General features: G+C 41.2%; 8 protein-coding genes across 18 annotated transcripts in view; 2 read left to right on the forward strand and 6 right to left on the reverse strand.

Annotated features, from left to right (window-relative positions):
• The first annotated feature begins 1046 nt into the window (after positions 1–1046).
• Positions 1047–16606, forward strand: LOC121854187 (rhodanese domain-containing protein CG4456-like). Its single transcript, XM_042348673.1, has 4 exons — positions 1047–1153; positions 13111–13224; positions 14367–14532; positions 15213–16606. The coding sequence occupies exons 1-4, from the start codon at positions 1135–1137 to the stop codon at positions 15373–15375; spliced, it is 462 nt and encodes a 153-aa protein (XP_042204607.1). The 5' UTR covers positions 1047–1134; the 3' UTR covers positions 15376–16606.
• A 10800-nt stretch (positions 16607–27406) lies between these two features.
• LOC121854179 (lisH domain-containing protein C1711.05-like) lies at positions 27407–28852 on the forward strand. Its single transcript, XM_042348645.1, has 3 exons — positions 27407–27449; positions 27817–28190; positions 28846–28852. Exons 2-3 carry the CDS (start codon positions 27856–27858, stop codon positions 28850–28852), a joined length of 342 nt encoding a protein of 113 aa, XP_042204579.1. The 5' UTR covers positions 27407–27449; positions 27817–27855.
• A 3655-nt stretch (positions 28853–32507) lies between these two features.
• LOC121854186 (nuclear factor of activated T-cells 5-like) lies at positions 32508–35704 on the reverse strand. 6 transcript variants are annotated; one of them, XM_042348671.1, is made up of 4 exons: positions 35609–35704; positions 34065–34949; positions 33834–33998; positions 32508–33778 (listed from the first exon to the last, which is right to left on the reverse strand). In XM_042348671.1, exons 2-4 carry the CDS (start codon positions 34916–34918, stop codon positions 33013–33015), a joined length of 1785 nt encoding a protein of 594 aa, XP_042204605.1. In that variant the 5' UTR covers positions 34919–34949; positions 35609–35704; the 3' UTR covers positions 32508–33012. The 6 variants fall into 6 exon arrangements, with proteins under 6 accessions (XP_042204605.1, XP_042204603.1, XP_042204606.1 ...); XM_042348669.1 differs by having other exon boundaries at positions 32508–33635; positions 33669–33778; positions 33834–34949; XM_042348672.1 differs by having other exon boundaries at positions 33933–34949.
• Positions 35705–40788: 5084 nt separating this feature from the next.
• On the reverse strand, positions 40789–42999 carry LOC121854190 (pro-resilin-like). The gene is made up of 3 exons (XM_042348677.1): positions 42962–42999; positions 42330–42547; positions 40789–41369 (listed from the first exon to the last, which is right to left on the reverse strand). Exons 1-3 carry the CDS (start codon positions 42965–42967, stop codon positions 41186–41188), a joined length of 408 nt encoding a protein of 135 aa, XP_042204611.1. The 5' UTR covers positions 42968–42999; the 3' UTR covers positions 40789–41185.
• A 4744-nt stretch (positions 43000–47743) lies between these two features.
• Positions 47744–52896, reverse strand: LOC121854185 (pro-resilin-like). Of its 2 annotated transcripts, none has more exons than XM_042348665.1 (3): positions 52889–52896; positions 48388–48584; positions 47744–48208 (listed from the first exon to the last, which is right to left on the reverse strand). In XM_042348665.1, exons 1-3 carry the CDS (start codon positions 52892–52894, stop codon positions 48055–48057), a joined length of 357 nt encoding a protein of 118 aa, XP_042204599.1. In that variant the 5' UTR covers positions 52895–52896; the 3' UTR covers positions 47744–48054. The 2 variants fall into 2 exon arrangements, with proteins under 2 accessions (XP_042204599.1, XP_042204598.1); XM_042348664.1 differs by lacking the exon at positions 52889–52896 and adding an exon at positions 48884–48991.
• Positions 52897–57401: 4505 nt separating this feature from the next.
• Positions 57402–58784, reverse strand: LOC121854195 (pro-resilin-like). The gene is made up of 3 exons (XM_042348686.1): positions 58722–58784; positions 58191–58396; positions 57402–57851 (listed from the first exon to the last, which is right to left on the reverse strand). Exons 1-3 carry the CDS (start codon positions 58725–58727, stop codon positions 57713–57715), a joined length of 351 nt encoding a protein of 116 aa, XP_042204620.1. The 5' UTR covers positions 58728–58784; the 3' UTR covers positions 57402–57712.
• Positions 58785–60960: 2176 nt separating this feature from the next.
• LOC121854188 (pro-resilin-like) lies at positions 60961–62343 on the reverse strand. Its single transcript, XM_042348675.1, has 3 exons — positions 62281–62343; positions 61750–61955; positions 60961–61410 (listed from the first exon to the last, which is right to left on the reverse strand). The coding sequence occupies exons 1-3, from the start codon at positions 62284–62286 to the stop codon at positions 61272–61274; spliced, it is 351 nt and encodes a 116-aa protein (XP_042204609.1). The 5' UTR covers positions 62287–62343; the 3' UTR covers positions 60961–61271.
• Positions 62344–64504: 2161 nt separating this feature from the next.
• Positions 64505–70838, reverse strand: part of LOC121854193 (pro-resilin-like) — an 8113-nt gene continuing 1779 nt past the window's right edge. Inside the window, exons 1-4 of one of the 5 annotated variants that reach the window (XM_042348683.1) lie at positions 69027–69135; positions 68531–68727; positions 68263–68351; positions 64505–64865 (exon numbers count right to left, since the gene is read on the reverse strand). In XM_042348683.1, coding sequence (XP_042204617.1) covers positions 64816–64865; positions 68263–68351; positions 68531–68727; positions 69027–69032 — 342 coding nt within the window. In that variant the 5' untranslated portion in view covers positions 69033–69135 and the 3' untranslated portion in view covers positions 64505–64815. Of the gene's footprint in view, positions 64955–65293; positions 65500–67886; positions 68352–68530; positions 68728–69026; positions 69136–70838 lie in introns of those variants that run through there. The other 4 variants (XM_042348680.1, XM_042348681.1, XM_042348679.1 and 1 more) reach the window with 4 other exon arrangements.

The following is a 70838-nucleotide window of genomic DNA, read 5'->3' on the forward strand; positions in this document are numbered from 1 at the left end:
GAATAATTTGTAACCTGCAATTTGGTATTCGACCGGTAACTCACGTGAGTCTAGGTTGATCCAGGTTTCGGTGAATGCTAGTGTATCTATTTTTTCGGTACATACCAAGGCCCTAATTTAGTCCGTTTTGTTTGCGTAGTAGACATTAAAGTTGTCGTGTTCCGAGTCCTATCTTTGTCGCGTTTAGGTTTTAACTCCGTCTAATTTAGTTTCGTCATCATTCCTAACACTATTTCCCTGTAACCTGTCACTTTGTTTACCCGCTCCCACTGCAGTCTCCTCCAACCCCGTGCTCACATGTTCCCCTAGCAGTTTAAAGTGAGTTCTTCCGCTGTGGGTACATTGTGCTAGGTCACCTCACGTGAGGTCATGTTTTACGTTATGACGTTGATATAACTAAGTAAGTTTCAGTAACGAACGTTAAAAAAATTTAGCAAAAAAATAAAAATAAAAATTAATGTGCAATTTTTTCCTAGTCTGATGATTATGCCATTTTTCCTGTGCCTTATTTTCCTCTTGCCATTTTTCCGTGCCCTTTCTTCCTGTGCCAATTTTTCCTACATTCCGCAGAGAGCTTAAGTTCTATGGAACAGACTATCAGCTCAAGCAGTAGAGTCGAGAACAGTTCAGTACTGGGCTTCAACAGGGACCTTACATATTAGGTCAGGTCAAAACCATGGGATACACAAATCCATCCACCACCCCCACCACAAACGAAAGAAGAGCTTATGAAAAATGGGCGACGTAACAATAGCTTAGGTAAAGTCAGGTCAAAAACACGAGACCCACTAATCATCTATCTTCCTTGGGCCACTGGCAAATAAATTTATGTAACATCAGTTTTATACTGACCATCACTAAGGTTTATAGAATTCATTTCCCTAATTAGACTTGCTTCAACCAAAAGTCTTTGTAACTAAAAAGAACGAAAGTAAACAATCAGGCAAATATGTTAAAGTCGCCTTAAACAAGTGAACAGCGGCGTGTGAGGTGGAGGCTCAGGGCTGTTCAGGATAACGGGGTAACGGAGTCAACTCACAGTCAGGTGGTGGCAGTGGTCGGCGGAGGTTGGTGGTGAATGCGTCGCTGGCTCGTGGCGGTGTACAGTAGACCCACGCAATAGCAGCAGCCGTCATGGAGTGTCCTCATAAAGGTAGGATGATCTCAAACAGTCTCTTATAATAATGATGACTTTTTTAACCTTAGAAAAAACAAGTTACGTCCTCGTTTTATTTTTGATCAGTTTAATACACCGGTAGGGTAGTTCTTGTGGTACCCGCTGTGGTAACCCGTGCCTCCAAACGGCAGCGTCGCAGTATTATTATTACTATTTATGAATGAATGGGTATTGGTAGTGTAACGACGGACTTGATTGATGGCCGTTTGGAGACACGAGTTACGACTTATCTCGACTGAACTGAGCCTTCGATCATTTCACTAGTGTGGATCATTTGTGCCAGAGGTATTTTTTAGCATCTTAATTTGCACTCCCTCGAGAGACGTAGAGCGAGGGGCGACCTGATAGAGGTGTATAAGTGGAAGGCAGGGCTAAACAAAGGGGACATTACAAAGGTACTCAAACTATCCAACCAGGAGCGAACTCGTAACAATGGTTTTAAATTAGACAAATTTAGATTTGGGCGTGAAGTAGGTAAACACTGGTTTGGAAACAGTAGTGGATGAGTGGAACAAGTTACCAAATATCATCATTAACTCGAATACGCTGAATAGCTTCAAACACAGGTTGGGTGTAAACGGGACTGCCCAGTATGGGCCAATAGGCCCGCTGCAGTTTCCTCCATTCGTATGTTCTTATGACTGTGTGAATGACTGATCAGCAAGAACAGGGTCTGGAGTATCAAATCACAATACATTCTCAATCTCCACTATACAACGGGATGAGAGAACACGTCTGGTCTGACCACTTCTGAAGCCCATTTCTGTTGCAACTTTGAGGCAATTAAATACAATCATCATCAGTTAAGGGAAAAGTAAAGCGAGAGTAATTGAGCCAAGGAACCAGATTCAGGTAGCTCCCTGCCCCTATAAAATCATAATGTTTAGTCAGTGTAGAATTATCGTATAATGAGAAGGCCATTTTGGATGTCTCTTTATGCTACAGTTTGAGCTAATTAATTATGTGCGGTCTTAGATCCGCACTTGCAAGAAAACTTCATCACACCAACCATTGAGAACTCTGGCCCAGTGACGCTGCAGGTGCTGTCACTTTCGTTTTTACGTCACAGCCTCGTGGTGGCCCCGTCTACCTCTGGCACTACAGTAATGTAAACACCTGTCAGGAAACAAACAAACCCGTTTGCCTTTGTAAACAGAAATCTTGATAGTATTCATTATGCGAGAACTCGTGGTGGACAACTCTGAACATAACCTTGGTAAACATGACTCACAATAAATAAACTTATTGGTAAACACAACCCAGGTTAAACAGTTACCTGGCGAGTAACAAATTATGGCAGCGTGAAAATTATCATATCGTTTATTAATAAGAACACTCCTGGGACATGTAATGTATTTGGGAATTATCTGATTCTGAAATTGAATACCAAGTTCAGAGTGAAAACGATTCTTAAAAATCATTAATACCAGTAAAGATTTCAGTACTTGTCATACAGGTGACCTTCTTACCCAAGGTGTGATAAGATTACTTAATGGAATTGTATTTTTGTAACCAAACCTTGGGACAAACTGCCACTTTTGTTACTGCAATAATGAGCACATAAGAGGCTACCATATTTAGACTATGTCAATGTCCTGAATTCGGGAAAGCATTTGTTCTGCGGATCTGTGTCCTGGAAATGCCTCGCGGGCACAAGTTTTGACAGTGATGTGAGGGAAGGGAGAGAGAACAGTGGTAAGTGTGTGCGCGTGACAATGGTCCTGTCAGCTACTGTACACCTGTTGAGATAAACCCCTGCTATCTCTTGGCTGTATGTGTATTATTGGGGAGGTGTTTGTATGAATTTTAGACACTCAAAGAGAATGTTCTATGTAAATAAGTTTGTTTATTGTATGGAGTCAAAAAGTTATGTCCTAGAATATAAAGTTTTCTATAAACGCCCGAGGAAACATTAAGTGAGGAGACTCGTACAATACTGTTTCCGGGAGCTCCAAGTTGACTTGACTAGTAGTGTGTGAACAAATACTTCTGGTTAGGTCCAGTTCGGCTCGGCTCAGCTCTGTCTTCCGTGTACTAGATATACTGCATACTGTCGGAGATAAACATTGGGGAGGGGGGGTATAGTGGTGATAAAGGAGGGAGGGTATAGTGGTGGTAAGGGAGGGAGGGTACAGTGGTGGTAAGGGAGGGAGGGTATAGTGGTGGTAAGGGAGGGAGGGTATAGTGGTGGTAAGGGAGGGAGGGTATAGTGGTGGTAAGGGAGGAGGGTACAGTGGTGATAAAGGAGGAGGGTATAGTGGTGGTAAGGAGGGAGGGTACAGTGGTGATAAAGGAGGAGGGTATAGTGGTGGAGGGAGGGAGGGCATAGTGGTGGTAAGGAGGGTGGGTATAGTGGTGGTAAGGGAGGGAGGAGGGTAGTGGTGGTAAGGAGGGAAGGAGGGAGGGTATAGTGCTGGTAAGGGAGGGAGGGTATAGTGGTCGAGGGAGGGTATAGTGCTGGTAAGGAGGGGTATAGTGCTGGTAAGGAGGGAGGGTATAGTGGTGGTGAGGGGAGGTATAGTGGTGGAGGAGGAGGTATAGTGGTGGTGGTGGTGGGAGGGAGGGTATAGTGGTGGTAAGGAGGGGGGTATAGGTGGTAAGGGGGGAGGGTATAGTGGTAGGGAGGGTAGGAGGAGGGGAGGGTATAGTGGTGGTAAGGAGGGAGGGTATAGTGGTGGTAAGGGGAGGGTATAGTGGTGGTAAGGGAGGGAGGGTATAGTGGTGGTAAGGGAGGGAGGGAGGGTATAGTGCTGGTAAGGGAGGAGGGTATAGTGGTGGAGGGAGGGGAGGATAGTGGTGGAGGAGGGAGGGTATAGTGGTGGAGGGAGGGAGGGTATAGTGGTGGTGGAGGAGGAGGGAGGGTATAGTGGTTGTAAGGGAGGGTGGGTATAGTGGTGGAGGGAGGGTATAGTGGTTGTAAGGAAGGGTGGGTATAGTGCTGGAGGAGGGGAGGGTAAGGGGAGGGAGGGTATAGTGGTGGAGGGGAGGAGGGAGGGTATAGTGGTGGAGGAGGGAGGGAGGGAGTATAGTGGTGGGGAGGGAGGAGGAGGGTATAGTGGTGGAGGAGGGAGGGTATAGTGGGTAAGGAGGGAGGAGGGTAGTGCTGGTAAGTGAGGGAGGGTATAGTGGTGAGGAGGGAGGGAGGGTATAGTGGTTGTAAGGGAGGGAGTGAGGGTAGTGCTGGTAAGTGAGGGAGGGTATAGTGGTGAAGGGAGGGAGGGAGGGTATAGTGGTGAAGGGAGGGATCGGCCATTATCTAGTACTACTGGTGAGAGACGTCTGTACCAATTATCTATATATTATTAGAAAAACATCCGGCATTGATTTAAATATAACATCACCTAAATTACGAAGGACATTCATACTTCAGTGCGATAACACACGACTTGCCACCTTCTGTTTACTCGGGACTGAAGAACAGGTCGAGGCGAGTGTGACTTGTAACCTTCTTCCCGTGCGCTCTATAACCTGATTTGTGTGCCATTGTACACGTACACACACACACACATACTGTACATACATACACACACACACACAGATGCGTACGTTTATGCTTCTCATAGGCATAAGCTCACGCATAAAAACACAACATAAGAATGAAGGAAACTACACTGGGTCTATTAGCTCACACTAGGCAGCCCTGTTTACGGCCAAGGTTTATTACTCGTATATCCATCTAACCAATATTTGAAACATCCCAATGAGTTCGAAATAATGGATTGGTTTTTTATTTTGCCCCCTTACAGCGGCCACTTTATTGTGCACCCCACACTCATCCTGTGAGCGGTAGCGCAAAAGGATTACAGAGTAGAGTTTACAACGCGTCATAAGAATTAACCCCCGTTGTCAGGATATTATGGCATTGAATGTTACACAGTATTTCAATTACATTATTTGTTTAGTTCTATATATAAAGGGTAACTTATTCACAACTGCGTGAGTACAGGCGTGTGAGGCAGTATGTCTGGCCGCACACTTTGTTATTCACATTTGCGTGAGAAGTATTCAAGCACATTGTGTATTTGGTTCTATACATGAGAACTGATATAGATAATAAGTGTAAAAAGTGGAAACAATCTTAAGATGTCAGCTATCTTGCCATTAAAGTTTAAGTGTTGTGCCATTTCACACACAGTGTGCTTGGACCTGTCCCTAAAAGGTTCTATCTTCACACAGTCGAGGACGTAGTGTTCAAGTGTGTGGCTATATGTCCGGCCACACACTTTATATTTAGCCTTGTTTACATCTGCTTGAGGAACATACTGCTAGAGGTACTTGTATCCTAACCTTAATCTAGCGGTTACAACATCTTGTAATCTAGTGATCTTGTTACTTGCTCCATATACACGTTTCATTTGATACACTTATCATGGTAAACTATGGAGCGACTAGTGCCTGTCTGCACTTGTCTACTTGCGTCAAATTCATCAATAGGTTCTTCTCTAATTACAATTTTAAGGGTTCTTTTTGACAGACCCAAATTGTATTCAACGGTGTCTGTTAGACGCGAGTTTGGCGAGGGCATCAACTCTGTCATGTTTTATGAGGCCTATGTGAGAGGGGATCCACAACAGTTTGACCTTGACACCCCGGTCAACAAGGCACGCATATTTGTGTCTGGCTTTAGAGACAAGTGCGTGACAACTTGAGTTGAGGGTACCAAGGGTAAGTAGTGAGGATAGTCAGTGATGATGAGACTGTCAGTAACAGTGGTTTCAATGAATTTAATAGTTGAGTATGGCAACTAATTCAGTTTGTAGAGTGGATGCCCGGTTGTTAATTCTAACTCCTTTCTCAATTATATTACCGTCAGGTTGAGTCACAACAATAGCACTTCCACCCCTCCCACAGGCGGTGTTAAGAGATCCATCAGTGTAAATGGTCTGTGTGATATTATCATCAGTCTGTAGAGTGTGTATGTGTTCAAGAGCTCTCACTTTGGCAGTGTGTTCGAGATAAATACTTTGTATAATTAATTTTTTAGGCGGCTATGTCAGTATTGTGATATCGAAGGGAACTGTCCGCCAGGGTGGCAGGAAGCGCTGTTGTGTCAACTTTGTACAGATGGTCTAGACTTTAGTCCAAACATCTTCATATGTGTAGCTGTAGTCTAGAAAGATATTTTAGTTTTGTTTGTTTATTCAGATACAGGACAACCTTAAAAGGCTCTTTGGAGAACTTAGCCCAAACGATTGTACGGATAATATAATAGATTACGAATTAATGAAAACAGAGCCTATCACAGGGACCTGGACATGGGATTGGCTGAGGTGACCAAAGGAGCGGGGATTATAAACAATTAATATAGTGCCAATACAACGCGACACAGAGCTTGATTAGTTTAACAACTTATTGGCAAGAATGAAATACCTTGTGGGTGGAGATGGTGGTTGTAAGAGTGCCGACCGACACAAACTTGAATTGTCTAAGAAATATTTCGGAACTGTTTTCAAAATGCCCTGACGTCATTGCCATTTTCCTTGGATTTTCACCAATTTTAATTTTCCCACTTTTCCCTTTAAGGTTGACCGCCCCCCCCCCCACCCACACACACAAAAGGAAATTCCCCTGTACCTGGCAACACAATTTATAAGTTACAATTTGCCGGAGCTAGTTTATTGGACATCCTGTGCAAGGCGATGCGCTGAAGTGTTTATAGCGCCCGGCCAACTGCGCACAACATGTAATCTTTGCGATAAATTCAGAGGTCTGTGATATTGCCTAATCAAAATTGCCAGATTTAGCGCAGTTTCCTCTACCGATACTGTAAAGTCCCGACGTTTGTGAAGCATTTATCGAGAATTATAACTTACTGTGATGGTTTATGTGCACTTAAGCCATCACAGTACAGGGTTATAATTCTCGATAAAGTCCTCACAAATATCAGAAGTTTACAGTATCGACCGCGACAAAATGCTAAATTTGGCACAATGGCTGCACTTGTCACTCGTTCAACTCAAGTCAAAATATTCTTCCTCAACTTGTCTGTTTCCCCGATTTTAAAAGATTGTATTCAACCTTAGTTGTCGTGGGTTAAGTTAGCCATGGCTCTTCTACACCTTAACCTCCTCAATAAGAACAGAAGAATGGAGGAAACTGCAACGGGCCGTTTGACCAAATACTGGGCAGTCCCATTTACACCCAACCCCTATTGCTCATATATCCTTCCAACCTATGTTTGAAACTATTCAGCGTATTCGAGTTAATGATGATGTTTGGTAACTTGTTCCACTCGTCCACTACTCTTTTTTCCAAACCAATGTTTACCTATTTCGCGCCTAAATCTAAATTTGTCCAATTTAAAACCATTGTTACGAGTTCGCTCCTGGTTGGACAGTTTGAGTTCCTTTGTTATACCACCTTTGTATAGCCCTGACTTCCATTTATACACCTCTATCATATCGCCCCTCACTACGTCTCTCGAGGGAGTGCAAATTAAGATGCTTTAACCTGTCTGTCTTCTAGTTAATTTTATATAGTTCTCTTCAATTAATTAAATAATCTGAGGGTAATTTCCTGCTCAGCCTCTGCTTCAAAGATTAACCGCAGACTTAAGTTGAAAATGCTGCGACTATAAAAATTTCTGCGCCATTTGTTAGTGTTTCCTGATAAAACTATATTTCGTGTACATTATTTTGACACGAGTTTTCAACGAAGCACCAGTTTATATCCTCCATCTGATGTTCATGCACCTGACCTCTCAAGATCCTCTGTACGAAACTTTGGAAAGCTTGTGCCTTGTGATCACCAGCAAGGTCACCGGGCTGGCAAACTCGGCTGACGTAGCACTGAGTGGTGGGGAAACATTAATTCATAGCATTATGGCTGATGTTGACAACGGTACAATCTGAGTTATTATCGACTTTACTTGAATTATTATACTGTATATATCGACCCGTGGCTCATTGCCAAAACTTGCCCCTTATTTCAGATTCCACCTAAACATCCTTTAATCATCAGGTGGAATAAAAATGCCATAATGAAATTGCCTTATTCACGTTTAGTAGTTAACTCCTTCACTAAGGGACGCTACAAGGGGTTAAAAATCCGCCGCAACATAAGTGGGCGCCACCAGTCTGCTGCGGATAATAAACAAACCTGACAGCTGATGAGCGCTGCCCTCAATACACTCCACCACGCGTCTATTTTATTGACATTCCCTACATAACCCACTGATCAAACCGTCAACGTCCTTATTAATGATAAACACATTGGGGGATGCCTGGTATAACGTCAACTACTGTATCTTTGTTAAAGAGAAACCCTGAAATACTGTCAACCTTAAACACTGGGCACGGTGTGGGTAATGTTGTGGTGTAACGTAACCTGGAGAGTGAGTGTTACAGCTCCCCGACCTTCTGTGTCACTGCAGTCACTAGAAGGGGTTGTATGAAGCAGCCACTTACAGTGTTACCACCACCACCTGGCCCCCTGACTCTCAGTGTTACCACCCTAACTGTTGGTGATACATCGGTAACGCGCGTAACTCGCCAATATATCAAGGGTTCGAGCCTCGGCCCGGACACACGTGTGAGGGGTGTTATCCAGTGTGACCCTCACTACCAAACATCCTGTACGGGATAGACCAGCCGCCCGAACGACTAGCAAGCTGATAAGTGACGAAAATTATAAAAAAGTGCAATGACCTCGATGTTAGGTGAAGCATCTCCACTCTGTCGTTTTCAGCTTCAGAAATTTGTTACATTCCTCCCGCTGGTGTACTGGGCGGTGACAAAGAGGAGACGCCTGCCAACCTACGTCCCGAGGCCGTTTAGCACACGTGAGATACTGTTACTTTGTTCTCGTCGCTGCTCACTGCTTCGTATATTGTAAAGAGCCGTGACAACAGCCTTAAGGTGCGTATAGCATATGTTGTTTATATTATTCTTTGTAATTTTGTAAAGTGTTTGGTTAGGTTAGGTGGCAAGACTCAGGTTTACCTCAGGATACCGCTGTTGAGATGGCCTCTTGCCAGGCGCGGTGCTCCACATACCCGAGTGTGGTGCCAATCCTTACATCTCCCCCCCCCCCCTCACCCACATACATAAAACAAACGAATACACGCGCACCTACTGTCATTCAACACACACACACACACAGTGGGAGAATGTGAAGATAACTTGTTGACCAAGAGAGGCGAAGACTGGTTTGTTGTTGTGATGGAGGTGTTACTCTACTCTAATTGGATTCAGCCGCAGTAAAGTGTAGCGTACAGATTTTCATCACTGGCATGAAGTCCAGCTTTGTCCAGCCCTGGCCAGGTGAGATGGCCTGGTGACTAACTACAGTTGAGACTTGTGGACTCGTACAAATTTCTAAGTGGATTGACCAAGGAGGTAAGCCTAAGTGTATTTAATTGTGAAACCTTTTACAATAACTTGCCATCTCCTTTGATATAAATGTAATTTATTTTGTAAATAAATGTAAATAGTGTAATTTGACATTTACATATTCCCGTGATAACTTTACACCACTTGAGAACATGTTACCAATTGACTTTATACGCAGTGAATATAATAACTAATTATTCCCCCCAGACTCACTAACGGTTAGGGGCGGTGGCAGCATATGACTGATGATTAAGACGATATAACCTCTCGAGTGGGTTAAGGGAGATGAGCTTAAGATAAACAAATTATACCCCCGCCCCCCCCACACACATCTTGCCTCCACCTGTCACAATGTTCCTGTATTCTCAACAATTATACTTGGGGGGCCTCTGCGATACACGGACAAAATATCACCAGATGAAAATAATAACTGATAAAACTTGTCACTGGAGATGGTTGATGGCTCTTCTACTTATAACAATAAATAGCCCTCCCGCTCATACCAATGGGGTTAGGTTAGGTTAAATGGGGTTCTGTCCGTTGTTGTCTTTTTTGTATGCTGGCCGCTAACCTTGAGCAATGTTTTGGTTCATCTGCCCGGGGAGGTGGGACGAGGAGGAGGGGGGGGGTGGGGTGTCCTAACAGCTGGGTGATGTGTGGTACCTCCAGGCAGGGAAATGACGCACACTGACCCTATAACAGGAAACATGAGAAGGTAGACAGTGTCTACTATCCAAACTTTCTTATCAATGGTTGACTTAAACTTGTTAAAGATTAAACCCCACGAACTGGATTAATGGTAACACCCCAATGACGTTTTATTTGCATGTTCCTAATGGTCTATATTAGATTATATTCAACAAACTAAAATATTAATGTTAGTCGAGATGGCAACACCCCCTTGTTTTTTGCTGTATATTGTTAGGACCTGACAGGCGCGTATTAACATTGGTAATTTATTTCACCCACACCTGGAGGTTATCAATGTCTGTCAAAAGTCTGAAGCATCACGCCAGCACATGCATGAGCTGGTGAGGATGATATTACCAGCGGTGTATATCTTTACTCTAAACATACTCACTGGGTCACTTGACTTCCTGGTGTCGTCTGTATTGTGGGCGAGGTGGGCGTTGTTTACATGTAGCTGACGACACCATCACCCGCCCACACTCCGGCATACTAAGCGTGTCCTTGGCAGGGTGCCGGTAGGACACGTGAGATAATGATGTGTAGCTATAAATTTCCTAACTATGTCCAGCATAGTGGTTGGGTATGTTGAAGGCTGGTCACTCGTCCCTGTCGGTATGTTCCGTGGGGGTCACGCGTCCTCATCCTCCCCCTAAACATGTGCCGTCGCCTCCCCAGATAAGCCTCACATACCGTGTTGTTCTCGTCACATTCACTCCTCTTATCGCCTGATTACCTCAACAGTGGACATGATAAAATGGAGCTGTATTGGCTACCTCTCCTCACACACCCGTCTCTCTCCTTCTACTCTATGTTCAAAATTAGGTCTAATTTTATGGAAAACTAATATTAGAATACCTCGTCTACCGTATGTATGTGTTTGTCTTCTATAAGTGGTTGTTAATTCAGGTTTGTATTTTCAGATTTTTAAAGTTAGATATTATGGTCTAGATTTATTTTTTCACATTTGTTTTTATTTATTTTTAATGTTGATTCAAAAGACCATTGACGAAAGGTTTGGAGATCACGATTTAATTAATCATTCCTAACGAGTAAACCAATTAATCGGTGTCACCTTACATAATTAATACTATCCAACATTACAAGTGGTCACCTGCACACACTAACATGTGTTTCAGCGTTAAGAGGGCGACTCCGATAAGGTTAGATCTCATCGATAAGGTCCAATTAACTAATGCAGTGACATTTTAGGGGGTGTAAACCAGTTAGCGTGATAGTGTTTGTGAAACCTGCAACCCTGAGGCTATATTGAACTCCCATACTCTTTAATATTAGGTGTGTTGGCGGCAATCACCTGTACAAAGTTGAGGTTTGTTTACATCCGCTGGAGAGAGGGGCAAATGCGGCGATAAAGCTTCGTAAATTTTCACGCTCTTTTATTTCTCTAAAAAATATTTCCTCTTTTTATTCCCTCTTGTTTCTTCCGTTTACTCCACCTTGTTTCTTATTCCCAATCTTCCACTATATTATCTCCCTACCATCTATTCTCCACCTCAAAAGGTAAAGAATCTAATAAAATACACCAATTAATCCCTCCCCCTAACTCGGTATGTACCAAGTTGCAGAAGGGGCAGATCTTACCAAGGTGTACTAAGTGTTTTTCATAACTACGTACTGTATCGTTACACTTTATTATCCCCGACTTGTTTTTGTAGAACTGTTGTGAAAATATCTCTTGAAATGTATTTATTATTGTTATTTATTATCATTGTTAATATTATTATTATTATTATTAATATTATTATTATTGTGATGATGGATGCCGCGACACAAAAAATATACCCCAAAATCAGGTGATGTGGCGGGGGTGATGGTGACAATGGTAGTGATGGTGACGATGGTGGTGATGACAGTGATGATGGAAATGTTGGTGGATGTGTTGGTTGTGGGGTTGATATGGTTGTGGTGATACTGGCAACGGTGGTGGTGGTGACAGTGATAACCTTGAGTGTGTGGAAGGTGCGCCTCAGGTGTTGCACAATCCCTGCAGACGCCTCATGATATTCACTAACTCCCTCCCAAACCATTAATGTTACACCGCCTCCCTCAAGTACCAACACTCACCTACGGCTTCTGGTCTCCTTAGTCTCATTCTCTAAAGTTTACATCATTTAATTATCACTATCTCGTACGTGATGACGAAGCTTTGAAGATAATGATAATATGTTCACCACTAATCAATAACACGTTACTATAACACGAGAGCTGGTACTGTGTTGCTCCGTGTGATATAATTGTTAGTATTTCATTTACAGTTTTTACGGAGTGAGAAAACCGGGAGATTGTTTATTTTTTTTAGTTCGCTATTATTTCTCATGCATTAGTCCTTCTTTGTCCAGTTTTAGTACAGGAGGAAACCCGATTGTACCCAGAGAAAACCTGTCATGCTTGGTTGGGTCACACTAGATGACACTTTTCACATCTGTCTCGTGCTGGGAATCGAACCCAAGACCAGTGAGAGATAAACACTTCACCACTGTTACGCCACCATCCTCCTATTTTCACCAGACTTACGGGATAAAGTCTATCATAACAGGACATGTTTTCCTCCCCAGTCGATAAATTTCTCAATTATAATGGAACTAAAAGGGTCTAAGATGCAGTTGTTCGTATTGATCTTTTATACGCATTTATGGACAGCCACATGGAACCTAGTGACCTCTGATATAAAATAAGTTTAATAAGTTTAAAAATCAAAATAAATTAAACGAATACTTTAAAAATTTATTGAGATTAAGTACCCATAATGCAGTTCAAATTATTCCTCATTGCCCTCGACTTCGTACATACTTTATCGATTTCTTCATAATACATTTTGTTATTCATTCAGTTTTGGTGTGGTTTCATTATTCTTTACGTAATTTTGTGTAACTGAGTATCTTGTTTATCCGACAGAGATCACGTACGATGAGCTGTCCTCGCATCTCGATGATGTAACGGTCATCGACGTCCGGAATCGCAACGAGTTACAGGCTGATGGTCAGATCCCAGGATCCCACTGTATCCCAGGTACTGTTTGAGGATCCTACTGTATCCCAGGTACTGTTTGAGGATCCTACTGTATCCCAGGTACTGTTTGAGGATCCCACTGTATCCCAGGTACTGTTTGAGGATCCTACTGTATTCCAGGTACTGTTTGAGGATCCCACTGTATCCCAGGTACTGTTTGAGGATCCTACTGTATCCCAGGTACTGTTTGAGGATCCTACTGTATCCCAGGTACAGGGTATCCCTGTTTGAGGATCCTCTGCAGGTACTGTTTGAGGATGACTGTATAACGGGTATCTGTTTGAGGGTATTACATACTGTATCCCAGGTACTGTTTGAGGACTGTATCCCAGGTACTGTTTGAGGGTATCCCAGGTACTGTTTGAGGATCCCCAGGTACTGTTTGAGGATCCCACTGTATCCCAGGTACTGTTTGAGGATCCTACTGTATCCCAGGTACTGTTTGAGGGTATCCCAGGTACTGTTTGAGGATCCCACTGTATCCCAGGTACTGTTTGAGGTATCCCAGGTACTGTTTGAGGATCCTACTGTATCCCAGGTACTGTTTGAGGATCCTACTGTATCCCAGGTACTGTTTGAGGATCCTACTGTATCCCAGGTACTGTTTGAGGATCCCACTGTATCCCAGGTACTGTTTGAGGATCCTACTGTATCCCAGGTACTGTTTGAGGATCCTACTGTATCCCAGGTACTGTTTGAGGATCCCACTGTATCCCAGGTACTGTTTGAGGATCCTACTGTATCCCAGGTACTGTTTGAGGATCCCACTGTATCCCAGGTACTGTTTGAGGATCCTACTGTATCCCAGGTACTGTTTGAGGATCCTACTGTATCCCAGGTACTGTTTGAGGATCCTATTGCATCCCAGGTACTAGTCGAGCCTCCCATTGTATCCTAAGCAACTCGATCCACTAGATAAATGTTCATCTTCATCAAACCTCTTAAGAAACTTTTAGATCAAAATAAAAGAAGAATGATAATGTACACAGACACATCTTCGGTGTATCAATGTAAATTCTATACAATAAATCATTTCTTAAAAGAGTTTATATACCAGTAGAGTACCTTATAGAGTTGTTAGAGAGTATCAATTATGAACATCAGTTAAGGTAATATGAGTAAGATGGATTTTCCCATTACAGTGACGGAAATCAAATATGCGTGTGGGCTGGATGAGACGACCTTCAAGGCGAGGTATGGTTTCGACAAGCCTGGACCGGACGAGTCGCTTGTGGTGTGCTGCAAGACGGGTGTCCGCTCCAAGACGGCCTGTGACCTACTCCAGGCCAAGGGGTTCAAGCGGCACAGGTAAACAGCTACATCAACTAATACAAAACTTCTCTGAGCAAGATATGGTTATTGTGGTGAGAGACGTTGATTGTGTGATGTAGATGATAACTGAAGAGTAGAGTCGATAAAAGAATCTTTTTATGTAATGGTTAGTTACTGGAGACACGTCTATGGATTATATAGTGTTAGTGTTAGTGTGAGTGTGTGTGTGTGTGTGTGTGTGTGTGTGTGTGTGTGTGTGTGTGTGTGCGTGCGTGCGTGCGTGCGTGCGTGCGTGCATGCATCTGTGTGTGTGTCTGCATGTGTGTGTGTGACTGCAGTGTGTGAATATGTGTGTTTGACTACTTGTGCCTGTTCATGACTGCTCGTGTGTGCGCGACTGCGTGTGTGTTAATATGCATGGTCATTCCTTGGTAGTCGAGGCTGATTTTTAGTCAAGTTTTGAAAACTGTACAAAAATATATTTTTTGTTGGTCAAATATGGTAAGTCATGGATAGGAAAATTTTCTCGTGATAAACAAAGGCTTTTAATTATAGTGTTATATACAAATAATAATGGTGTGCAGCGAAGCTTCTTACTAGTAGATGAGGTAAATTTCTTTATCACGATATACAAATATTTCTCAGAAAACAGTACCAAACGTCCTTCTTTTAATTTGACCTTAGGATATCAAGCATAACTTTACCATCTCCTGCAGGATCTACCGTGGCTCCTTCAGCGAGTGGGAGGAGAAGGGAGGTGACACGGTCAAGCCAGGACAGCCCCATGAGATAGAGTTCTCGGACAGTGAAGAGGAGGAACAACAGTCGTGTCGCGTCGGCTCGTCCTGCACTCGTAATGGCTCTTCAAAGAGGTCGTGATAAATTTCCCCAAGTGTTGGAGTGACTCATCGTCCCATAGAGGATATTTCAAACACCCGTAAGACTTGTGACAGCTTACTTCAGAATTCATGAGGGTTTATCCTAAAACATGTGAAGACTCGTCCCAAAGTTCATAAAGGTTTATGTTATAACTTCCTAATAACTTGTGCCAGAATTTGTGAGGGTTTATCTGTAAGTTTCATTATAACGTGTGGAGACTTCTAGGTATTTTTTTCCCTTTGCCATTTTTAAAGTTAATGTGACACATCATTTTAAGGATGTCGGGGAACCTGAATTCAATTGCTTCTAAATGTTTGTTTCCATTTATGAGGAATTTGATCAACACAGTACCAATGGCAATATACACAACCAATGTCACTGTGTCGGGTTGTAAGGGAACCCCTGGCTTCATTTACTATGGATGTTTCAAGGGCAGGGAATTACTGTACTATACTAATGGATGTTGTGAAAAGGCAAGAGCTGTATCTCAACAAATGTAGAGACTATCACTACTGTGGTGTATGACATTAATACAGATATTGAATATAAATTGAACCTATTATGTAAGGAGTATGCATATGTGCGAGAGTATGAATACCTGTATAAAGACAGATTCGTCTCTTATCGACTACATAAACGGTCACAAAAACAGAGCGAACGTACACATGGTCATAAAAGTATCTGCACACATTTTGCATGAAGCAATCGATACAACATTGCAAAATGTTATATCATTTGCCAAGAACATTTCCTGTTTTATCCATAGTATTATTATAGTCACACCAGAATAAAAGAGATTAATCTTGTGAACAATGTGTAGTGTGGATCATGGTGGTGGTAATGTTGTGACACGGGTGTAGTGATCATTTAAGAAATCATCGTACCCAATGTGCACAGATACTTTTTTGGTCGTGTGTACAGATCATGTTGCAAAAGTGGACTCCTACAAGTGTACTTAGACTAATGAATTATTATATTGTACTGTATCACGAATACGAAGATTTTGCAACTACAGTACTGCATACAAACTTATGAGAAAATCAGAATACAAGACTGTAATGCTAATGTTTGTGATTGAATGTTCTCAGGTATATTTTTGTAGATATTATATTGTGGTTTCCAGATGAAATTCATTTATTCCAATATACAATTGGACAAATAAAGACGAAACTGTGTGTGCTTAATCCCATATTGGGAGAGTCACGATGAACATACAATTTCAAACATTTTATTTTAGTTTTTCAATTAATCATTCCTGAAGAAGCGCTTGTCGATTTGGAGGTGTTATCAAAGACAGAAATTCTAGGTTCTTCCCCAGTTACAACTCTAAACAAGTTTCCAGCTTCCCTAACACTCCACACCAACATGAGTGACTACACATTGCATTAACAACAAACTGGTGACTGTAACAAGACAACTGATGTCTCAACAAAATGCATTCCACTCGGTGTTATTTTTACTTATGGCAAGAAGACCATTAAAATCAATGGCTAGAAAATAGTGAACTTTAAAAAGAATTAAAACTCGAAGCAAGAGAGAAGTTCTGGTCACTTGTTGATACTGCAAGACCAGCAAGTGAAAGTTAGTTAGCCTAGACATGGAGGAAATAATCACACTTAAGTGAGGAGAATGTGACCCGGTAACAAAGTGGTTTCTTTACATGTTTGGCTCTCTGTTCCTGCCACCAGCTCAGAGGGTGATTTCCTATCAACCTATGAGAACCTAGACAACAGTGGTGCTAAGAGTGGCGTCAATATGTTAGATGAAAGATGCCAACAGTGTTAGAAAGAAAGGTGAAATAACTACACACCAGTCAGTTTACATATCTGTTGGCGACAATGTTCCCAACACTGATGTTACAAACATTCTCGTGTGTTTTTCACAGTATGGTTTACAGCACTGTTGCCAACACAATACCGGTGTGTACTGTATGTGTTTAATGATTGAAACGGCCCTGAATATTCACATTCCGCATACCCTGCAGGCAGTTAATTAGTAGCGATTTACAGATTGCCCACGAGGGGGCTAGTTTATTGGGCACCCCCTTACATACTGTGCAAGGTGAAGCGTTTACAGTGCCCATCTGGAAAGCATGCGGAGTTCATGCTTGCCTTTATGACTCATGCATTAAGGGCGTAAAGGCCTGAAGGGTCATGGGTTTGGTCAGCAAGTTACATGAAGTGACAGAATGATGAGTGTATGGGCAAGCTCAGGGTTGCCAATGTACTAGGCGTGGCGAAGTACAGTGGGGGTGGTGGAGGTGGTGATATGGTGTGGTGGGACAGGTACAGTTGGGGTGGATGGAGACACGTAGGCATTGACAACATTGAGGGACACACCTTTTAGTGTGATGGAGTGTGCGTCGACATGTCGGTGAGGTACAGGTAGCCGGGGGTGATGTCCTCAGATATTGCAGGTCAATATCAGTCCCATTCATTGACAACTGGGACAACTTCTACGGCAGAAGGGACCTTTATGCTAGGGATGGGGTGCACATGTCTAGGGATGGAGTAGCAACCCTGGCTGGGGCTCTAGAGGGGGCAGTTCAAAAGATATCGAAGTCTTTAAACTGCTAGGAGAACATATGAGCACGGGGGTGGAGGAGACTGCTGTGGGAGCGGGTAAACAAAGTGAAAGATTACAGGGAAATAGTGTTAGGAATGATGACAAAACTAAATTAGACGGAATTTAAAACTAAACGCGAACAGTAGAAGTATGAGAAACAAAATGGATGATATTAGGGCCTTGGTATGTACCGAAAAAATCGATATAATAGCATTCACTGAAACATGGATCAACCTAGACACACCTGAGTTACCGGTCGAATACCAAATTGCGGGTTACAAACTGTTCCATACCGATAGGCAGACCAGGAAAGGAGGCGGAGTAGCAATCTATGTTAGGGATAATCTGAAGTGGGAAATAAAAACAGGAATACAGAAACAATTTGGATAGAATTAAACGACGGTAGGGAAAAATTAATCACAGGAATAATATATAGACCTCCCAATCTCGATTGAGTCAATGAGCGACTTATCTGGGATGAAATGTGCAGGGCTTCCATACACAACAAAGTCTGTATAGTAGGCGACTTTAACCTTGGCCAAATAGATTGGACTGACCTTACAGGTAACTCAGAATCAGAGGATTTTCTCGAGACAATCCAGGACTGTTTCCTAAGTCAACATATAACCGAACCCACCCGGGGTAATAATATACTCGATTTAGTTCTGTCAAACAGAGAAAACCTCATTAGCAATGTCGAGGTAGGGAACGAACTTGCAAACAACGATCACATAGAAATTAGATTCCAGTTAGATTTTCAGGGCAGACGTAAGGAAAATTCCACTAAAGTACCAGACTTCAGAAGGGCAAACTTTGACAGTTTAAAGAGGCAGCCGAGAGAGGTGGTGTCGCGCTTGGCTGTGAACCTGACAGATGACACCGACCTGATAACGAGATCTGAGATTGCCGAGTTCCACGACAATTTAAATAGTGAGTTAATTAATGCACAAAGGCAGAACATACCATACAAAAAACTCGGATCAGACAACAATGACCCTAAATGGATAAATAATTATTTAAAGAACATCATTGGCCAAAGGAAGGCTATAGGTAGAAGGATAAATCGTGGCGAAATTCACCTCCGGGATTATTATAGGGTATTGGCGAGTAGAGTTAAAACCGAGATAAGAAAAGTCAAGAGGAATAATGAGGTAAGGATAGCAAGGGAGGCGAAAACTAACCCCCAAAGGATTCTACCAAATGTATCAAACTAAAACACGAGAAAAGATTGGACCAATACGGTCAGACACAGGCGAGCTAATTGATAATGACGGAGAAATGAACAATAATTTGAATAATTATTTTTCGACAGTTTTCACCACCGAAAATTTAAACATGATACCCGGGGCACCGACTCTATTCAGAGATAGTGAAGAAAACAAATTTAGCGAGATAGTAGTGACTAGTAACTATGTTAATAAGCAAATAGACAAACTGAAGCCTGATAAGTCACCTGGTCCCGAAGAGATATTTGCCAGAGTATTAAAGGAATGTAAGGAAGAGCTTCGTATGCCCTTAGCAAAGTTGTTTAACATGTCCTTAAAAAACAGGTGTAGTACCAGAATCCTGGAGGATAGCGAATGTAATACCGATTTTCAAGAAGGGGGATAGATCACTATCCTCTAACTACCGCCCAATCAGTCTAACATCAATAGTAGGCAAATTACTGGAAGCAATCATTTCAAACTATTCGAAATCACCTGGAGAAGCACCGATTGATCAATGATTCCCAGCATGGCTTCACAAGTTGACGTTCATGTCTAACTAATCTATTAACATTCTTTTCATCAGTTTTCGAATCGGTGTACGAGGGGCACAAATATGATGTGGTATATCTCGACTTTAGCAAAGCCTTCGACAGAGTCCCCCACGAAAGACTAATTAGAAAGGTAGAAGCACATGGCATCAAAGGTAATATCCTTAAATGGATTAGGGCGTTGTTACAAGACAGGAAACAGCGAGTGAGCATTAATGGCACTACGTCCCATTGGAGCAACGTCACAAGTGGAGTTCCCCAAGGCTCAGTACTTGGACGATTATTATTTATTATATACATAAACGACATAGATATCGGCATAGACAGCAACATAAGCAAATTTGACACTAAAATAGGACGTGTTATTAAATCTGAAAAGGACTCCACAAAACTACAGGAAGAAGGACTCCACAAAACTACAGGAAGATCTAAACAAATTTTTCGAATGGTCTGAAAAATGGCAGATGAAATTCAACGTGGACAAATGCAAAGTACTCAGTATAGATGTAAACAGGGAAACCAGATACCAGATGAACAACGATGCCATAGAGAAATCCGACTGTGAGAGAGATTTAGGAGTAATGATAAGTAGGAACCTTAAGCCAAGTAAACAATGTATTTTTGCTCGTAACAAGGCTAATAAAGTACTTGGGTTCATACAAAGGAGTGTTAGTTACAAGACTAGCGAGGTCATCCTAAAACTGTATCTTGCTCTTGTGAGACCACACCTGCATTAAGCAGTTCAGTTCTGGTCACCGTATTACAGAATGGATATAGAATCCTTGGAAAGAATTCAGAGGAGAATGACAAGACCTTGATTATAGAGACAGGTTAAAGCATCTTAATTTGCACTCCCTCGAGAGACGTAGAGCGAGGAGCGACCTGATAGAGGTGTATAAGTGGAAGGCAGAGCTAAATAAAGGGGACATTACAAAGGTACTCAAACTATCCAACCAGGAGTGAACTCGTAACAATGGTTTTAAATTAGACAAATTTAGATTTAGGCGTGAAATAGGTAAACACTGGTTTGGAAACAGTAGTGGATGAATGGAACGAGTTACCAAATATCATCATTAACTCGAATACGCTGAATAGCTTCAAACATAGGTTGGATGCTTATATGAGCAATAGGGGTTGGGTGTAAACGGGACTGCCCAGTATGGGCCAATAGGCCCGCTGCAGTTTCCTCCATTCTTATGTAGCCCTGGTAGAGACAACTCAGACACAGGAGTGGGCGCGGCTTGCGGTGGGTGGAGGACAGGTTGAGGCACCACGTGTCGTGAAGATGAGGCAGGACTTCGCTCGGGGGCAGCAGGACACACCAGGGCAGGCACTACACTAGTAGTGAAGGCCGCAGGCGGTGGAGTAGGCTTCAAAACACACTCAAGGGTCTAGTGACCTATCTAAGATAATATTCAGTGATCTTAAAAACAAGATCAATGTTCAGCTTCACGGTCAACATTATGTCTGGCTGTATTAATAAGACCCACCATGTACAGTGTCAAGTTGTAATAAGAACATAAGGAGTCTGCAATAGGCCGGTTGGCCTATGCATGGCAGCTCCTGTCGAGAGTTACTACCACACTCTATCATCCATAAATCTATCTAGCCTCCTTTTGAAACTTTCCAGCGTTCCAGCACTTACTACAAAGTTGCTAAGCTTGTTCCACTCGTCCACCACCCTTCCTATCTCCCTCCTAAACCTAAACTTATCCAGCTTAAATCCGTTGCTCCTAGTCCTATCCTGCTCGGATATTATAAGAACTTTATCTATATCCCCTTTATTGATTCCTTTCACCCACTTAAATACTTCTATCATATCTCCCCGCACTCTTCATCTTTCTAGGGAATGCAAGTTAAGTTTCTTTAACCTATCCTGATATGGAAGGTTTCTAAGTCCCGGAATCATTTTTGTCATTCTTCGCTGCACCGACTCTAGTGAATTGATATCCTTTCTATAATAAGGGCACCAGAACTGAACCGCATAATCGAGGTGCGGCCTGACTAGCTCAAGATATAGTTGCAATAAAACCTCTGCACTCTTATTACTTACACTTCTAGATATAAAACCCAATACTCTGTTTGCCTTATTTCGAACATTAACGCACTGTTTTCTAGGCCGTAGGTCCGGGCTTACAAGTACCCCTAGGTCTCTTTCACAAGTCGACTTCTCTACGTTGATGTTGTTAAGGCTGTATACATTGTCAGTATTTGTTCTTCCAATATTAAGTACGCTGCACCTGCTGGTGTTGCATTTCATTTGCCATTTTTCAGACCACCCTTGCAGTTTATTTAGATCCTCCTGTAATGCATTTGCATCCTGCCCTGAATTAATCTGCCGCCCTATTTTGGTGTCATCCGCAAACTTGGTTAACGTTGAGGCTAAGTCCAGCTTATCCTCCCAAATATACAGACAATGGCAGAGAGAGATCCGTGCTCCTGATTTTTATCAGTGTTTTAGCACTCTCCTGCCGTGCGTGTGTGGCTCTGATGGCAGCTAGTACGGTAATCAAGTAAAACGACAACTTATATTAACGAGTCATTCAGGGGAAAATTGTGCACGCTTTATGTATGGTACCTTCATAGTTGAACACCAGCTGGGTGTATTGTAGGTCTGATATAATTTTATAATTTTTATCAATAACGGGGCGGCCTGCTGGGATCAACCGGGCATTATACACGACCCACCTCACATGATGTAAGGCCCCAAACAAAATTCCCTCGACACTTTCTGCAATATATCTACTTGAAAATTATTTAAGAGGGATTGTAATTCTACTTCTATTTACTAACATCATTCCTTGCATTTTAGTTTGCTTTGCATAGTCTGACAATTTATAATGAAGGCCAGTGTTCACCAGCTATAAATCAGTGACATGTACATACTGTTTGACCCACAAAAAGATTTCAGATACTGTATAATATTACCAAGTGTCGAGGGAATTATTTGTGGGGTTAAGTGAAGATCAAAGAAATCGACTTTGTAAAGGAGACCAACTGGAGCATCTTCCTACGTGAGGGGGAACCAGCTTCATCCAGTCATACCCAGCAGTAGTTTACTTACCACACTAGCAGTTATGTATATATACGCATGTGTGTCATAGTCTAGCATGTATACACTGTAAGGTATGTATATACAATCAGACAAAATTCGTGTCGCGGTTTTGTCCGAAGATTAAATGTAACTCGTGAAACATTATGAGAACCCCCCTACCACAAGGCAGAGCGCACCCTTAGGCATATGTTTTCACCAAATTCCACGGCACGACTTTTGCCTTTCATTGTACGCGTCCGTGTCACACTCTAGTCTGTGTGCATTTAGTGTTATCTGTCTGTCTGTCTGTCTGTCGGTCGTATACACGTCTCTGTGTAGGCCTTTACACCCCGCTATAAAAGTGACCAGTAATACAACTCCGAGGAGCACTTGTTATCTGCCAAACCTCACCACCCAAGGTCAAGCAGCTAACGGTAACTACTGTTCTAGTTCTCCCTTTAACAACACTAATTACTCTGTTTAATTTCTATGTTTATCCATAAATAATCCTTCACATAGGAAAAAAGAAACTACCACAATCTAGAAAATCATAAACGAATATTTACCGAGAAACTTTAAGCAGAAAAACATGGTTGACAACACAGGAGAAGTGAGGTCAGGGGTGAAGGCCAGATCAGCTGACCACAGTTCACAACACCACGCGCCATGAAGCAGTCTTGGGTGCTGCTGCTCCCTGTACGTCCTTCACCGTGTGCTTCCTGGTGTGGTAGTGGTGGTGATATTATAGTGTTGGTGGTATAGTGTTGGTGGTGTTTTTGTGGTGGTGGTGTTATTATAATGGTGGTGATGGTGATGATGGGTGGGTGTGTCCAGGTAGTGATGATGGGTGGGTGGGTGTGTCCAGGTGGTGGTGATGATGGGTGGGTGGGTGTGTCCAGGTGGTGGTGGTGATGGGTGGGTGGGTGTGTCCAGGTGGTGGTGATGATGGGTGGGTGGGTGGGCAGAACATACCTTACAAAAAACTCAGATCAGACAACAATGACCCTAAATGGATAAATAATTATTTAAAGAACATTATTGGCCAAAGGAAGGCTATAGGTAGAAGGATAAACCGTGGCGAAATTTACCTCAGGGAGTATTATAAGGTATTTGCCGGTAGGGTTAAGACCAAGATAAGAAAAGCAAAGAGGAATAATGAACTGAAGATAGCAAGGGAGGCGAAGACAAACCCCAAAGGATTCTACCAAATGTATCAAACTAAAACACGAAATAAGATTGGGCCAATACGTTCAGATACCGGCGAGCTAACTGATAACGACTGAGAAATGAGCAATAATCTGAATAAATATTTTTCAACAGTTTTCACCACCGAAAATTTAAACATGATACCCGAGGCACCGACTCTATTTAGAGATAGTGAAGAAAACAAATTAAGTGAGATAGTAGTGACTAGTAACGATGTTAATAAGCAAATAGACAAACTGAAGCCTAATGAGTCACCTGGTCCCGATGAGATATTTGCCAGAGTATTAAAGGAATGTAAGGAACAGCTTAGTATGCCCTTAGCAAAGTTGTTTAACATGTCCTTAAAAACAGGTGTAGTACCAGAATCCTGGAGGATAGCGAATGTAATACCGATTTTCAAGAAAGGGGGTAGATCATTATCTTCTAACTACCTCCCAATCAGTCTAACATCAATAGTAGGCAAATTACTAGAATCAATCATTTCAAACTCTATTCGAAACCACCTGGAGAAGCACAAGTTGATCAATGATTCCCAACATGGCTTCACTAGCAGGCGTTCATGTCTAACTAATCTATTAACATTCTTTTCATCAGTTTTCGAATCGGTGGACGAGGGGCACAATTATGATGTGGTATATCTCGACTTTAGCAAAGCCTTCGACAGAGTCCCCCACGAAAGACTAATTAGAAAGGTAGAAGCGCTTGGCATCAAAGGTAATATCCTTAAATGGATTAGGGCGTGGTTGCGGGACAGGAAACAGCGAGTGAGCATAAACGGCACTAAATCACATTGGAGCAACGTCACTAGTCGAGTTCCCCAAGGCTCAGTACTTGGACCATTATTATTTATTATATACATAAACGACACAGATATCGGCATAGACAGCAACATAAGTAAATTTGCTGATGACACTAAAATAGGACGTGTAATTAAATCTGACGAGGACTCTGCAAAACTACAGGAAGATCTAAACAAATTTTTCGAATGGTTGGAAAAATGACAGATGAAATTCAATGTGGACAAATGTAAAGTACTCAGTATAGGAGATGTAAACAGGGAAACCAGTTATCAGATGAACAACGATATCATTGTGAAATCCGACTGCGAGAGAGATTTAGGAGTAATGAGAAGTAGGAATCTTAAGCCAAGTAAACAATGTGTTTGTGCTCGTAACAAGGCTAATAAAGTACTTGGGTTCATACAAAGGAGTGTTAGTTACATGACTAGCGAGGTCATCTTAAAATTATATCTAGCTCTTGTGAGACCTCACCTGGATTACACAGTTCAGTTCTGGTCACCGTATTACAGAATGGATATAGAATCCTTGGAAAGAATCCAGAGGAGAATGACAAAACTAATCCCGGGCATTAGGAACCTTGAGTACAGAGACAGGTTAAAGCATCTTAATTTGCACTCCCTCGAGAGACGTAGAGTGAGGGGCGACATGATAGAGGTGTATAAATGGAAGTCAGGGTTAAACAAAGGGGACATTACAAAGGTACTCAAACTATCCAACCAGGAGTGAACTCGTAACAATGGTTTTAAATTAGACAAATTTAGATTTAGGCGTGAAATAGGTAAACACTGGTTTGGAAACAGTAGTGGATGAATGGAACAAGTTACCAAATAACATCATTAACTCAAACGCGCTGGATAGCTTCAAACATAGGTTGGATGCTTATATGAGCAATAGGGATTGGGTGTAAACGGGACTGCCCAGTATGGGCCAATAGGCCCGCTGCAGTTTCCTCCATTCTTATGTTCTAATGGTGATGATGGGTGGGTGTGACCAGCCTACTAAACCTGCAACTTGGTCAATTGTTTTATCGTTTCAAGAATACTCAAGATTATGTTTGTCTCTGAAAACCAGTGACAAGTTTGGTGTTCTTCCCTATTCAGAAAAATATTCAAAATCTTTCAGACTGACAGGAATACTGGGGATTGATTACCACAAAAAGTCTATTACAGTAATTAAACCCAAATAGATATATTACTTTCACAATTTTCCTTACAAATATTTTGCATGACTCAAATACCCGGTACTATAAAATGAACATATTGATAATCAGTAGCAAGAGTCCATAAGAGATGATAACAATGCTTTGATTACTTAAGTGAGCCACAGGACGAGGGTTACTGGAGTCTCCCCGAGAAGAGAGAAATAACTCGTTTTCTTTGCCTTCAGTTTTCTTGACGGAGTGACTTGGTTCTTTTTAGAATAGGCGAAAAATTAACGCTTTATTTATTGGTCAGGCAGTAAATGAGAACGCAAGGGCGGATCCAGAAATATCAATAGGGGGATCCAAGAAGTTGTTGGTGGGGGAACATAGCGAGCGCAGGGAACCCACCCAGCTGGTGGGGAGCTGTATGCTACCCCCTGGTAGATTTTTTTAAATCTGACCAATATCATGACCATTTTGAAGCCGTGTGCACTTGATATTAGGAGATATTCTTAAGTCAATAGAAAATACGTTTTACCATATAAAAATGCCTGAGTACAATACTGCATTAAAGAAAACAAGTGTTGGAATTTTCTGATGAAATTGGGGGGTCCGGACCCCTAGGACCTACCCCCCCCCCCTGGATCCGCCCTTAGAAAGGGGTTTCTTCTGCAAGTCTTAGTTACGTTATACGAATTAAATAAACACTCGAAATGGGTGTTGACCTTAAGTGGCAGTGTCGGAGTTTATAATACATCACTACACCAAACTACGTACAGAGTATAGTTAGGATACTCAAGGTTTGCTGATGTGGATGAAGGTCAGGTGAGGCTCGGCTGGTGAGTCCCTCCCTGATCGCGTCTTTTACTGAAGGTGGTAAGTGTTGTGTTTCTTTGGTCACGATCGTTAAGGAACTGACAATGGCGGGTAGTTTGACATTCAACGGTAGCTGGTAGGATGCGCGCGCAGACAAAGGAATGTAGACACCCGCAAGACTTATTTAAAATCAGGAGTAATTATTTACAGTTCAGGTAACTATTAAATATTACTTTAACTAATTATAACATAAATTAAATGCAGCATACGTATAACTCCCAAACTAAATTTCTTACATTGTTTCTATCGTTCTATTAGATTAACAGTTACGATAGGTGCGAAGGGAAGAACGAACATCCATGTCATTCATTGTCTTGAGTAAAATCGCTATAGATTGTAGGAACCCTTGGTGATGACTTTGTGTTTCTGAAGGTAAGTTGTCTGGCTTTAAAGTATGAAGCACTCAGATGATGAATGGAAGAGCTCATATAACAGTGCTAAATCTCTCTCACCAGCCGCACCTACAGCCGTGTGTCTACTAAGAATATAAAAGAAAGCTTCATCTTACCTTAAATGAAATCCACTTAAGAAAACAGGAAAATTTGATTCAAAATTAGTTTATTATTAACTTACTTGAGACCTTTTCAATAATTATAGGGTTGAAATCTTACACTCATCCACTTGTAAATATTCTTGTCTCATTTTCAGGTGGGGATTCTTCTTGTCCTGGTGCCGGGTTCAGCTGATAGCCGCCAGGTATAGTATGCTTGACTTATTACTGGTTGGCAAGTCGCTTAGTTGGTGTAGAATAAAAGTCATATGGATGGATGTCTTCCGAGTTTTGTCTTTTTCATTTTTGGCGTTATTGTTCAGAATATTAAGGATAAAGTACATGACTTCCATAATTCCCTCGCTAGAAGACGCCAAAATCTACCATGGTAACTCTCCCAGTAGATGACACCATAATGTACCATAACACTCCAGTAGGTGACACCATAATGTACCATAACTTCCCCAGTAGATGACACCATAATGTACCATAACACCCCAGTAGGTGACACCATAAAGTATGATATAAAATTCCGGATATAGCTTCTGGAGTAGCACTGTATTGTCCCGTCAGATTCTGAAGGACACGTACGGTAATTCCTCGTCCTCCAATATGCCGGGAGACTCCTCGTCCCCCAGTATGCCGGGAGACGCCTTGTCCTCCAGTATGCCCGGAGACTCCTCATCCTCCAGTATGCCGGGAGACTCCTCGTCCTCCAGTATGCCGGGAGACTCCTCGTCCTCCAGTATTCCGGGAGACGCCTCGTCCTCCAGTATGCCCGGCGACTCCTCGTCCTCCAGTATGCTCGGAGACTCCTCGTCCTCCAATATGCCCGGAAACGTCTCTCTCAACAGTATGCCCGGAAATGCCACATCCTACAGTATGGGTCAAGAATTACGGAACATTACTGCTGACGTCATGAACTCCCTCGGCAGGCAAGGCTTTCGGTATGTTATCCTAAACCAAACTGTGACGGGCAACTTAACAATAACACTCATGACCTAAATACAACTAAAACTCTCACTAATGTTTTGATATAATATAACACACACAAGGTACTCCAACAAGTCCAATAGGGGTTAAAAACTAGATCATACAATTATCTCGTAACCATCTTTTAAACAAGTCATTAACAGAGTGAAACCATTTAGTCGAAAACTATTCACCTCATTAACGACTTGTCTGTCCTGAAAACCTCCAAGTCACGTAAATCATCACATACTTACTTGACTGTGGAAATGCCATACAAAAACATTGATATAACTGCTACCTTTTGTAGTACTTAGAGGAAAATACTTTATATTAGCCTATACCTACGAAGGTCTACTGTACAGGGGTGCATGTGATCATCAGTTTAAAATAAATCGATGTATTATAATTTAGTATGATAGAGAATTATACGAGTATGAATGCGTATAACTGTATCGTGATATATTTGGTGTACAATATATGCTTCTTCTTGTTAAGCCATAAACATTAGCTTAAGTTTTATATAATTGGATCATCACGTGTATACCTGTATATGGTACGTGTGAATAACAGCTACTTTTCAATGTTAAAATTTTGTGAACTATGAGTATATAAACGTTATATTTCAAACAGGCCTTAAACTAACATTATATGAGACTGCACCAACTACATGACAAACAACTCAAGATTACATGTATAACGCCTGTTCCTTCACTCCCTTGGTAGAGTTTAGCATTTATTGTCTCTTGGTAGTTTCAAACCTTTGTTCCTCTCCACCAGGTGTCCTCATGTATGCAGGGAGGTGATAACTCGTATTTGCCGGGCTGAGTGTTCACGTCGTGGGCTGTCAAGGCTGGCGTGTCGACTTATCTGTTATTCGTCTGAGCTCACTTGCTGCCAGTGTCCTGAAAAGTGTCACAACCCACTGGTGAAGTGTTACCAGGCCTGTCAGGAACACAATACTCCCTGCAAGGATGGCTGCATCTCGACAGTGGAAACCTGTTGTGATGTGAATATAAATAATGACGTTATATCATAGGAAAAAGTAACAGCTTTTCTCATGATGGACAACAACTCTTCTAACAGCCTCACATTGCCTCTAATATTCAGCAGTTATATATTAAAAGGTGTTGATGGATACGGTTGTTGTTATTGTCGTGTATTAAGTGTTGAGGGGAAATAATTGTGTCTTGTCTTGGATGCTGTATTGAATAAGGGGTCAATTCTGCTTTCCTGACTACCAACATTTAATTTTCCTGTAATTTTATAAGATTTAATGAGAACTTTCTGTAACAGTAGGGTTTAGTAAAGAGTAAATAACGCAAAATTGTGGTTGATTAATTTGCCTACGTTTATTTAACTTTCATAAAGACTAGGACCATCAAACTGTGGTAGTGTGGTACTGTACCTGGAAAACTATATATATTTATTTATTTATTTCAAAACATTCCTTTCCTCATGTACTATAAAGTAAAGTCAACGGGATGAATGAAATAAGTCTTACTTCACTATTTCCTTAACAAATGTGTAGAGTTGTGACACACGATCAAATTACCCTCGTTTAACTTGAGAGACGGCTGTCAGTCAAAGTAATCCTGGTTAGATATGGGCAACGTTCACACTAGATAATGTAACAGTTATGAATGGTTAGCTGACATGGAAGTGTGTAGTGAGCGGCGAGAGGTCTCACGTGGGACACCTTCTGGCCTGACTCTATTAAAAGAACACGCAATACACACACACACACTCTCTCTTTTACATATATACGCATAAACGCACATATTCAACAAACAAGCATATATACTTTCACTTTCACAGACACAGACAGCCACACACTTGTACGAACACACTGAACTGCCACACGCATGTACACATACTAGAACGTACACTGTGTACGCAAGCAATCATACATCAGCATAAATCAATATGCACAGGCACACTCGCAAATACACTCAATGATACATGATCACACACACACAGTTTTCATTCCTCTCCAACCAATAAATATAATAATGGTTGTCCCTCGTGTGACGAGGATGGCCGGCCCAAGGGCCACCTCGTCGTGAATTTGTTTAAAGTGTAGAAGTTGTCGCCAACACAATAACCACACCCTAAGTTAACGAGCTGCATAACCCAGTGTCAAGGAATAGTCCGAGGAGACCGGACAGCACGCCAACTCCACTGGCTAATCGTTACCCCGGAACACGATCCGCAAATCGATTAACATCCAGGTCCCCAATTACTGCTGGGTAGACAGAGGCAAATGGCGTAAATGAACTTGCCCATAGTTTCACCCTGAACGGGAATCGAACCCGGGTCCGCTAACTTGCGATGCGAGCTTGCTGACCATTACACCAATATTAAACGCCTGCATACGGTGTGTAGGGTGAGATGTGTTCTGAGTACAGTGTTTGTGTAGGGTGTGTTGTGTTATAAGATCATTGTTTGTGTAGGATGTGTTGTGTTCTGAGGTGAGAGTAATGGAAATTTGTCTTGTTGTCTCGGGAGTGGAAAGGGTCTTAGTGCTGGGAGGCGCCGCTACTGTTCGTGATAGACGCCAATATTTCTCCCATGCTTCTGTTCGCCTGCGGCAGAAGTACCATATATTCCCAGTGGCGCTGTGTGAAGCAACAGCACCTCACACCTCCCTTCACCATCCTCTTCCAGGGAACGCGACGAACTGGCTCTCGCCCCTTTCCAAATGTGCATGTTGTACCGAAGTGTTGGACACATGCAAACACGTCGTCCTAGTGTGACATATGAACCTCACCCACAAAAGTGTGTGTGTGTGTGTGTGTGTTGTGATAAAGTTAATGTGTTACAAATGTATAATAAAAGGCAGCACGAAATATATTATACACAGTAAATATCTAACGAGGTCACCTACTCAGCCTACCAACACACTGCCACTATCCTACTGTCATTTCCCTGATAGTAGTTCGTCCTGTGTGGGAATGTCGCTGTACATTAGGAAGCTCTGCCCCTTGTTGGTGTTTTCTCGGGAAATCATCACAACATAAGGTAATTCACTTTCCGTCAAGTGTGTTGTTTGGTTTATTACAATAGTTTATTCCATAACCTTTAAAACTTGCAGGGGACACTATAGTGGTATGTTGGACAACTCGGACTCACTTCTAGAATGTCTTATAACAAGGCTGCGTGTCTCCAAGAGCTTCATATCGTTGACTTTTTTTAACAAACCTAACAGCAAGACTGTCGCAAATTCATGGAAATCGACCAGAGAAAACCTACCTGTGAAAACCTGGATTAAAAGTTCTTATTGTTCAACTTAACACAAGAAGCACATGTTCACAGATAAAGAAACCCAGCCTGTGTGTGTAAATAATATTCCATCTTGAGGACCACTAGCCGAAACCTGATGATTGCTCTATACTCATTATCCCATTATATATTTTTATCTTAATTCTGACATTGTAAAAACGCTTACCTGATATCTAGAAGGTTCTTCATTTAATAACAGTTTGGTTTCTCTGTAAAGATTCCCATCATCCATGAAAACGACATGAAAGCACCAATGTGGGAGTGATGAGCGCGGCACTGAGGAGTCATGTGGGTCAACTTTGGCTTTTTCGACTTCAGTGAAGTGTTCACCTCCTGGCCGCGGAGGCAGTTGTTGGCGAGCTTCGTCTACCCACCCAGGACGCATTCTAACGACCTCGTCAAGGACTGAGTTAATCACCTTTCTCAGATACTGGGATTTGAGCCAGGATATACTGCACACCCTCGCTGAACTTGACGGGAACAACACAGGGTTTTCACACATCTAAATCTTACAGAATAAACGAGTTCCCGACAGCAGTGTCCTCGGGCTGGTCACTGTTATCACTGGATGCCCTGGCGATGTCTTCTCTTGTAGGGTACTATTTTGGATGTGTTTTGTATTATACAGTATAAGTGCTGATTCAGGTGTGATGTTCTTAAGTGTGGCAGGTCGGTAAGGGGTGTTCACACCCAGCATCCTCCGGGCCAACTCCCCAAAATTCCACCTTTGAGAAACTCCTGGGGCACAAGTCCCTCTCTATACCAGAGTTCACTTCCCTGTCTTCAAACTGTAGCCGTAAATAGGGAACATACATACAGACAATGTGCTTTAAACACATACACACTCATACATACACGTATATATATATATATATATATATATATATATATATATATATATATATATATATATATATATATATATATATATATATATATATATATATATATATATATATATATATATATATATATATACACGGTAAACTCCTAAGAAAACTATTTGCTCCGGATAACAATTTATTTACAAAATATTCATACTTTTTAAAGTATCATATTATATAAACAATAGGGAGTACACTGTACAATACCTGTACCTCCCCTAAAACAGGAACAATGTAAGTGAGCAAACAAACATTATGTTTAACAGTCTGGCTTATATAAGAGAGACTTCCTGAGAGATGAACTGTACCTCTCAGGCTATCAGTATACTGTACTACAACAGGTGAAGTTAAGCCAGCTAAGTAGATAGTACTGTCGAAGGGTACAAGAAGAGGAAAGTCAAAGAGGGAGGTAAGACGATCCCGCCTTACATATGAAGAGAAATATGCATTAACAAACCATCCACGGTGGAAATATGGACACAAGGCAACAGAAAAAGAAACAAAAAGCAAATGCTTAAGTATCGCAGGATGGAGGTGGAGTTCTTGATGAGCTGGGTGGACTTGCTCACTGAGCGGGCCCTTAGCCGTAACCCAGTTTGCTTTGGAAGATTTCCAAGTCCTGTATTGACGAGTTTCAGAAAGATCCATAGCTAGATGTTATTGTGTTTTCGAAAATTCTTTGGTTAGAGATCAAGCTCTGCTGGAGAGCATCTTCACTACTGCTATGGGCAGGTGCTCGAGTATTCTGGAAGGAGTTTAGTCTTGCGAACGGAGTATTATGGAAGGAAGCTTGTGTGGTGACCGGGGTGTATTGAATGGCTACTTGTCTATCGTCTGGTTTGTTTTGGAGTGAGACTAATCTACCGAATGGAGTATTTTCAAAGGAAGCTTGAATAGGAACTGGAATAATTTGGAAGGACTTTTGGTTATCTGTCGAAGGATTTTGGAAAGAGCTTAACCTAGCAAATGGAGTATTTTGGAAGGATCCTTGAATAGGAATTGGAGTGTTCTGGATGGCTCTAAGGTTGGGAGTTGCAGTATTATGGAAGGATCTATGGTTAGGTACTCGAGTGTTCTGGAAGGTTCTCTGGTTGTGGTCTCGAGGATTGAGAAAAGATTTTTGACTGGAGGCAACAGTAGTTTGGAGGAATATCTGATTGGGGGCAGTTGTATTTTGGGAGGTTATCTGATTAGGGCCTAGTGTTTGGCTGGGATCTGAAGTACTTTGAAGCGATGTTCCGTTTGTGTCTTGACCATTTTGGAAGGATCTTTGGCCAGAAGCTTGAGTATTTTGGAAGGACCTTTGGCCAGAAGCTTGAGTATTTTGGAAGGATCTTTGGCCAGAAGCTTGAGTATTTTGGAAAGATCTATGTCTAGGGGTTGGGGTATTTTGGAAGGACCTTTGGCCAGAAGCTTGAGTATTTTTGGCCAGAAGCTTGAGTATTTTGGAAGGACCTTTGGCCAGAAGCTTGAGTATTTTGGAAGGACCTTTGGCCAGAAGCTTGAGTATTTTGGAAGGACCTTTGGCCAGAAGCTTGAGTATTTTGGAAGGACCTTTGGCCAGAAGCTTGAGTATTTTGGAAGGATCTTTGGCCAGAAGCTTGAGTATTTTGGAAGGACCTTTGGCCAGAAGCTTGAGTATTTTGGAACGCCCTTTGGCCAGAAGCTTGAGTATTTTGGAAGGATCTTTGGCCAGAAGCTTGAGTATTTTGGAAGGACCTTTGGCCAGAAGCTTGAGTATTTTGGAAGGACCTTTGGCCAGAAGCTTGAGTATTTTGGAAGGACCTTTGGCCAGAAGCTTGAGTATTCTGGAAAGATCTTTGGCTGGAGGCTTGACTATTTTTGGAAGAGCTGTGACCTGGGGCTTGAGTATTCTGGAAGGATCCATGGGGTGCTTCTGAGGTGGGTTTAGTGTTTCCTTGGCTAAGAGACGGGATGAGTTGGAGTGTTGCCTGTCTAGGAGCTGAACTGTTTTGAATGGATACTAGACTAGGAATCAAGGTGTTTTGGGCGACGTCTTTGCTAGAGGCTGGAGTTTTACTGAAAGATCCTTGCCTTTGGGATGGGTTTTTCTCCAGAGTTCTTTGGCTTGGGACCACTGTGTTTTGGACGGTTCCTTGAGTAGGTGACGGAGTTTTTAAGAATGATCCCTGGTTGTGGACCGGAGTACTTTTGAAGGATTCTTTGCTAGGCTTTGGGGTTGGATGTGAGTATCTTTGGTTAGGAGCCGAGGCTGCCTGGGAAAATGTTTGTCTTGGAGGTGAAATAAGAAGTACAGACCTCTTGCTTGGGGACGGATCGGGATACAAAGATCCTTGATTACCGGATGAAACAGGGTGGAATGTTGCTTGGGTAGGGGTACTGGAAAGGCCGGTTAGGAAAGATCCTTGATCACGGGCAGGTCGCGAGTACCCTTGACTAGGTGCTGGACCGCTTGGTGCAAAAGAACCTTTACCAGAGTCGCCAGACAGCTGCGCCTCGCCCTCGAAGGTGACGGTGGGATGGAATCCAGACTGGTCCGCGAAGTAGTCAACCATCATGCGACGAGAGTCCGGCAGCTGCACATAATAACTGTGGACGAGTGGAACATATACAGTGTACTGGAGGATTCTGTATTGCTTTTAAGACTATCACGACCTCTGATGGCGCTATAACTGTAATTGGGATGCAGACGGGATAAAACCACCAGGCCCCTGACCGCCGCTCCCACAGCTAAGCTACAATGCCTATGGCAGTAATCGATTGTTTACTTTTATCTGAACTAGATTTATATATTTCTTGGCTAAGCAGTGTAGAGAATGTTATTTATTCACACTTTGCTTTTCCCCTCAAGACGTTACAGTGGGAGGTTATTTAGCATCAATAAGTGGCTGACCAGGGAGGCCAGATAGCTTCAACTTGCACTCTTGATTTGAGTAAATATCAACATAAGGATTACAAACAGACAAGATAAAAGAAGTGTTAATCTAATGTTAAAATACGAGCAGAAATACTCATAGAACTAGTTCCACTCTTCCCTATGGCGGGTCAATAACGCACAGGTTTCTGCTCATCAGTATATAAACACCTCATTGACGTGTGTGTGTGTGTGTGTGTGTACTCGTGTGTGACATGGTTGAAATGGTTGTGCTGTAGTGACGTGCTGTTGGGGGACTGTACACTAATCCCTGTTTCTAGTGACCGTAGACTCAGTGACCGTAGACTCATGGTTCTAGTGACCGTAGACTCACCTGCCCTGGGTGTTGTCGCCGTCCCTCTGCTCCTGGTGACCGTAGACTCACCTGCCCTGGGTGTTGTCGCCGTCCCTCTGCTCCTGGTGACCGTAGACTCACTCTGCTCCTGGTGACCTCCTGCCCTGGGTGACCGTAGAAGTTGTTTGAGGGAGAGTCGTTGACGTCCCACTGGAAGTTGTACTGGGCGGGTGCTGAGGGGAACCCACCACCACCTCCCTGCCCGCCGCCGCCGCCGCCACCCTGGCCGATACCTCCTTGCCCGGCGTAACCACCATCGGGTCTCGCCAACACCGTCACCGTCACCGACAGAACCAACGTCACCGTAGCGCCCCACTATAAGAAAAATAACGTAGTTTGTCCTTCTAGTTAATAATACACTTTACGAGAGGATATACTGAAAACTCGTATCACACAATATTCCGTATAAGCATTCCTCATGGAGTCACGGTGCTCTTAACAATAACGTTCGCTCCAATATACCAAAAATGTGTGTCGGTAACGTTGGAATTATTATCTGTAATTCAGTATGTATCATCATATGACAATTGTGAAGACCAATAGACCACCTGGACTCATATCATTTTAATAATTACTATACGACACACAATACAACCTATCATTATTACGACCTCGCTAATATACATTTATTGACTTAAAACAGCATGATGTGTTATAATTCTAGGGTGATTGACCAGATACCTGCATTGCTGTTGGTCGTCTGGAGGCGTGAGCTGTACTTCTGGCTGGTTGCTCACGATCTGTCTTATATAGTCTCCCCTTCCCTCCAGATACTATGACGTCATGGCGTGCCAAAGACGTCACTCTCTCACCAGTCTTCAGCTCGTTTCTCACGTGACTCCCACACTATCACGCCCGTCTTTCTTCCCTCTAAAATATAGTTAAGAGTCGAGTATTAGACTGTCATTATACTTGGAGATATTGTATGTGTACCTTCATGTCCTCACTCACTCACTCACTCGTGTTCACAGAGACATAATGTACAGTACATACGCATTTATTAACTTGGTACACTCGTTACAGAAAGTATCAGCAGGGAGGGGTCCGATGGATTTCCAAATGAACACTGTGACTCCTGTTGTCTCGGTAGGGTTGTCAAAATCCTCCGTCCGTTGTGTCATATTGTCTAGCAAAAAAATGTGTCGATACTTTTTGTAGCGCGTGTACATTACAGATAAACTCGCACAGTCTTATACATGATGGTATACACATAACACGCACATACACACAAGTACATATACACACACATAACACGTACACACACGTACACATACACACATACATGTACACATACACACACATAACACGTACACGCACGTACACACACACACACACACACACACACACACACATATATATACATGTACACATACACACACATAAACGTACATATACGCATACACACACATACACACACACACAAATAAAAAAACGCTCACGTGTAAACTCACTGATAACACACATGGTCAACATCTACATGGCCCTTCCACGGCTAATCATGGCCTGATCGTGGCTAGTCATGGCCTTTCCATACTTGCGAGTGGCTTGTCACATTACTGCCACGGCTGTTCACGCCTGGCGTATGTTGTTGCGAAAAGAGGACTCCCGGCTACCCCTCGGGGCTCTGTTTATCTCAAGAGAGAGGGAAGTGAGTTTGTATACGTCTTCCTGGATGGTTGAGTGTCAGTCAGCCTTACTACTATTATCTCTACTACTACTACTACTACTACTACTACTACCACTACTACTACTACTACTACCACTACTACTACTACTACTACTACTACTACTAATAATAATAATAATAATAATAATAATAATAAATTATCAAAGAAGAAGGATCAACATTAAAGTGTAGGTCATCTGTACAACTAACTGAGGTCTCTTGCAGGATTCTTTGTTTATATTAACCGATATGGAGGGGGGGGGGTGGTGTGGGTTGGAGAGAAAAGTTATTAAATCTATTCAATGACTTTTCTTTAAAATGTCACGAGTTACAGGTGGGGAACTGCCTACTCAGACGGTCGAACCTGTAATGTGTTGACCATGAACGCAGTGGATATACCATTTGATTTAATAATAGCGTAAACAACAAACTGAAAGTGATCATTGACCCAAAACAACCTGTCAGTCAAACATGGGATATAAAAGGTCAGTATTATCCCCGAACTCGGCCAAAATATCTATGATTCGAAGATATTATACATTTACTGTCGACACGAAAATCTCCCTAAAGTTCTGTGATATGGAAACGATATTTAATTGTCACTCGTTCATTTTGACCAAGGACAGATGACAAAGCCATGAGAAGCTTGTTTCCAGTAGAGTCAGCAGCTTCTGGGGTTCTTAGGGCCAGGTAGTCACCCATCCAAGTACTGACCAGACCCAACGTTCCTTAACTTCGCTCTATTTCTGGTATTATTTGCTTTTGTTTGTTTTATGCTTGATACAAAACAAAGAAATAATGAAAAAAATTCATTCGAAAGCGAATTTCATCTTTAGCTTCGACCTTTTATGATAAGTATTTAAAAACTTCTAACATCCTCTCTGAAGTGCTAATGCCTTGAAATAATTTGCATTTTGATAGTCCAGATATTTAACATTATTTTAGATAATAACAAGTCTGCTTACCAACTGTGAACACATTTAGTTTGAATAAATGGACAGATACACGAACCTTTTCTATAAACCAATCAGCAATTTTTACGGGCCAGGTTAGCGTAGAAATAGCATAGTCCGAACATAGCGCCTAGTTCGTCTTTCGCTCATGTTGTCTGCGGTTCGTGTACATGGCCATCGTCTGTGAGATGGAATTCAGCTCTCAGTTACGCATCATCGTCCTTGACAGTATAAAACTAGAGTTATAAGCCTGAGCAACACGTCATACTTACCATGATTCTCTCACTTGAGCTTGTCTGCTCCGTCACTCTTATATGACGACTGTTGTACCTGACTGACACCAATTACGTCAACCTGTGGCGTAAAACTACATAATCAAGTGACTGGTTTATAGCGAAGTTTTGGCATTGGGTCTTCCCTATCCTGAATAATGGAATGCAAATCAAATGTCTCTAGTCTCAATGGGCCCACGAGTACAGGGTATCATTAAAGCTAGTATTTGCTTAAGTCTCTCATACTATCATTAATACTTACCATCTTTATCTACACTATACATATAACATAAACGAATTATATAATGTTAATTTTCATACAGTAATATATGGGTGTTTATTGATGTTATTTTGTGTAAATTTTCACGTTAATTGTTATTTTTTATCAATGTTTGTAATGTATCAGTAATTATTGTAGGTATGTGTAATATCGGTATATCTTGATGTTAACTTCAGAACATTGTTAGTGTCCATTGATGTTAAAATGAGTACAGTGTTGTTGTTAATAGTCTTTATAATCTACACAATGTTAATCCTGATTCCGTTACAAGATACATAGATAGGTGAGGTACTTTCCATCACAAGGTACAGAGACAGGTGAGGTACTTTCCATCACAAGGTACAGAGACAGGTGAGGTACTTTCTATCACAAGGTACAGTGAGAGGTGAGGTACTTTCCATCACAAGGCGTGGTCAACAGAGGGAGGGAGAGAACTACCGCACTTGTCTCACCTCACCGCTCTCAGCTCCCCTTCACATGCATAAGAAACCTAATCATAGACGGGAGGAGCCACTGATGTGTGTGTGTGTGTGTGTGTGCTAGCACCAACTCTCTTTTCCTTTTTCTTGGCTACCTTCCCTACTCGTGCCAGTGCTAATTTATATAGCGGGGTGGACATCCAGTATCGGATGATGGTAGTTTTCAACATAAGACGACTCCAGGCAGGAGCAAAGGTGTCGGCCGCTTCCATCACTGAACTTCAGGATGCAGACGACCTCACCCTCGTCGCTTACACTGAACGTGACCTACAGGATGTGTATACACACTTCAGCCTTGAGATGAATGTATGTAAGACTCAGATTTTCTTCCAGTCTGCCCCTTGTTCAGCCACACCTCCACCATCCATCCATCTTAACGGTACTACCCTCTTTAATGTTACCCACTTTCGGTATCTCGGCTCCCACCTGTCCACCACCGCGGACATCGATAAAGAGATTTAATATCCCAAACCTCTGGCAGTCTCCGTAGCCGTATCTTCAACTCTAGGGAGCAGAAATTATCTAAAAGTTGCACGAAAAAGGTATAAGCACTATCAATAGTTAGTTACTCTACTTGCATGTACACAGAGACAAGATAACCACGAGTCGTATTAGATAAGAACATAAGAATGGAGGAAACTGCAGCGGGCTTATCGGCCCATACTGGGTCAACCAACCATCCAGCCAATGTTTGAAGCTATCCAGCGTATTCGAGTTAATGATGATGTTTGGCAACTTGTTCCATTCATCCACTACTCTGTTTCCTAACCAATGTTTACCTATCTCGCGCCTATATCTAAATTAATATAATTTAAAACCATTGTTACGAGTTCGCTCCTGGTTGGGTACTTTAAATACCTTTATTATATCATATTTGTTTAGCCCTGACTTCCATTTAAACGACTCGATCATATCGCCCCTCACTCTACGTCTCTAGGGAGAGTTCTCTGTGAAACACGAATATGGGCTTATTGATTTATTATCACTTCAGTAGCCTTTGGTGAGTCATGATCAAATCCTCTTTATTTATCTTTATTTACTGTATCTTTCTCTGCTGTGTGGTGATGATGGCAAGTTAGCGTACACTGACCACTTGGCCCGTTCACACCTTCACATGACCTCTTACACGGGGAACCTTCATCAGATTAACTTATCACCGGTCTCGTCACTTGTCTGTTGATGGAGGAATATATGAAGTCCGACAGAAGGGTTGAGTCTAACATGGAGAAGTATAAGGAGGAAACACAACAGCACAGGGGAGTTATATAGACGAGTTTAGCATCATCTTTCACGGCCCATCAGCCAGCTTCCTCCCCTCCCATATACACTACTAACTGTGGTGGCTGTTAGATAAATTAAGTACGTAAATCAGACTTCATAACACACTCCTAAGGATCTTTGGCATCACATCACCTGTCGTGACTCATGGAGGAGATGAACGAGAAAGGGATTCATATGAAGGATTTCTTTAGGGAACTTATCAATGTTTTATAGGTTAATAAACAAAGATTCATTTCTAAAATTTTTATTAATTCGGTTTTTGATCACAGTTCAGTAAATCAAAAGTAACAACAATACAAATAACAACATAAAAGGTTAACTTTGTAAAGACGTGTAGCCCACACCTGAGCCATATACTGCCGCGGACAAAAATATTCAAACCCAAATCCACAATGCCAGGGTTTAGATGTATCAGCAAGGAACTACCCGAGGTTAGGAAGGCATACTTTCACAGGCACTTCTCTGTGAATAAACGGAAATACAAAAGAAGACATAAACCAAATAATCAAGATGAAGTAAGTTGAATCTGTCTTCATGTTTTACCGTAAGTATCAGAAATTTGTGTCTCAGAGTGATAGATCTTGACTGCAGGGAGGTAAAACTTGGAGGGGATTTGACTAGAGTGTTATTTTCCTGGCTGGCCGTAGGATTTTGAAGGGGTGCCGCCAGAGGGACCTGCAGCCCCTGAACTAGATGGCCCGCTGGGAAACTGTGCCTCGCCTTCAAAGATCAAGATAGGGTGGTAGCCGGTCTGGTCTGCTGTGTAATCCACCCTCAGCGTCCGGGTGTCAGGCAGCTGCACGTAATAACTGTAAAAAAACGGAAATGTGTATCGTGTAGAAATTATTTAGCGAGGAATATTGTTGTCTCATGACCATCTGTTGTCCTCATGCATAATATAAGAACTAATAAGAAAACAAGTCAATAGTAAGGCTGCGAGTCACGGTGAATATAACGAACGAGGAGAGTGTGTGATGGTTCCTTAAAACTGTGATAACAAGAGAGTACATAATCCACAATAAAGTTAATTTTTTATCCTTGTTAAATTACTATTTGGGCACGATTCATTGCTTTTAAAGAGTAAATAAAATAAACTGAAAACCGATTAGAAAAATATCCAAAAACAGTGAGACGACAGAACACGACATTGTCTTTCTTACACTCAGACAATGTCTTCTTCTCCTGAGCCAAGTACCAATATCATTAGAGCTCCTCTGACGTATTGTGTGGAGACGCGAATCAGAGGAACGTGAGGAGGTAAAGTTCTCAGCATTAATATTAATATCAGAACTAACTAACCATTAAGGGAAGCACAATGTAAAACAAAGGCAGAATTATGGCTATTTTATGAGAACATCTCCATTTGCCTACTACTATGAGAGTTTGATTTATATAATCTTCTCACAATCTGTATGCTTTTGATATAGTGGAGGAAATGTTCTCAGTCCTGATTTTGTGCTTGCGTGCGTGCGACATGGAAAAAAAGGGACTGTTGAGGGGGGGGAGGGGTGCGTGTTGCCAGGTTCCACTAGAGGTAAAACAGCGCTATAGTGATTTTTTTCCAATGCTCGGTGAGGTGTTGTTGGGGTGCGTGTGACTGCTGGAGTGTTGGTTCCTCTGCGTTGTGTTGCTGCGGCCTCTACGCGTAATAGGTTTATTTTGTGGTACCATAAGATGTGTATACAATACATGACTTGTTTTAATGTCCTACCGCTGGCGTGTTTATCTTATATATCAACTTATTTGTGAAGGGATCAGCCTCGACTCACCTGCCCTGGGTGTTGTCCCCATCCCTCTGCTCCTGGTGCCCGTAGAAGTTGTTTGAGGGAGAGTCGTTGACGTCCCACTGGAAGTTGTACTGGGCGGGTGCGAAGACATCACCACCACCACCGCCGCCGCTCACACCACTGGACCCTGGGGTGCCGTAGCCCTGAGGACTTGCCCACGTCGCCACCACCGCCGCCAGGGAAAGCATCAGAGTCATCGCCTGTTGGGGAGAGACCCGATGGCAGGGGGTTAAGTGAGTCAGGTAACGAGCGTCGTCCAGTCACTGAACATCAGGTATCACAGAAGAAAACTTTTAACCGTGAACACCTCAGCGAGACTGACAAACGTTCTGGGAAAGCTTCGTCCTCATCAGTGGAGGACAAAGTTTAACCTCAAGCTTACTGACTCTCTTGTGATGTGCACACAACTTATTCACACTTTTAGAAAGTCAATATTAATGTATCATTTGGATCCATACATGAATCACAGCAATGTAAACATAGCTCAGTTATTTTTGGTACATCTAACGTGAGACTAACATGTTAACTTTTATCGGTTATCAGTAAGACTATTGTATAAAAAAATAACTCTTCATTTAGAATTTCCTTTCGTGTTGTAGAGACAAGTACAGCACCTTCATGGTTGTGTCGTAATGGGAGGGGAAGCTGAAGTGGTGTTGGGGCAGTCGTTCAGGGTTATATATATATGACGGAGGCGCTGAAGGGTGCGACCACGTCACCATAACATGTGACGTCATCAAAGCACCACCACGTGACCAGGTAGGTGTAGTAAACCGTTTATATGAGAAACATTAAAGAGAAATGATCAAAAGTGAGCGATTTTCGTGTGACAATTAGAAATGAAGTTAACATTATCATACCTGAATGTAATTACTGTGAACAGGAAGAATGATGATCGTACGAGAGGGAACACAACTACGCGAAGTTAGTGAGTGAACGATCGTTTGGCGTTGTTCACATGAATCCTCACCTTGGACTGGAAGCTTACCGTTGAAGTTAAGAGTCTATGGGTATTTAAATCACTGTTCATTATCCCTACGGGTCTCTCTCTCAACACACCATGGCCCAGTTCTTCACACCCCTACCCTTTCTTTGCCTACAACTTTGTTTTTTTTCTCTCCATCCTCCCTCTTTCTCTCTTCTCTTTTCTATTTCTACATTTTTATCTCTCCTGCAGTCCTTTGTTTATCTCTCTGCTTGACTATATCTATAACCAGTGCACACACAAACACACGCACACACACACACACACACACACACACACACACACACACACACACACACACACACACACACACACACACCCTTCATAGGGTGAGAGCGTCGGCGCTGCCCATGGTCTCTTGACCACGGAGACAGCTGCCAGCCTGGTTTAGAACATAAGAAAATAAGGAGTCTGCAATAGGCCGGTTGGCCTGTGCATGGCAGCTCCTGTCGAGAGTTACTACCACTCTCTATCATCCATGAATCTATCTAGCCTCCTTTTGAAACTTTCCAGCGTTCCAGCACTTACTACAAAGTTGCTAAGCTTGTTCCACTCGTCCACCACCCTATTTGTGAACCAGTTCCTTCCTATCTCCCTCCTAAACCTAAACTTATCCAACTTAAATCCGTTGCTTCGAGTCCTATCCTGCTCGGATATTATAAGAACTTTATCTATATCCCCTTTATTGATTCCTTTCACCCACTTAAATACTTCTATCATATCTCCCCGCACTCTTCGTCTTTCTAGGGAATGCAAGTTAAGTTTCTTTAACCTATACTGATATGGAAGGTTTCTAAGTCCCTGAATCATTTTTCGTCATTCTTCGCTACACCGACTCTAGTGAATTGATATCCATTCTATAATAAGGGCACCAGAACTGAACCGCATAATCGAGGTGCGGCCTGACTAGCGCAAGATATAGTTGCAATAAGACCTCTGCACTCTTATTACTTACACTTCTAGATATAAAACCCAATACTCTGTTCGCCTTATTTCGAACATTAACGCACTGTTTTCTAGGCCGTAGGTCCGGACTTACAAGTACCCCTAGGTCTCTTTCACAAGTCGACTTCTCTAGGTTGATGTTGTTAAGGCTGTATACATTGACAGTATTTGTTCTTCCAATATTAAGTACGCTGCACTTGCTGGTGTTGAATTTCATTTGCCATTTTTCAGACCACCCCTGCAGTTTATTTAGATGAGAAGCCAAGAAAGTCTCCTAACTACATCAGGAGAGAAATGAGGACTCCCTACTCCACCCAGGTGAGGAACTATGAATTCCTAACTACATCACATAAGGAACAAGAACCATCTCCAACACCCTGTGTGAGCTGGAGGACCTACCCCGACCCCGTGGTGGATCTGCAGCTGTAGTGAGGTAGCGGTTTAACACCCAGGTATGAGGCAATGGCCATCCAGACAGTGGGCGCCAACATCACGTCACAAGGATGTTTACAAGTCCAGCTCAAACATTACCAGATTTATAGTTAATCTATATGTTGACTCTTTGTTTCTTATATTTTTGTATTGAAAACTTTTGTCGATCAAGTGACCCACTCCCCGCTTCCACCATATGTAACCTATCACTTCTGTTCATTGTATATTGTCAGCCTTCGGGCTGCCAAGTTATCTTAATGAACCGTTAATTATTATTATTATTATTATTGTTATTATTATCATTAATATACACACACACACACACACTCACACACGCGCACGCTCGCGCGCGCGCGCGGAGATGGAAAATGGTCGCTGTTTAACACAAAGTTACAGAGGCATAGCTAAGTAGACGTTTAGTGCATAGTATATCGTGCAACTCCTGTGGTCCTCTCAACACGCCAGCCAGGCCACACTCACCATAACCTCGACCATTCTAAAATGTAAAATGAAAGGAATTTTTGGATATTCTGCAAATCCTCGCTTTCCTTATCGTCTCTTCTCTGATCATAAGAACATAAGAAAATAAGGAATCTACAATAGGCCACTTGGCCTGTGCATGGCAGCTCCTGTCCAGAGTTACTACCACTCTCTATCATCCATGAATCTATCTAGCCTCCTTTAAAAACTTTCCAGCACTTTGTAGTAAGTGCTGGAACGCTGGAAAGTTTTAAAAGGAGGCTAGATAGATTCATGGACGATAGAGAGTGGTAATAACTCTCGACAGGAGCTGCCATGCACAGGCCAAGTGGCCTATTGTAGATTCCTTATTTTCTTATGTTTTTATGTTCCAGCACTTACTACACAGTTGCTAAGCTTGTTCCACTCGTCCACCACCCTATTTGTGAACCAGTTTCTTCCTATCTCCCTCCTAAACCTAAACTTATCCAACTTAAATCCGTTGCTCCGAGTCCTATCCTGCTCGGATATTATAAGAACTTTATCTATATCCCCTTTATTGATTCCTTTCACCCACTTAAATACTTCTATCATATCTCCCCGCACTCTTCGTCTTTCTGGGGAATGCAAGTTTAATTTCTTTAATCTATCTTGATATGGAAGGTTTCTAAGCCCCGGAATCATTTTCGTCATTCTTCGCTGCACCTTCGCTGCACTTCGCTTCGCTTGATTGATATCCATTCTATAATAAGGGCACCAGAACTGAACAGCATAATCGAGGTGCGGCCTGACTAGCGCAAGATATAGTTGTGCACGCTTATCAACACACGTAATGGCAGATACATAATGAAATAATAAGAAAAGTCTTTGGGATATTTGACAAACTGAGTACGTCTGTTCTGGAGGTTGAGGTTGGTTCGACATCTACCCTGGACTAGGCCACTGGGAAACTGGGCTTCTCCTTGGAATGTGATGATGGGGTGACAGCCGTGTACTCCACCTGCAGAAGGCGACTGTCAGGAAGCCTTACGTAGAAGCTGTGGGAGGGGCGAGACTGTGCGTTGGAGGGAGGTGATAGTTACAAGGGTCTGGATTGAAGTATCTCTCTGCTAAGGAAATTAAACTCTCCTGACGGCTATTAAATGTCTGAACGTTTTCGTCTCTTGTAGCAACGTCAGAACACAGCGCTCATCTGTCTGAAAATGTTCGAATAACTTAAGATTTGTGTTTAAAGGAGATAATTACGTTATGAGTCATGGTATGTATAGTACTGCTACGATTTAACTGGAGAATACGATGACCTAATGAATGGCATAGAGTATATTATATATTTTTTATTAAAGCCACAAGATTATAATCATTTAATAAGATAATTTTAGTAGTAATGAGTAATATATGACTGAGAATTATAGCAGGACATTATAATCTATGTTATTTATCGTAAATAACTAAACCTTAGGAACTCTCAACTATAACTGGCACCGGTAAACGTAAACATTGACCTGACTGCCAATCACCTTTTACATATTGAGCATAATAACTGTTCACTACATCGTGTGTAAAGTCACGGTCATAACATGAGTCACACATTTAACTGTATCACTAATGTCCTTGTGTTTGTTAGTGTACGCTGTAATAACAACATCAGCTCGCTAAAATTGGCTTTTTCTGGAGATAACAATCGTGTTTTAGGTGTTTGGTGGCCTCAACCAGCACTATTATGTCTTAACCATATGCAATTGTCGATACAGTGAAAGATACAGAACAGGTGTACGGGTGATTAGTAATTACATTTTTTGTCACTTAAAGCGGGTAGCTAATTGTGTACCCCATACTCATCCTGTGAGCAGTAGCGCAAAAGGATCTCAGAGTTCACAAAGGGTCAGTATAACTAACCCCCGTGGTCAGGATATTATGGCACAGAATTTTTCAAAGTATTTAAAATAAAATCTTTTTTAGTTCTGCACATAGAGAGTAATTTATTCACAACTGCGTGAGTACAGGAGTGTGAGGCAGTATGTCTGGCCGCACACTTTGTTATTCATCTTTGCGTGAGAGGTATTCAAGCACATTGTATGTTTGGTTCTATATATGGGAACTAATATAGTTACTGTGTGCAGAAAAGTAGATACAATCTTATTATGTCGGCTATCTTGCCAGTAAAGTTAAAGTGTTGTGCTATTTCACACAGTGTGCTAGGACCTGTCCCTAAGAGGTTCTCTCTTCACACAGTCGAGGACGTAGTGTTCGGGTGTGTGGCCATGTATTTTAGCTCATATTAATTACCTATTGCACTCTCAGAGATAACCCAACCTTCTCCCATTAAAACCTTGCCTTGTAGTATATGTATAGGTTTTAATACAGTAAGTAACGCACCCTATAAATACAGTTCCCGGGTACAGTATGATCCAGAGTCTAATTCTTTCTTATAATCAATCAGGCTCATAATGGTGTTGGGATCGGCTGTGTCATTGCCTTTATAAGTTTAATCTAAAGGGCAGACAAGACAGTGTACTGCACAGCTTCCTCCTGGGGCAATATGGACACTTAATATCTGGGTCACTAAAAAGGAATATTTATAGAAATATTTATTGCCGTGGTATTTATTACTCCGGTATAAAAATATTGTTTTTAAAACAAATTAACAAATCAAGACCTGCATGACTCTTAAATACAAAAATACAACAAAATACTACGAGGCAACAGGAGGTGAAGAGCACCCGCCATGGTACAATAGTTTCACGTCTGACTGAACACAGAAGACCCTGTACCTTCTCCCTCAACAGTTATTGTTTCAGAGAGAAAATAAACAACGGAGACGATATACAACAGCGTAAAAATTATGGAATTAAAACGGTAAACAGTTCCCGAGTGTTGTACTGTTGACTAGGCGTAGCCTCCGTGTCCACCAGATCCGCCGCCACCAGAACCGCCGCCAAACTGGGCCTCGCCTTCATAGGTAACGATGGGATGGTAGCCGGAGTCGTCAGCGGTGTACTCCACCTGCTGGAGACGAGTGTCTGGCAGCCTCACGTAGTACCTGCGGGTTGAACATTAATATCAATCATTATGTAGAAGTTACAATTGTTAACCGTGCAGTGTGCCGGGTGGCTAAGATGTATTTAAAACTACAAGACTTTTCTTATACTCATAAAAATATGACATGTTTATTTACTCAGAATATTTCATTGTCTATCTGGTACTGTCGGTTCAACTGACCTGCCCTGGACGAGGCCGTTGTTTGCTTGTTCCCCGTGGCCGTAGAAGTTGCCTGATTGTTGGTCGTCCACGTCCCACTGGAAGTTGTATTGGGCGGGTGCGGAGGCGGACCCTCCACCTGACCCTGTGGCGCCATAGCCCTGAGGGCTCGCCCGTGCCGCCACCACAATCATCAGAGAGATTACCAGAGCCACTGCCTGAGGGGAATGAGCCGTAATTAAAGACTGAGTCATACTTATGAAGGTTGGATTATGTAATGTCAAACAGCAGCACAATGCCCATGATGTTTATGATACACTGAGACGAAGAGTCGAGTGAGTAAAAGGTTAAATATCATGTAATATTTGGTGCTAATATATTATTAATAGACCCAAGACTTCAACACATTAATAAGTAATATACTTTAAACGTTAATATTTTTATGTTTGTATTAAACTATGAATCTAAGCTTTGTAGTTTTACAGGATACAAAGTACTGTACTGTACTGTATTGTACCTTCATGGTTGTGTGTCGTCTGGAGTTGTGAGGTGAACTGGTGGTCGGACACCCGCGCTGCTCTTTATAAGTCTTCAGAACTTGTCACGTCATGTGGTGGGAGGAACCTTCAACACGGTCAGTCACGAACATCTCTCTCTGCTGCGGCAGAAGGGAACATATTGTAGCCGAGTGAGAACTGACGAGACACGCGCTTGGCTAAAGATTAATAGGACTGTTTGTAAATACGTTAGCTCATCCTTACTGACAAATGCCCAACTTAACTTGTAAAAACCAACACTTAAACTCCTGTTAACAAGCACAACCATAAGAAGACTTAAAATAATGAAATGCTCATTTTGAGAAATTCAAAATTTTTCGTATCTCTAATGTCTGGGTTCGAGCTGCGGCAGTGTGGGTCTTGTATAAAACTTGGTACAGTTATATACATGAACTTTACAAAAAGTTTGGATATAGAAACCAGAGCCGTTGTGTTCGGTCAACTCGGTAAACGAACCTAATTGGTTGAGCCGGTCCCTTGACAGAGCTGATGAAGAAGTTTGCGCTTGTACTGATGATGATGAAGTTTATTCAGTAAAATTGTCATACATGTTTACTATTGGATAAGCATGTTTATAAACTATACAGTTCAACATAAATATAGTCGATATAGTTACTGTATACGGTGTGAGGAGTAAGTTCATTATTTACTCCCTGCTGCCGGTACAGATTCTTTAAAATTCTAATATCTCTTTCAATATTACTTATTTTTACCCAGCTCTATAAGTTCATTGTGATTTACCTTATCAAAACCTTTTTTCAAAATCATCAGAATAAACTAATTTCTGTGGACCTCTAAGGCTTTTCACTAGTTCCTTTTTCCTTTCTCAATCCATTTTGTTCTTCAAGTAATTCACTTTCTATTCTAAACTTTATTCTGTTTAAAGTTATGTATAATAATGAATTTACATATGTATATAATATACAGTATATATTATTATTACTTTTGTAATAATATAAGGAGTCTCATTAACCCTTTCACAGCGGGAGGTTACCCTAAGCTGAATAAAATCGTCTGGCGGTAGCCAGAATATAATGGCAAGTGGGTGACACGCGGTGAAAGGGTTAATAAAGGTTTATCCATATAATGTGATATTAATTATAAATCCAATCATTATATGTGAAACAGACTGAGAACAGGAGCCGCTGAATAACCTCGTGGCGCCTGGTTGGCCGAACTCTCTCTACGGCTCTGATAGAACACTTTGCATTGTCCCTGGTGGCAGGTGGCACCCGCACCTACAGGTGGGCGTCTATATGTTCACTCTACCTTCGCTAAAATGGCTATAATACTGCTCTTACTCTCTATATTTGCATTTTGTTTTCAGATATGAACTTCTGAGAAAATGACCAACGTTATTTTTCACACTAAGAAAATATAACTGACGAAACGGTTGTTTTCATTACTAGTTAACACAATATTATGAGAAGCTCTTTCTCAGGCTGGTATTAGCCCTGTCACCAGGTGACAGCTGCCTCTCTATCTATACTTCAGCAGCAAGCCTGTGAAAATTACCTTGAGTTCCACGATGGTTGTGAAAAACAAGATTTAGAGACAAGGTGTAAGTCGAGATGCGAGGAAAGATTTAATTTCCAGTACTGAAGCATAGCTCCACATCTTGAGCTGACTGTCCAACTTCTTGTCAGGGTACAAAGGCAAGGAAAGGTTCATCTGTATGTTGATGTATTGGCAGCTATTGTGCCATGGTTCTTCTCTTATATTAGACCATACAAACTATGCTCGCTGGCTGTCCGTACACATCAGAGATTTGGCCAGTCTTCAACATGAGAACATAAGAATGGAGGAAACTGCAGAGGGCCTATTGGCCCATACTAGGCAGCCCCATTTACACCTAATCCCTATCGCTCATATATCTGTCCAACCTATGTTTGAAGCTATCCAGCGTGTTCGAGTTAAAGGTGAAGTTCGGTAACTTGTTCTAATTATCCACTATATTTCTGAACCAGTATTTACCTATCTCACGCAGAGTTTTGTGCTGGAAACTTTGTTGTTTATAAAATTAAGCACTGTTTCTCAACCATCCCAATTGACCAGACTCACGAAGAGGAGAATGCTCTGGTGAAGAGGTCTGACGGAGCAGTGGGACTTACTGAAAACCCTGTGGCCTTCCGTCCCTGGATGGTTGCTGGGTCATAAACTTTAGAAAAGGTCCAACATTTAGGAATGATATGTATCATCATAAGCAGGTACCAGGTGTTCAGACAACATCTGCCGAGCAAACAGGCTCTCTTGTTGCTACACTGGAGAATCTAGGGAATCCATTTATAGAGATGAGTGGTGACTTGTTAGCCATCCAAACTAATTACATCAAGCCCCAAGAGGTGGTCACCACTGTACGGAAAGTCCAGAAGCTTGTAACGGCCCAATCACAGACACCTTGCGTAGGAACATGTTGCCTCTCTTCAGCAGCCTCACCCAAAATCAGTCTCCAAGACTAACCTTAAAAGTGACAGGAGTCTATTTGCAGCAAAAGCTATATTGCTTCACAGTCTCGGGATGGTGATTTAGAAGACTTCTTCAAGCATGAAAATCAGCCATATCCAGCCAGTCTATCTAGGTATGGCAAATTACGACCCCCACCTGCAAAAGGAGACCCAGTGACTTGCTTGGAGAAAGTGGTACCAATAGCAGCGGACGAAAATATTTTTGTTGTTGTCCAGTGTTATGTTGAGACTACTTTCATGTGCAGTACACCAAGTTGTCGTCAGTCAAATTTGGTCAGTTATAATGATCGTAAACAGCACCAGTGGTTCTTATGAAGTAGTGTAAGGAGTTATGAGGTTCTGGTTAACTGATAAGAATATTATGTTGGATATTTATTTACATGATATTCAAAATTCGGATAGAAGATTATTTTTAAGTAATAATCAAACTCAGGATGTCAGGACCTGCGTGACTTGTTTGATACAAAATAAAAGAAAACAATAAATGACAGTGGCTCTTAATACACGGGGATATAAGGGAAGAACTAAACGTAGGAATGTCCTCCTCCTTGTCCACCAGATCCGCCACCAAACTGGGCCTGGCCTTCATAGGTAACGACGGGATGGTAGCCGGAGTTGTCAGCGGTGTACTCCACCTGCTGGAGACGAGTGTCTGGCAGCCTCACGTAGTATCTAGGGGCGGATCAAGGTGATAAGTGAGAGGAGCATAGATACTAATGTTATTGTGAGAAAATGTATTTAACAGTTTGTCTTTGGAACAGATACAAGCAACGATTGAAGCAATACTAACGTTAAATTTTAAGTTATAATACAAGAATTCCTAAGGCTAGTGCCTAGAATTAAAACCGATATATTTTAGTTACATGGAAAAGTGCTTGGCCAAAGATTCATTAGAAATTCTTTGCCGAAGAAGGGGACTGAGTTGTCTTAATCACATATTACTGTCTGTTTCCAGACTGAGGTTAACTCACTTGCCCTGGGCGTTGCCACCGTTTCCTTGTTCGCCGTGACCGTAGAAGTTGCCTGAGGGCGCGTCGTCGACGTCCCACTGGAAACTGTATGGAGCTGGTGCAGACGACCCTCCTCCCGAGCCCCCATACCCACCAGTCCCCTGACTACCATAGTCTTGAGGACCCGCCCATGCTGCTACCACCACCAGGAGCACCAAAGCTGCGGTCTGACGGGGAAGGAACACTATTGATGACCAACTTTGATGATAACAGAAGTTTAGTTTTGCTCGTTTATGCTGTTATCGAGGACAAAGTTACAACCATAGTTCAAGTGAACAGTGACAAAGAGTCATAGTAAAACAGAGGCACTGTTATCTTCTTGTGATTAGATAAAGGCACTGTATTTAATGACAGTGAAGTTATCGATGAGAAATTAATTTCTATTTCTAAAAGTTGTTCATAAGAACGAATCTATAAAACTTCACAGGTTTGTCTCCTTGTTACATAAGTAGTGTCAGGTTTATAGTGAGACACGAGCCAGGTACAGTACCTTCATGGTTGTGTTGTTGCTGGAGGTGTGAGACAACTTGTTGACCGGACACCCGCGCTGGGCTTTATATCTCCAGAAACTGTCACGTCATCCAGTCTTCTGCTGACGTCACTCCACTTTCAAGGACCCCCACAAATAAATTAGGAAAAACTTAATCATTATATCGCAGTGAGTGTCTTAAGCAAGGAATACTAAAGATAGCAGATGTGGACAAACTTTCAATTTACAGATATATGAGAATCGCAAAGCATGGGAAACTTTTTCAAATACATTTACATTACTGATGCACACATTTGTTTTTCTTTTAAGTAATCACATAAAAATATTGCATGCCTAATTCTTAATCTAAACTGATTATTGTATAGTCTAAAATATTTTGTTACTTTTGAAACTTTGAAACTTTTGATTAATAATATTTACTCTATGAGATGAAGATTACTGAGGTCTGGCTAATCCCTGCTAGAAGTGAAGGCTTGACGCAGGTCTCCATCACTGGATTGTAGATCTTCGGAACCTGGTTCATGTAGTGTACACTGGCTTTCTTTCACTCAGTATATACAGTATGCTTTGCTTCTCTCACTCAGGATATACAGTATACTTTGCTTCTCTCACTCAGTATATACAGTATACTTTGCTTCTCTCACTCAGTATATACAGTATACTTTGCTTCTCTCACTCAGTATATGCAGTATACTTTGCTTCTCTCACTCAGTATATACAATATACTTTGCTTCTCTCACTCAGGATATACAGTATGCTTTGCTTCTCTCACTCAGTATATACAGTATGCTTTGCTTCTCTCACTCAGTATATACAGTATACTTTGCTTCTCTCACTCAGTATATACAGTATACTTTGCTTCTCTCACTGAGGCTATATACTTTGCTTCCCTCACTCAGTATCTACAGTATACTTTGCTTCTCTCACTCAGTATCTACAGTATACTTTGCTTCTCTCACTCAGTATATACAATATACTTTGCTTCTCTCACTCAGGATATACAGTATACTTTGCTTCTCTCACTGAGGCTATATACTTTGCTTCCCTCACTCAGTATCTACAGTATACTTTGCTTCTCTCACTCAGTATCTACAGTATACTTTGCTTCTCTCACTCAGTATATACAATATACTTTGCTTCTCTCACTCAGTATATACAGTATACTTTGCTTCTCTCACTCAGTATCTACAGTATACTTTGCTTCTCTCACTCAGTATCTACAGTATACTTTGCTTCTCTCACTGAGGCTATATACTTTGCTTCCCTCACTCAGTATCTACAGTATACTTTGCTTCTCTCACTCAGTATCTACAGTATACTTTGCTTCTCTCACTCAGTATATACAGTATACTTTGCTTCTCTCACTCAGTATATACAGTATACTTTGCTTCTCTCACTGAGGCTATATACTTTGCTTCCCTCACTTGCTTCCAAATCTCACGTGTAGACAGGGACTTATGGATCATATATAAGACCAGTTCCTCCTGCATCTACTGAAGTTCTGTGTCTACCGCAGCAGCTTCCGGCATTAAGGGTGTGGGCAACCAAGGCTGATCATATCGTTCATTAATTGATTTTCAAGACATTCAGAGCAGAGTCTTACCTTCACAAGCCATCAAACCTAAACTGGAACTGTCTATTTGTCTGTCTTTCAGTTGATGATATTATTCTTCAGCATCAGGGAATGTGTTTTTAACTTGCTCTTGAGATGTAGAATGAGGGTAAAGTTTCTTGATAATGGATCTTTTTTTCATTATCTTCTGGTTGTGGGTATGACCTTCCCTTCTCTTCCACTACAACAACTCAACAAACCAATTCAATACATTACTAGCTGACAACCACCTCATACTAGTTTAGTTTGTATTCAAGATTTAGCTCCTCAATGAAATACCTGAACTGTCGGTGTATTCATCAATTTTAACGGATGAAACTGACAGCTTCGAGGACATTTTTTATATCACTATCAGACTTAAAGAACTTGCTTAGTAAATTATCTCAGTGGGTGATGTAATAGTGAAAGACACAGGCAGGAAACTTGGAATCACTTTTCATGAGCCCAACAAAGTCTTCATTTTTCCCACCATCTGTTGTTACGTTAACATCTGTCAATGATTTGTCAAGTCATGTACGTTCTTTATTTCAACGCTACGAGTGGTTTCTCTTAGGGTTATTAAGTCCAATATTTCGTCCTTAACAGTTACATGAGTAGCAACATAATGAGCAAATATTACCAGTTGTAGATTATCTTGTATGCTGTGGATTCATCGAGGGATCAGTATGGAACAGAATTTTTCACGTCATTTTGCAACTTGAATCTCTTCATGTTGTGGAGGGAAATAGAACACTTGCTATTTGCCGTTGAAGTTTTGAGCTATTTGTGTCTAGAATTGCAGCTACGTCGATAATATTCTTTACAAACTCTCAGTCAGAGTAGTAACGTTTAGCATGGGCAATATCCCATATCATAGCAAAATTAACTTCAGTCGTTCAATCAGCTGTTTTATGAAATGACGAAAGTAAAGTGTACTGACCATTTAAACCAGATTTCAGCGTCGTAAGCTTAGTTTTCCGCAATTCTCACTTGGGAGGTTATTCAAAAACATAGCTTTTAAGTTAAGTTTTATGATTACGTTTTAAATTACTGGGGTTAAGGTGAGTGAAACGTGGCAGTTAAGACACGCAGGTTTCCCACTTTTAACAGTGAATGCTAAATATTCCTCTTGCTTAAAACATCTGCTTTCTTCCTTCACTTTCGCTCTTTACATTTTAAGTTCCACTTTCATCCAGTAGGTTGGTGAGGGAAAAGTTAACTTTCACCTGTAAAACTGGCCGGTAGTCTAAGCAACACTGATAATTAAAACATATACTCAATCCTCGACCGCTGGAGTAGTGGTCAGCTGACTTATGATCACCGATAATATTTGTACTGTATTATGTATTTTAGGTCATTTGGACATGTAAAAACCATCAATATGTTATGTTTAGTTAGTAAGATTAAAGCAAATTGCAGTACAGTATTTATAGGATCAGTTAATAGACCTGTTCCGCCCTCTACCTGTACGAGCCGTGGCGTGGGAACAGGAGTTATATTGAACAGTGAACACTGTCTCGTGAGCCACACGTCAACCACAGACCCTGGTGTGTCTCGCGAGCCACGGTGCCGCCCCTTATAGTGTATCTGGTGTTGCTCCGACAGCTGCCCTCAACCCTCCTCTCCACCAGGATATGTCAACAAACTTCTGCAAGAAACCAGTGACAAAGGTAACAAAAAATAAAATAAGTGTTTCGAAAAGGAGTGGAAACAGTGATGAAAAGTGATGAACAGTGATGAACACCAGAATAAACAGTGACAGCCGAGATTCGTGGCCAAGTTGACCTTCACACCCACCAAGTCAGATCGTAGGATACCATCATACCTCCCACCCTCCCCAAGGACCTACAACACCTGCTGATCAAGTGACAGGTGTTAAGTCAGTCCGCACTGGGAACTGTTGAGGGTCTGGCTGACTTTCACACCCAACTGTGATGTCCCATAACACCAAGTGACAGTTAGCGAGGCACTACGAAACCAAATGGCGTCCCCATGACACCACTCCCATATCCTCACACCTTAATATAAAAACTCTCCTTGGATGACGTTCCTCTACCTTCACCAAGTGTTGTTCCTCTGCTGATCCATCTACGAGTCCTACCTGTGTCTAACTTATCGGCTTATCAGTCAGTTTTTTCTTCTTTTGGTTCGTATTAGGGAAGTGTTCAGCCTTAGATGTACCAGTGTGGAAAACAGGTAATCTAAGAGCGCCCCAACTTATGTGACACACTGACCTTGATGACTGTAGGGAACACCAGCGACGAGACAAACTTATACCCATATATTCATTTACTTAATAAGTTATATGATTCTGTCGCCAATACGCAGGAATCTTGCTAAAACTCTGAAGTGAATCCTTTATATATAACTATGGTAACACGTATGTAGTTTTGGCGCTAATATATACAAACTTCCTCAATAACTCTTATACGGGATTAATTATTGTCAACTTTGTTTGGTATTATGTTATAATTTAGTGAAGACATAAGTGTTAGGTTCTGGCCTGCCTCTTGGTCAGTTGATTATTCTTGTATATAAATTAGTTTAAACTCTCCTCTACCATACATAATTAATAACTACTTAATTAACTACTATTACCTTGACATAATAATATACAGTACCTTGAACCTAATCTAGCAAGTAACCATTGAAAATATTGAAGAAAGTCACCATGTTGTTAACTAGAGGTTTTAATACGGTAAGTAACGCACCTAATAAATACAGTTCCCGGGTACAGTATATTACAGTAGTATGATCCAGAGTCTAGTTCTTTCTTATAATCAATCAGGCTCATAATGGTGTTGGGATCGGCTGTGTCAGTGCTTTATAAGTTTAATCTAAAGGGTAGACAAGACAGTGTACTGCACAGCTTCCTCCTGGGGTAATATGGACACATAATATCTGGGTCACTAAAAAGGAATATTTATAGAAATATTTATTGCCGTGGTATTTATTACTCCGGTATAAAAATATTGTTTTTTTTAACAAATTAACAAATCAAGACCTGCATGACTCTTAAACACAAAATACAACAAAATACTACGAGGCAACAGGAGGTGAAGAGCACCCGCCATGGTACAACAGTTTCACGTCTGACTGAACACAGAAGACCCTGTACCTTCTCCCTCAACAGTTATTGTTTCAGAGAGAAAATAAACAACGGAGACGATATACAACAGCGTAAAAATTATGGAATTAAAACGGTAAACAGTTCCCGAGTGTTGTACTGTTGACTAGGCGTAGCCTCCTTGTCCACCAGAACCGCCGCCAAACTGGGCCACGCCTTCATAGGTAACGATGGGATGGTAGCCGGAGCCGTCAGCGGTGTACTCCACCTGCTGGAGACGAGTGTCTGGCAGCCTCACGTAGTACCTAGGGGCGGGACAAGGAGAGGAGGAGCATTAATATCAATATTATGTGAGACCAAATGCATTTGACATTCACAATGTGACAAAACTTACTGTAGGAAGATTCAGTGATGCCAGAAATTAATATATAATTATAGAAGAATTTCCTCGACGTATTCCTCTACTACCCAAACGTCTTTACCCAAGTGGAATACCTTTACATAATAAAAGAGACAGACTTGAACCTCGATCCCAGAAGAAAAGTCTTCTCATGTATAGAGAGTTCTTTTGCCATAATATTTACGACGGATATTTTGCTTAAATGAGGTTTTCATCGTTCAGTTACATATTGCTGTTAACTCACTTGCCCTGGGCGTTGCCACCGCTTCCTTGTTCGCCGTGACCGTAGAAGTTGCCTGAGGGCGCGTCGTCGACGTCCCACTGGAAACTGTATGGAGCTGGTGCAGACGACCCTCCTCCCGAGCCCCCATACCCACCAGTCCCCTGACTACCATAGTCTTGAGGACCCGCCCATGCTGCTACCACCACCAGGAGCACCAAAGCTGCGGTCTGACAGGGAAGGAACACTATTGATGACCAACTTTAATAATAACAGAAGTTTAGTTTTGCTCGTTTATGCTGTTATCGAGGACAAAGTTACAACCATAGTTCAAGTGAACAGTAACAAAGAGTCATAGTATAACAGTGAGGCTCTGTTATCTTCTTGTGGTAAGATAAAGACACTATGCTCAAGAAAAGTGAAGTTATCGATGGGTAATTAATTTCTATTTCTAAAAGTTGTTCATAAGAACGAATCTATAAAACTTCACAGGTTTGTCTCCTTGTTACATGAGTAGTGTCAGGTTTATAGTGAGACACGAGCCAGGTACAGTACCTTCATGGTTGTGTTGTTGCTGGAGGTGTGAGACAACTTGTTGACCGGACACCCGCGCTGGGCTTTATATCTCCAGAAACTGTCACGTCATCCAGTCTTCTGCTGACGTCGTAAAGCTTTCAAGGGCCCTCACGAGTGATTCAGGGAGCAACGTGTCATTATACCGGAGTGAGAGGCACAAGCAAAGAATATTTCATATAAAACAAATAAAGTAAATTGAAATATTGCTCAACAAAACATTATCAGTTAATTGCATCCCAACTCTAGTATTACAGGCGACGTAAGACAAGATGGACGACAAAGCTGAATATATTGATCATCCATCATCCTTAAACGCGATGATGATTAGTTTTAGTTTAGCTCTTTAATGCTGCAAATGGATGACATCCATAAACCCTAATGATGTGGAGCAAATGTTATTGTTGATGACGTAATGAATTAATTAAATAGAACAAAGGCAGTAAATATAAACATATGAGAATGAATGGTACAATTTACTCTTCAATATTTAAGACGTTGAATAACAAGACACGAAACTTTATACACGACCCGGAAAGTAAACATTATAAAGCAACATTACAACATAACTATTACAAGAACATATAACACCTTGTACATTACAACACCCATAAAATAAACTGAATTAGTAGGAATCATAACTTGTGTAGTATCACTATATAGTAGGAATCATAACTTGTGTAGTATCACTATATAAGAAAACTGTCTGAAGAACAAAGACCAAAATCATGAATTTCACTAAATAACATTATATAAACAGTATCGGGAGGGTTAGGAAACTGACGCCACATGCCGGACCTGAACAAATACGGTAACGACATCATTAACACGGACATTTATCCGCAAACAAAATAACCCGACTGGTAGAGAGATATCCAGACCAAACGAATATACTGCTCATCTTTGCTGTTTCATCTTAATGTGATATGTGACACCAAAGCCACATATACTTCAGCACCTGACGCAGAAGGTGGATTCAGTGTCTTAGGGTGGAGGGCGATGAGGTCGGTTGGGTATATGTACAGTACCAGGAACAGTGATGGGTCGCCTCTCCGCTCATGGTGCCCTTTGTGTCAGAGGTCAACTAAATCATCTACAAAACTCTACTTTTTACGCAATTATCTAATTTCAGTTCAGCTATAAATATTTTGACTGATTCTCATTCAATTTCTTAAGTTACACTAGTTCTTTGGTTATACCTGAGATAGTTACATCAAATTTGTACCGTCAACCTCCCAAGAAGAGTGAGAGTATTGTATTATGATATGCGTGAGTGTCAGTCAGTCGGTCTGCTCTGAACAGATGAGCCGTAATCCTTCAAAACCATGTGGATCTGTATGTAACTTGAAAGATCAGAAGAATGATCCATCTTTATTGTATAACGCTCGTCCCTCTTATTGGAAGAGAAAGCATATTGTAGAGTCAACCAAAGATACATCGACCCCACCCCAGCTCCAGTACTCACAATTTTACCTGACAACACTTGGTGAAGTAAGGCTGTATGTAATGGTGATTGTGACTGGTGGATCTGTTTTATGACTGTATCACTGTTAGGATAAATATTAAACAATCCAAAGGTAACATTTTGTTTTAAAAATAAACTATTCATCATTATTTAAGACCATGAAAAGTTTCCAAATGTTCGTATATTTGCTTAAATAATAAAAAAAATTTATGTGAAATCTGGTGGCAGGTGTGCTTGAAATTAAATTGCCAATTCATTAATATAATATATACATAATATAACTATGGTATCACGTATGTAGTTTTGGTGCTAATATGTACAAACTTCCTCAATAATTCTTATACCTGTTAAGTCCTGGCCTGCCTCTCGGTCATTTGATTGTTCTTGTTAATTGATAACTACTTAATTAACTACTATTTTCTTTAAATAAAATATACAGTACCACATTGTCTACGGTTGAACCTAATCTAGCAAGTAACCATTGAAAATATTGAAGAAAGTCACCATATTGTTAACTAGAGGTTTAATACAGTAAGTAACGCACCTAATAAATACAGTTCCTGGGTACAGTATATTACAGTAGTATGATCCAGAGTCTAATTCTTTCTTATAATCAATCAGGCTCATAATGGTGTTGGGATCGGTTGTGTCAGTGCCTTTATAAGTTTAATCTAAAGGGCAGACAAGACAGTGTACTGCACAGCTTCCTCCTGGGGTAATATGGACACTTAATATCTGGGTCACTAAAAAGGAATATTTATAGAAATATTTATTGCCGTGGTATTTATTACTCGGGTATAAAAATATTGTTTTTTTTAACAAATTAACAAATCAAGACCTGCATGACTCTTAAACACAAAATACAACAAAATACTACGAGGCAACAGGAGGTGAAGAGCACCCGCCATGGTACAACAGTTTCACGTCTGACTGAACACAGAAGACCCTGTACCTTCTCCCTCAACAGTTATTGTTTCAGAGAGAAAATAAACAACGGAGACGATATACAACAGCGTAAAAATTATGGAATTAAAACGGTAAACAGTTCCCGAGTGTTGTACTGTTGACTAGGCGTAGCCTCCTTGTCCACCAGAACCGCCGCCAAACTGGGCCACGCCTTCATAGGTAACGATGGGATGGTAGCCGGAGCCGTCAGCGGTGTACTCCACCTGCTGGAGACGAGTGTCTGGCAGCCTCACGTAGTACCTAGGGGCGGGACAAGGAGAGGAGGAGCATTAATATCAATATTATGTGAGACCAAATGCATTTGACATTCACAATGTGACAAAACTTACTGTTGGAAGATTCAGTGATGCCAGAAATTAATATATAATTATAGAAGAATTTCCTCGACGTATTCCTCTACTACCCAAACGTCTTTACCCAAGTGGAATACCTTTACATAATAAAAGAGACAGACTTGAACCTCGATCCCAGAAGAAAAGTCTTCTCATGTATAGAGAGTTCTTTTGCCATAATATTTACGACGGATATTTTGCTTAAATGAGGTTTTCATCGTTCAGTTACATATTGCTGTTAACTCACTTGCCCTGGGCGTTGCCACCGCTTCCTTGTTCGCCGTGACCGTAGAAGTTGCCTGAGGGCGCGTCGTCGACGTCCCACTGGAAACTGTATGGAGCTGGTGCAGACGACCCTCCTCCAGAGCCCCCATACCCACCAGTCCCCTGACTACCATAGTCTTGAGGACCGGCCCATGCTGCTACCACCACCAGGAGCACCAAAGCTGCGGTCTGACAGGGAAGGAACACTATTGATGACCAACTTTAATAATAACAGAAGTTTAGTTTTGCTCGTTTATGCTGTTATCGAGGACAAAGTTACAACCATAGTTCAAGTGAACAGTAACAAAGAGTCATAGTATAACAGTGAGGCTCTGTTATCTTCTTGTGGTAAGATAAAGACACTATGCTCAAGAAAAGTGAAGTTATCGATGGGTAATTAATTTCTATTTCTAAAAGTTGTTCATAAGAACGAATCTATAAAACTTCACAGGTTTGTCTCCTTGTTACATGAGTAGTGTCAGGTTTATAGTGAGACACGAGCCAGGTACAGTACCTTCATGGTTGTGTTGTTGCTGGAGGTGTGAGACAACTTGTTGACCGGACACCCGCGCTGGGCTTTATATCTCCAGAAACTGTCACGTCATCCAGTCTTCTGCTGACGTCGTAAAGCTTTCAAGGGCCCTCACGAGTGATTCAGGGAGCAACGTGTCATTATACCGAAGTGAGAGGCACAAGCAAAGAATATTTCATATAAAAAAAATAAAGTAAATTGAAATATTGCTCAACAAAACATTATCAGTTAATTGCATCCCAACTCTAGTATTACAGGCGACGTAAGACAAGATGGACGACAAAGCTGAATATATTGATCATCCATCATCCTTAAACGCGATGATGATTAGTTTTAGTTTAGCTCTTTAATGCTGCAAATGGATGACATCCATAAACCCTAATGATGTGGAGCAAATGTTATTGTTGATGACGTAATGAATTAATTAAATAGAACAAAGGCAGTAAATATAAACATATGAGAATGAATGGTACAATTTACGCTTCAATATTTAAGACGTTGAATAACAAGACACGAAACTTTATACACGACCCGGAAAGTAAACATTATAAAGCAACATTACAACATAACTATTACAAGAACATATAACACCTTGTACATTACAACACCCATAAAATAAACTGAATTAGTAGGAATCATGACTTGTGTAGTATCACTATATAGTAGGAATCATAACTTGTGTAGTATCACTATATAAGAAAACTGTCTGAAGAACAAAGACCAAAATCATGAATTTCACTAAATAACATGATATAAACAGTATCGGGAGGGTTAGGAAACTGACGCCATATGCCGGACCTGAACAAATACGGTAACGACATCATTAACACGGACATTTATCCGCAAACAAAATAACCCGACTGGTAGAGAGATATCCAGACCAAACGAATATACTGCTCATCTTTGCTGTTTCATCTTAACTGCCACATATACTTCAGCACCTAACGCAGAAGGTGGATTCAGTGTCTTAGGGTCGAGGGCGATGAGGTCTGTTGGGTATATGTACAGTACCAGGAATAGTGATGGGTCGCCTCTCCGCTCATGGTGCCCTTTGTGTCAGAGGTCAACTAAATCATCTACAAAACTCTACTTTTTACGCAATTATCTAATTTCAGTTCAGCTATAAATATTTTGACTGATTCTCATTCAATTTCTTAAGTTACACTCTAGTTCTCTGGTTATACCTGAGATAGTTACATCAAATTTGTACCGTCAACCTCCCAAGAAGAGTGAGAGTATTGTATTATGATATGCGTGAGTGTCAGTCAGTCGGTCTGCTCTGAACAGATGAGCCGTAATCCTTCAAAACCATGTGGATCTGTATGTAACTTGAAAGATCAGAAGAATGATCCATCTTTATTGTATAACGCTCGTCCCTCTTATTGGAAGAGAAAGCATATTGTAGAGTCAACCAAAGATACATCGACCCCACCCCAGCTCCAGTACTCACAATTTTACCTGACAACACTTGGTGAAGTAAGGCTGTATGTAATGGTGATTGTGACTGGTGGATCTGTTTTATGACTGTATCACTGTTAGGATAAATATTAAACAATCCAAAGGTAACATTTTGTTTTAAAAATAAACTATTCATCATTATTTAAGACCATGAAAAGTTTCCAAATGTTCGTATATTTGCTTAAATAATAAAAAAAAATTATGTGAAATCTGGTGGCAGGTGTGCTTGAAATTAAATTGCCAATTCATTAATATAATATATACATAATATAACTATGGTATCACGTATGTAGTTTTGGTGCTAATATGTACAAACTTCCTCAATAATTCTTATACCTGTTAAGTCCTGGCCTGCCTCTCGGTCATTTGATTGTTCTTGTTAATTGATAACTACTTAATTAACTACTATTTTCTTTAAATAAAATATACAGTACCACATTGTCTACGGTTGAACCTAATCTAGCAAGTAACCATTGAAAATATTGAAGAAAGTCACCATATTGTTAACTAGAGGTTTAATACAGTAAGTAACGCACCTAATAAATACAGTTCCTGGGTACAGTATATTACAGTAGTATGATCCAGAGTCTAATTCTTTCTTATAATCAATCAGGCTCATAATGGTGTTGGGATCGGTTGTGTCAGTGCCTTTATAAGTTTAATCTAAAGGGCAGACAAGACAGTGTACTGCACAGCTTCCTCCTGGGGTAATATGGACACTTAATATCTGGGTCACTAAAAAGGAATATTTATAGAAATATTTATTGCCGTGGTATTTATTACTCGGGTATAAAAATATTGTTTTTTTTAACAAATTAACAAATCAAGACCTGCATGACTCTTAAACACAAAATACAACAAAATACTACGAGGCAACAGGAGGTGAAGAGCACCCGCCATGGTACAACAGTTTCACGTCTGACTGAACACAGAAGACCCTGTACCTTCTCCCTCAACAGTTATTGTTTCAGAGAGAAAATAAACAACGGAGACGATCTACAACAGCGTAAAAATTATGGAATTAAAACGGTAAACAGTTCCCGAGTGTTGTACTGTTGACTAGGCGTAGCCTCCTTGTCCACCAGAACCGCCGCCAAACTGGGCCACGCCTTCATAGGTAACGATGGGATGGTAGCCGGAGTCGTCAGCGGTGTACTCCACCTGCTGGAGACGAGTGTCTGGCAGCCTCACGTAGTACCTAGGGGCGGGACAAGGAGAGGAGGAGCATTAATATCAATATTATGTGAGACCAAATGCATTTGACATTCACAATGTGACAAAACTTACTGTAGGAAGATTCAGTGATGCCAGAAATTAATATATAATTATAGAAGAATTTCCTCGACGTATTCCTCTACTACCCAAACGTCTTTACCCAAGTGGAATACCTTTACATAATAAAAGAGACAGACTTGAACCTCGATCCCAGAAGAAAAGTCTTCTCATGTATAGAGAGTTCTTTTGCCATAATATTTACGACGGATATTTTGCTTAAATGAGGTTTTCATCGTTCAGTTACATATTGCTGTTAACTCACTTGCCCTGGGCGTTGCCACCGCTTCCTTGTTCGCCGTGACCGTAGAAGTTGCCTGAGGGCGCGTCGTCGACGTCCCACTGGAAACTGTATGGAGCTGGTGCAGACGACCCTCCTCCCGAGCCCCCATACCCACCAGTCCCCTGACTACCATAGTCTTGAGGACCCGCCCATGCTGCTACCACCACCAGGAGCACCAAAGCTGCGGTCTGACAGGGAAGGAACACTATTGATGACCAACTTTAATAATAACAGAAGTTTAGTTTTGCTCGTTTATGCTGTTATCGAGGACAAAGTTACAACCATAGTTCAAGTGAACAGTAACAAAGAGTCATAGTATAACAGTGAGGCTCTGTTATCTTCTTGTGGTAAGATAAAGACACTATGCTCAAGAAAAGTGAAGTTATCGATGGGTAATTAATTTCTATTTCTAAAAGTTGTTCATAAGAACGAATCTATAAAACTTCACAGGTTTGTCTCCTTGTTACATGAGTAGTGTCAGGTTTATAGTGAGACACGAGCCAGGTACAGTACCTTCATGGTTGTGTTGTTGCTGGAGGTGTGAGACAACTTGTTGACCGGACACCCGCGCTGGGCTTTATATCTCCAGAAACTGTCACGTCATCCAGTCTTCTGCTGACGTCGTAAAGCTTTCAAGGGCCCTCACGAGTGATTCAGGGAGCAACGTGTCATTATACCGGAGTGAGAGGCACAAGCAAAGAATATTTCATATAAAACAAATAAAGTAAATTGAAATATTGCTCAACAAAACATTATCAGTTAATTGCATCCCAACTCTAGTATTACAGGCGACGTAAGACAAGATGGACGACAAAGCTGAATATATTGATCATCCATCATCCTTAAACGCGATGATGATTAGTTTTAGTTTAGCTCTTTAATGCTGCAAATGGATGACATCCATAAACCCTAATGATGTGGAGCAAATGTTATTGTTGATGACGTAATGAATTAATTAAATAGAACAAAGGCAGTAAATATAAACATATGAGAATGAATGGTACAATTTACTCTTCAATATTTAAGACGTTGAATAACAAGACACGAAACTTTATACACGACCCGGAAAGTAAACATTATAAAGCAACATTACAACATAACTATTACAAGAACATATAACACCTTGTACATTACAACACCCATAAAATAAACTGAATTAGTAGGAATCATAACTTGTGTAGTATCACTATATAGTAGGAATCATAACTTGTGTAGTATCACTATATAAGAAAACTGTCTGAAGAACAAAGACCAAAATCATGAATTTCACTAAATAACATTATATAAACAGTATCGGGAGGGTTAGGAAACTGACGACACATGCCGGACCTGAACAAATACGGTAACGACATCATTAACACGGACATTTATCCGCAAACAAAATAACCCGACTGGTAGAGAGATATCCAGACCAAACGAATATACTGCTCATCTTTGCTGTTTCATCTTAATGTGATATGTGACACCAAAGCCACATATACTTCAGCACCTGACGCAGAAGGTGGATTCAGTGTCTTAGGGTGGAGGGCGATGAGGTCGGTTGGGTATATGTACAGTACCAGGAACAGTGATGGGTCGCCTCTCCGCTCATGGTGCCCTTTGTGTCAGAGGTCAACTAAATCATCTACAAAACTCTACTTTTTACGCAATTATCTAATTTCAGTTCAGCTATAAATATTTTGACTGATTCTCATTCAATTTCTTAAGTTACACTCTAGTTCTCTGGTTATACCTGCGATATTTACATCAAATTTGTACCGTCAACCTCCCAAGAAGAGTGAGAGTATTGTATTATGATATGCGTGAGTGTCAGTCAGTCGGTCTGCTCTGAACAGATGAGCCGTAATCCTTCAAAACCATGTGGATCTGTATGTAACTTGAAAGATCAGAAGAATGATCCATCATTATTGTATAACGCTCGTCCCTCTTATTGGAAGAGAAAGCATATTGTAGAGTCAACCAAAGATACATCGACCTCACCCCAGCTCCAGTACTCCCAATTTTACCTGACAACACTTGGTGAAGTAAGGCTGTATGTAATGGTGATTGTGATTGGTGGATCTGTTTTATGACTGTATCACTGTTAGGATAAATATTAAACAATCCAAAGGTAACATTTTGTTTTAAAAATAAACTATTCATCATTATTTAAGACCATGAAAAGTTTCCAAATGTTCGTATATTTGCTTAAATAATAAAAAAAATTTATGTGAAATCTGGTGGCAGGTGTGCTTGAAATTAAATTGCCAATTCATTAATATAATATATACATAATATAACTATGGTATCACGTATGTAGTTTTGGTGCTAATATGTGCAAACTTCCTCAATAATTCTTATACCAGATTAAATATTGTCAACTTTGTTTGGTATTATGTTATAATTTAGTGAAGACACAAGTGTTAGTTTCTGGCCTGCCTCTTGGTCAGTTGATTATTCTTGTGTATAAATGTTTTAAGTATTATGAAAACTATCACTGTTATTTTTAATCTAAAGGGCAGGCAGAACAGTGTACTACACAGCTTCCTCCTGGGGTAATATGGACACTTAATATCTGGGTCACTAAAAAGGAATATTTATAGAAATATTTATTTACATGTTATTTATTACTCGGGTATAAAAATATTGTTTTTTAAAAAGATTAACAAATCAAGACCTGCATGACTCTTAAACACAAAAATACAACAAAATACTACGAGGCAACAGGAGGTGAAGAGCACCCGCCATGGTACAACAGTTTCACGTCTGACTGAACACAGAAGACCCTGTACCTTTTCCCTCAACAGTTATTGTTTCAGAGAGAAAATAAACAACGGAGACGATATACAACAGCGTAAAAATTATGGAATTAAAACGGTAAACAGTTCCCGAGTATTGTACTGTCGACTAGGCGTAGCCTCCTTGTCCACCAGATCCGCCGCCACCAGAACCGCCGCCATACTGGGCCTCGCCTTCATAGGTAACGATGGGATGGTAGCCGGAGTCGTCAGCGGTGTACTCCACCTGCTGGAGACGAGTGTCTGGCAGCCGCACGTAGTACCTGCAGGTTGAACATTAATATCAGTCATTATGTAGAAGTTACAATTGTTAACCGTGCACTGTGCCGGGTGGCTAAGATGTATTTAAAACTACAAGACTTTTCTTATACTCATAAAAATATGGCATGTTTATTTACTCAGAATATTTCATTGTCTATCTGGTACTGTCGGTTCAACTGACCTGCCCTGGACGAGGCCGTTGTTTGCTTGTTCCCCGTGGCCGTAGAAGTTGCCTGATTGTTGGTCGTCCACGTCCCACTGGAAGTTGTATTGGGCGGGTGCGGAGGCGGACCCTCCACCTGACCCTGTGGCGCCATAGCCCTGAGGGCTCGCCCGTGCCGCCACCACAATCATCAGAGAGATTACCAGAGCCACTGCCTGAGGGGAATGAGCCGTAATTAAAGACTGAGTCATACTTATGAAGGTTGGATTATGTCATGCCAAACAGCAGCACAATGCCCATGATGTTTATGATACACTGAGACGAAGATTCGAGTGAGTAAAAGGTTAAATATCATGTAATATTTGGTGCTAATATATTATTAATAGACCCAAGACTTCAACACATTAATAAGTAATATACTTTAAACGTTAATATTTTTATGTTTGTATTAAACTATGAATCTAAGCTTTGTAGTTTTACAGGATACAAAGTACTGTACTGTACTGTATTGTACCTTCATGGTTGTGTGTCGTCTGGAGTTGTGAGGTGAACTGGTGGTCGGACACCCGCGCTGCTCTTTATAAGTCTTCAGAACTTGTCACGTCATGTGGTGGGAGGAACCTTCAACACGGTCAGTCACGAACATCTCTCTCTGCTGCGGCAGAAGGGAACATATTGTAGCCGAGTGAGAACTGACGAGACACGCGCTTGGCTAAAGATTAATAGGACTGTTTGTAAATACGTTAGCTCATCCTTACTGACAAATGCCCAACTTAACTTGTAAAACCGAACACTTAAACTCCTGTTAACAAGCACAACCATAACAACGTGTACAGTCACAGGACACACAAAAAACGTGTCATGAATCCTTACTCGAGATGACTCAGGGTTAAGGACAGTTCCAGTGAATCAGTGATGTCATTGGAGCTCATATAAATCCAGGTGTATTGTATATATTATATTATAATTATATATTTTTTAATGTTTTGTAGTAATATGACATGTGAAGTATATTTATTTCGTTGATTTATTCCAATTAGCTTGTTTATGCATAACAGCCATTAGACTAGTTACTGTTGTTCCGGTGATGAATACCAGAGGACCTTAAATTTCCGCCATCCACCTGTTGGGTTGGCAAAAGCCGACTGAGACTCTGAGAGTTAGTTGACTCCTGAGTCCTGACACTGACTGCTGTGTGTCGGAGCTGCTTCCCCATTCTCTTGGTGTTGTCTGGGTATTTATTTTGTTTACTTAAGTGGCTGACCTTAATTCGTCTCAACAGATAAATTATTCTTTTTATTATTGTTAGGTATAATATTTAGGATGTTTAATAGGAATTTAAATTAAGTTACCGTTCCGTTTTGCTTTGTAATGTTCATGCGTGAGTTTTCTTTGTAAATGCATTGGTTTGTTTTAAGTGTATTTTTCACTCTGGGTTATCTCCTTCACAATTAACCAACAATTGACCTATTGAAGCCTGTCTAGAGCACTTTGTAATAATAAGAACATTAACAGTTTTATTACAGATCAGTATTCACCCAACCTGTAACAGTAACCACACGATACAGGATGGCTCAAGACGTAGTACTGTCCACACTTATCACCAGTTTTACATTTTCCTCCTATTTATCTTATGAAATGGAAGTTACTGGGGTTTATTCACTAATCACAGGACACACACACATACTATTACTGTTATACATATTATGCATTTTTGAAGGGTCACGGTACAATAGTCGCTGTAGTCCTCTGATAAATACTTTTTTATTTTATTTTTTTTAAGGGGAATCTCATGAGCTTCACAATGGGACTGCAGTTGTTCTTTCTGAAGCCTGGTACTGGTGTGTTCTGTGCCACCCTGAATCCTAACCAACCAGCTTATCATATTCACCCGTAAACTCATTTCCTTTCATTACAATAAAAAATACATGTTACATAATAAATGCATTTACAGGTACAAAGATTTCAATATGTTAGTGGTTCATACATAAACATGCCACTTTAGTTTGGTTCTACATTGATAGCCATCTTCCTTTACCGCTACAGCTTAATTTATACTGCACTTTAGATAGGTTAGGTTAGGTTTATATTCATTTTCCGTGTTAGTGTTCAGTGTAAAAGCGTTCGTGTTCATCCTACTCACTACACGCACAACACGTTGACTGTGTGAAGGGGACGAGGAGCAGTAAGATTACGAATAAGGATGGACAGGAGTTTGTTGTATATAGGGTGTCCCAGAAAAGTGACTCTGTCTCCTTTCCTCTCTGTCTGCTCCCTGCCTCCTTCCCTCCCTGCCCTCCTGCTTCCTGTCTTCCTCCTTCCCTCC

Source organism: Homarus americanus, unplaced genomic scaffold (assembly GCF_018991925.1).
Source record: "Homarus americanus isolate GMGI-L3 unplaced genomic scaffold, GMGI_Hamer_2.0 scaffold46577, whole genome shotgun sequence".
NCBI lineage: Eukaryota > Metazoa > Arthropoda > Malacostraca > Decapoda > Nephropidae > Homarus > Homarus americanus.

Bases quoted from the DNA above. Each gene is read 5' to 3' on its own strand.
- LOC121854195 (XM_042348686.1), bottom strand. The intron at 57,852-58,190 runs GTGAGTTAACAG...TCCCGCCCCTAG, and splicing joins GGTGGCAACGCCCAGGGCAA to GTACTACGTGAGGCTGCCAG.
- LOC121854185 (XM_042348665.1), bottom strand. The intron at 48,209-48,387 runs GTCAGTTGAACC...TTCAACCCGCAG, and splicing joins AACGGCCTCGTCCAGGGCAG to GTACTACGTGAGGCTGCCAG.
- LOC121854187 (XM_042348673.1), top strand. The intron at 13,225-14,366 runs GTACTGTTTGAG...TTCCCATTACAG, and splicing joins AGGATCCCACTGTATCCCAG to TGACGGAAATCAAATATGCG. The intron at 14,533-15,212 runs GTAAACAGCTAC...CATCTCCTGCAG, and splicing joins AAGGGGTTCAAGCGGCACAG to GATCTACCGTGGCTCCTTCA.
- LOC121854179 (XM_042348645.1), top strand. From the start codon at position 27,856: ATGCCGGGAGACTCCTCGTCCCCCAGTATGCCGGGAGACGCCTTGTCC.
- LOC121854190 (XM_042348677.1), bottom strand. The intron at 41,370-42,329 runs GTGAGTCGAGGC...GTTTTTTTACAG, and splicing joins GGGGACAACACCCAGGGCAG to TTATTACGTGCAGCTGCCTG.
- LOC121854186 (XM_042348666.1), bottom strand. From the start codon at position 34,918: ATGATGGTTGACTACTTCGCGGACCAGTCTGGATTCCATCCCACCGTC. The intron at 33,779-33,833 runs GTCCTTCCAAAA...TTCTGGCCAAAG, and splicing joins ACTCAAGCTTCTGGCCAAAG to GTCCTTCCAAAATACCCCAA.
- LOC121854188 (XM_042348675.1), bottom strand. The intron at 61,411-61,749 runs GTGAGTTAACAG...TCCCGCCCCTAG, and splicing joins GGTGGCAACGCCCAGGGCAA to GTACTACGTGAGGCTGCCAG.